General features: G+C 42.2%; 1 protein-coding gene across 1 annotated transcript; it reads right to left on the bottom strand.

The window, feature by feature from the left end:
• Positions 1-16,408: 16,408 nt before the first annotated feature.
• Positions 16,409-46,776, bottom strand: MATN4 (matrilin 4). The gene is made up of 12 exons (XM_044299150.1): positions 46,684-46,776; positions 43,848-44,406; positions 43,154-43,276; positions 36,284-36,406; positions 34,791-34,913; positions 32,647-32,769; positions 31,175-31,297; positions 28,695-28,817; positions 27,255-27,659; positions 24,495-24,647; positions 20,921-21,025; positions 16,409-16,467 (listed from the first exon to the last, which is right to left on the bottom strand). The coding sequence occupies exons 1-12, from the start codon at positions 46,774-46,776 to the stop codon at positions 16,409-16,411; spliced, it is 2,112 nt and encodes a 703-aa protein (XP_044155085.1).
• Between the last annotated feature and the right edge of the window lie 25,313 nt (positions 46,777-72,089).

Genomic DNA, 72,089 nt, shown 5'->3' with positions numbered 1-72,089 from the left:
AGAGTTTCGCCGCCGTATTGGGGAACACTTGAACGATGTCCGGAACAAAAGGGACACATAAGTGACAAGACATGTAAACGAGTGCCACCAAGGTCTGAGAAGTGTCCTTAAATTTAAGGGCATTGAGGTAATCACCAGACCCCCTAGGGGAGGGGACTGGGACAAACGTATCCTTCAGAGGGAGACCTGGTGGATATATAAACTGAACACGCCCAGTCCTAATGGACTCAATGAACAGTTGAGCTTTGGATGCTTTATTTAATTGCCACTTCCTCCCTATCTATGTTCTCTATACAGCACAGCATGGGGTTATTATGTGGATGTTGCATTATTCGTGTTCACCGCTTCCCATGCTGAGGAGCTGGTGATCCAAGGCTTCCTCTATGCTCTCCTGTATTTGATGTGCTGATCTGCTGCTGTTAATTCTGCGGCATTATCAGCTTCTGTCTATTTTTGTGCATTCTTTGTATAACATGTCTCCAGCCTCTGTCTATTGAAGACTTGCCGCCGCTTGTAAGTATTGCCTGGCCTTATAAAGTCTCCTCTAATGCCCGATGGGATGCGCACACTCCTGCTGGAGTAACCGCCCCTTTTTAGTGACGTGCCATCTAGCCGCCTCTAACACAGCATCATCAGCACGTCAGCGTTAGCCGCGCCCCCATACACGCCCTCCCTGGTTAGGCCGGTAATGTGATAGTGATAGGGGGCGGGGCTTGCGCGCATCAGGACGCACATTTAAATTGTGGACGGCGATACAAGCCGACTGCCGCCACACGTGTACAGGGAAGCGCCATACGTTGCCCCTCTTTTGCAGTCACCAGGACCAAGGGACCCCCATCACCTGGGAATAGGGCCTGTTTCCTACTAGCGACACGCTGTTCAGTAGCCCTCACTAGGTCCCCGCTGGGTCTTAGGCCATTGCTGCAACACTTTACCTATTAGCATGGGGACTGTCTGTATGTGACACCAGTCAATGAGGACTCCCTCCCAAGCTGTCCCCTGATCCCCTGATGAGTCTGGGGCTTTAATCTAGTGACGAAACGCTTAGGGATCTTGCGCACGACAGTGACTTCATTCACTGTGTACCCTTAGTTAGGGTTGTCTAAGGAATCCAACAATGTAGGGTCAGCTCCCAGACGTGCGGCCCCTAGCCGGGTCATAGGGCTCTATAGGCCTGGTAGGGTTTCTTAGGGACAGTGAGTCTCACTTGGACCCTGTTCCACAAGGTAACACTGTCTTCTAAGACTGCGCTACTATACCCAGATGACCGTCACCCACTGGTAAGACTGTTCCCGTTTATATATATATATTTATTTCTCTGTGGAATTTATACCTGCGTTGGGGTACAGTGTTACCCTTTTCACATAGGTTTAACCATATCGTTGTGGTCTCCTATTGTGACTATATGTGTTTGTTGTTTGTGACACGTTTTTGGTGTGCACACTCTTTTTGATATTATGTGTTATGTCCGTATATTTTATTTGAATACTTATTAAACGTTAAGTCTTACAATACGCTACCTCCTCTTTCTATATACATCCATTACCGTGGTAGCTGGCGAGTGTTATTCATTTACTCTCGCTGGCTGGGCAACTTTATTTATTTAAACATTAAAAGGGACAACAATGAAGGGACAACATAAAAAATACTCCACACAATGCACTAATTTGCTCTTAATCTGAATTGCAAGTAACTTTTATATTTTTCATTAATCCTAACAGTAATTAATAAAATATATGTGAAAATAAAAAAAAGCTGCAGCAGGAGCACCAAAAAGCAATCAAAGAGCCCCGGGAACAGTAGGAGCTGAAAATTAAGGAGCTGCAGCTCAAGATGCGGGCGCAGCGCATTACATTTGTGCACAAGGTGCAAAAGTTGGATGAGCAGCACTGCACTGGGATGCAGGAGGTCCTAGATCTGCTGGGCCAACTTAAAAAAATTGCCATAAAGGCATGTTATTTTTGTAAAATTGTTCATAAATAGTTTTTTTGTTTATAACGTGTGCTTTCGTTTTTTTAAATATTGTTATGTTTTGGTGTTTTTTAAACGATAAGGTTACAGTAAGACCCCTTCAGTCCAGGGCAAACTGATCAGGATCAGAACAGCAGCATCATCAGGTAAAGGTAACAGTTGAGTATAAGGCCTACACATAACTCCACAAAACTCAGCAGGAACAGACAGCAGCAGGTTCTTAGCAGGAATGTGTTCCCAGGAACTGTTCCACTACCAGACCGGTGCAACACCTAAAATAAACTTAAAGACCTCTGACAGCAGCAGGTAAATGGTAACGCTGTAGTATAAGGCCGACACATAACCGCAGGTAAATGGAGGTACATTAGGCGGTCGGAGGATAAAAATGTAACTGTCGCCATTAAAGGCCCCAAAAATTAGCCAATAGGCATTCAAATGACAGCAGACAACTTTGTAGGATTCTGTGGCCGGAGGTACATTAGGCGGTCACAGGATAAAAATGTAACTGTCGGCCAGTACAGAACTTAGGATTCTGTGGCTTGAGGGACATTAGGCGGTCACAGGATACAGGCCACAAAAATTTGGCATTCGCCTGACATAAAAGGCCTTTTATGTTGCTGTATAAACATTAGGCAAGGACTATTCTTTGTTCTGCGTGGTGGCAGAAATGTGTGGGATGTCAAAAGGAAATTCAATTACACGTGGTCATCACAGGTGTTGAATTCCTCCGAGATCCATGCCTCATTCATTTTTAGAAATGTGAGGTAGTCCACACTGTCGTGAGCTAGGCGAGAGTGCTTATCGGTCACAATCCCCCCTGCTGCGCTGAACGTCCTTTCGAACAGGACACTGGACGAGGGGCAAGCCGAGAGTTCCATGGCAAATTGTGCCAGCTCTGGCCACAGGTCAAGCCTGCACACCCAGTAGTCAAGGGGTTCCAATGTAGTTGGACACCTGTCGCTCTAGGCTTTCCCTGAGGCTGGATCTGGAGGGCGGCTGTCGATGGGTTGGATGAAAGAGTGATCTCATATCCGAAGTGACCAACACATCTTCAAACTGCCCTCTTTTTGCAGGCGCAGCAGGATTGGTACTTGCACCTGTTTCGCTGTGGGTGGAAATTGCTCTGCCATTGTGCGCAACAGCAGAATCCAGCATCTTTTGCAGCAAGGCCTGGAAATGCTGCGTTCTGACAGCCCTCTGTGATGCTGGTAACATGTCCGCCATTTTGTACGTGTTTGTATCGGGAGTCTAAGTACGTTGCCACCAAGTACAGGTCCTTGACCTTTTATGCTTTTTATATGGGGGTCCCTCTTCAAACACTGGAGCAGGAATCCCCCCATTTGCACTAAATTGGAAGCGGTGGAGCGGCCTGGCTCCTACTCATTGCCCAGGAGAATGTCTCCTCCCCCCATCCATGAGCAACACCAGGGATCCCCGAAAAGGTTAAAGCCTGCTCTTCTTGCTCCTCCTCCTCCCCCAAGCACCATCCCCCTCTGACTCCTCTTCAGACGCCTGCTGACTTGTCTCAGATGGAGTAGACCCCCTGGGAATTCATTCAGCATAGTGACTTCCTCATCTTCCAGCTCCTGCTCCTTGACGGCTTGGTCAATAACACAACGCAATGCACGCTCCAGAAAGAAGGTGTATGGTACGATGTCACTGATGGTGACTGACCAGTTTGGTGATCTCATCAAATGGGCGCAGAAGTCTGCATGCGTCGCGCAAGAGCAGCCACTGGCACGGTAAAAAAAAAAAAAAAGCTCCCCAGAACCTGTCCTGCTGCAGAGTTCGTACAGGTAGTCGTTAATGGCACGTTTCTGCTGGAGCAGCCTATCAAACTTATACAAGGTGGAGTTCCAGCATGTCGGGCAGTCACAAATCAGACGTCTGACGGGCAAGTGGTGTCGCCGCTGAAAGTCAGCAAAGCGAGCCATGGCTGTGTAAGATCTTCTAAAATGGCCAGAGATTGTCCTGGCCTGCCACAAGATGTCCTGGACCCGGTATTTAGCAACGAATCACTGCACGACTAAGTTCAGGACATGTGCCATCCACGGCAAGTGTGTCATTTTGCCTTGTTTCAGTGGGCTCAGCAGATTTGCACCATTGTTGCACACCACTTTACCAACTGTGAAATTCAGCAGGGTTGGCCACTGATCGGCCTGTGACCGCAGAACTGAAAGGAGTGCAGGACCGGTGTGGCTCTTGGCTTCCAGGCACAACAGCTGCAGCACAGCATGGCAACGTCTCACCTGGCACGTCAAATAGGTTCTGGGGAGCTTGGGGGGTGCAGCGGAAGAGGCGGTAGCAGTGGAAAAGTCAGCCAAGGAGGAGACGGAGGATGGGGTAGATGGAGGAGAAGAAGAGGCAGGCCTGCATGCAATCCGAGGTGGTAACACCAAATCCACATGGGTGCCACGGGTTACATGCTTGACGGCCATCAGAAGGTTTACCCAGTGGGCAATAAAAGTTATGTACCTTCCCTGCCCGTGTTTAGTAGACCTAGTGTCTGTGGTCAGATGTATCTTGGCACTGACACTGTGTGCCAGAGATATATTAACTTGCCACTGAACGTGGCCATATAGTTCAGGGATGCTATTCTGGGAGAAATATTTCCTTCTTGGGACCTTCCATTGCTGTGTGTCAATGGCCACAAATTTTCTAAAGGCCTCTGAGTACACCAATTTATATGGCAGTAGTTGGCGGGCTAGCAGTTCCGACAAGCCAGCGGTCAGCTATTGGGCAAGAGGATTATGCGGCGTCATAATTTTGTTACGCTCGAACATTTGGGCCACGGAAGCCTGCCTTATGCGAGATGAAAGCGATGACGGCATGGTGGAAGGTGGAGTGGAGGACAAATGGGAGGAGAAAGGAGAAGGAGAAGAGGCAGGACGTGGAGCGCCGGGAGTGTGGCTTTGTGGGTTCTGATGGCGTTGCTCCCACTGGGCTCGGTGATCGGATGCCAGGTGCCTTCTTAAGGCGGTCGTCCCTAGGTGAGTGTTGGGCTTACCGCGACTTATGTGTTGACAGCACAGACTGCAGATGGCAACAATATTATCAGCAGCTACCACGTTAAAAAAAAGCCCACACTGTGGAGCCATGTGCCGGCGTCCTGGAAGCACAAGATGTTACCGTGCATGGTGGATGGCTAGCTCCAGATACATTTGCAGTCTGCTTTTTGCCTCCTATGCACTGTGAGTTCTGCCTGCTTCTCCTCCTTCTCCTCCCTATCTGCTGCTTCATCTCTCCCTCTGAACTCCCCTCCTCTTCCTCTCTTGTGGGCACCCATGTGACATCCATCGACATGTCATCATCGTCACCTTCAACACCACTGACATTAGAGATATCGGAGTAGGCAACAACAGCGGGGACCATCCTCCTTGGGCCGATCTGGGTACAGTTGTCAGACCGCTGGGTGGCGGCCGTTGCTACCTCCTCTTCCTCATCTGATGCCAAGAATGGCTGCGCATCGGTAAGGTCTGGGAATGGATGGGAAAATAATTCCTCTGACTCGAGTAGAGGGGCTATGGTGGTGCTGGTGATGGTTGTGGTGTCTTTGGGGGTGCACACAGCAGAGAGTGAGGAGGGTGCAAATACAGAGGATGAGGAGGGTGCAGAAGCGGAAGGCTGATTGAGCCACTCAACCAACTCTGGTGCGTCCTTTGAAGTTATCACATGCACCTTCTCCAATTTTCCACTTATGATCTGGTGCACCTGCCTGATCCCTACCATCCCTGCGGAGCAGTCTACCTCTTCCTCTGCCTGTCATTTTCTAAATGACCATCTGCCTAAGTTGTAGAAAAGAGCAGTATTTGTGGAAGAAGAAACAGTGGATATAAAAAGTCTACACACCCCTGTTAAAATGTCACGTTTCTGTGACAAAGATAAATCATTTCAGATTTTTTTCCACCTTTAATGTGACCTATAAACTGTAGCACTCAATTGAAAAACAAACTGAAATCTTTTAGGTGGAGGGAAGAAAACTAAAAAAACTAAAATTATGTGGTTGCATAAGTGTGCACACCCTCTTATAACTGGGGATGTAGCTGTGTTCAGAATTAAGCAATCACGTTCCAAATCATGTTAAATATGAGTCAGCATACACCTGCCATCATTTAAAGTGCCTCTGATTAACCCCAAATAAAGTTAAGCTGCTCTAGTTGGTCTTTCCTGAAATTTTCTTACTCGCATCCCACAGCAAAAGCAATGGTCCACAGAGAGCTTCCAAAGCCTCAGAGGGATCTCATTGTTAAAAGGTATCAGTCAGGAGAAGGGTACAAAAGAATTTCTAAGGCATTAGATATACCATGGAACACAGTGAAGACAGTCATCATCAAGTGGAGAAAATATGACACAACAGTGACATTACCAAGAACTGGACATCCCTCCAAAATTAATGAAAAGACGAGAGGAAAACTGGTTTGGGAGGCTACCAAAAGGCCTACAGCAACATTAAATGAGCTGCAGGAATATCTGGCAAGTACTGGCTGTGTGGTACATGTGACAACAATCTCCCGTATTCTTCATTTCTCTGGGCTTTGGGGTAGACTGGCATACAAAAGCCTTTTCTTACGAAGAAAAACATCCAAGCCAGGCTATATTTTGCAAAAACACATCTGAAGTCTCCCAAAAGCATGTGGGAAAAGGTGGTATGGTCTGATGAAACCAAGGTTGAACTTTTTGGCCATAATTCCAAAAGATATGTTTGGCGCAAAAACAACACTGCACATCACCAAAAGAACACCATACCAACAGTGAAGCATGGTGTCATGGTCTTACCTTCTTACTGTTCTCCTTCGTTTGACATGTGCTGGCGGCCATCTTGGTTTCTGGGTTTCTTGTAGCCTCCCACCCTGCGGCTTCTCCTTCCCACTGGGAGGAGCTGGATGCCTAGCTCATATATATAGGAGGTCTGTGGCTTCAGTTCCTTGCCTGGTCCTCCTGTGTTCACATGCTTCTAAGACTGCTGCTGCTTCTGGTTCCTGATCCTGGCCTCGTCTGACTACCCCGTTGGTTCCTGATCCTGGCTTCGTCTGACTACCCTGCTGGTTCCTGATCCAGGCTTCGTCTGACTACCCTTCTGGTTCCTGACCTCTGTCTACGCAAGACCCTGCTTCGGTTTAGCCATCCGTTTGGACTTTTGCTTACAGCTTGATTTTCAATAAAGCCTTCTTATTTCCACTTATCTCTTGTTGTACGTCTGGTTCATGGTTCCATGACACATGGTGGTGGCAGCATCATGCTTTGGGGCTGTTTTTCTTCAGCTGGAACTGGGGCCTTAGTTAAGCTAGAGGGAATTATGAACAATTCCAAGTACCAGTCAATATTGGTACAAAACCTTCAGGCTTCTTCTAGAAAGCTGAACATAAAGAGGAACTTCATCTTTCAGCATGACAACGACCCAAAGCATACATCCAAATCAACAAAGGAATGGATTCACCAAAAGAAGATTCAAGTTTTAGAATGGCCCAGCCAGAGCCCAGACCTGAGTCCGATTGAAAATCTGTGGGGTGATCTGAAGCGGGCTGTGCACAGGAGATGCCCTCGCAATCTGACACATTTGTAATGTTTTTGCAAAGAAGAGTGGGCAAATCTTGCCAAGTCAAAATGTGCCATGCTGAAAGACTCATACCCAAAAATACTGAGTGCTGTAATAAAATCAAAAGGTGCTTCAACAAAGTATTAGTCTAAGGGTGTGCACACTTATGCAACCATATTATTTTATTTTTATATTTTTTCTTTCCTCTACCTAAAAGATTTCAGATTGTTTTTTAATTGAGTAGTACAGTTTATAGGTCACATTAAAGGTGGAAAAAGTTCTGAAATGATTTATCTTTGTCTCATTTTTTTACATCACAGAAACCTGACATTTTAACAGGGGTGTGTAGACTTTTTATATCCACTGTATATTGCAGCCCTCAGTATATGGCGGTAACAGGTATATGCACCTCTCAATCAGTATTTGGCGGAAACAGGTATATAGCACCCCTCAATCAATATTTGGCAGAAACAGGTATATGGCACCCCTCAATCAGTATTTTGAGGAAGCAGGTGTATTGCACCCCTCAATCAGTATGTGGTGGAAGAAGGTATATAGCAATAGCACCTTTCAATCAGTATTTAGTGGAAGAAGGTATATGGCACCCCTCATTTAGCATTTGGCGGAAAAAGGTGTTTTTGAGCAACCTCACTCAGTATTTGGTGGGAGAAGGTATATAGCAATAGCACCCCTTAATCAGTATTTAGTGGAAGAAGGTATATGGCACCCCTCAATCAGTATTTTGTCGAAAACAGGTAGATAGCACCCCTCAATCAGTATTTGGCGGAAACAGGTATATGGCATACCTCAATCAGTATTTGGCGGAAACAGGTATATAGCACCCCTCAATCAGTATTTTGTGGAAGTAGGTGTATTGCACCCCTCAATCAGTATTTGGTGGAAGAAGGTATATAGCAATAGCATCCCTAAATTAGTATTTAGTGGAAGAAGGTATATTGTGCCCATCAATCAGTATTTGGCGGAAAATTGTGTATTGCACCCCTCAATCAGTATTTGGTGGAAGAAGGTATATAGCAATAGCACCCCATAATCAATATTTTGTGGAAGAAGGTAGATGGCACCCCTCAAACAGTATTTGGCGGAAACAGGTATAAAGCACCCCTCAATCAGTATTTGGTGGAAACAGGTATATGGCACCCCTCAATCAGTATTTGGCGGAAACAGGTATATGGCACCCCTCAATCAGTATTTGGCAGAAACAGGTATATAGCACCCCTCAATCAGTATTTGGCGGAAACAGGTATATAGCACCCCTCAATCAGTATTTGGCGGAAACAGGTATATAGCACCCCTCAATCAGTATTTTGTGGAAGCAGGTGTATCGTAGCCTTCAATCAGTATTTGGTGGAAGAAGGTATATAGCACCCCTCAATCAGTATTTGGCATAAAATGGTAAATAGCACCCCTCAATCAGTATTTTGTGGTAGAAGGTATATGGCACCCCTTAATCAGTGTCAGCAGTAAGTATATAAGGTAAGCTGGACAGATTTTGATAAAGGGATCTGTTATAGTGCTATCAGTTTTGAAACTTAAGATGGGTAAACGCAAATGTGTTAACGATCCAGACAATTTCTGCTGCATATGTGGCAAATACACTACTTATGATCAGCGCAAGAATCTGACAAAGCAAGTGCCGCTTGGATGCATTTGTGCTAGTAGTGCAGAACTTCCTGGGAACAGATGAGCTGCAAACTTTGCTGAATTAGTAGACAACATGCTTACAGCATATGAACAACTTGGCTGCCAAATGTCATTGAAAGTGCATTTCTTACATTCCCATCTTGACTTTTTCCACCCAATTTGGGATGCAAACTTTGATGTAGATCAGGTAATTGTTGGAGTAAAACTCGTTCTGTTCAAAATTATTTAATGCTTTCCAAATGCTTAATTATTTTGATTTAGTATAGGACAAATGTTTTTTGCCGAGTAACAGACAAAATTTTTATTTATTTTTTGTAGCGTGGTGTAATCCATTGGGGGCCTTCTGAGCCTTCCTCACGACCGCCAGCCAGGTAGGTAATGATCTGACACTTTTCTCCTGACTCCTGAATTTCACTGTTTTGCAATCCTGAAGAAACTGGAGTAGGAAGATAGAATGAGGCAGCTGGCTACCACAAAGGAGCAGCTTCTGGGAGGTATTTTGTGCTGCAGGGACATTATTTTATAAGGCAACTATGGTGTTTTGCTCTGCTGGGGTAGTATTTTGTGCCACAACAAGTATTGCTGGCCCCACATACTTGTGTTTCTTCTGCCTTTTAATTTGGTCTCTCTGTAATCGCTCATAACTCTGGCCAAGAGCTGAAGATCCTGGCAGTGAAACCCCTCTATTATCCCCCAAATTCCATAATAAGGTAATGGGAACTAGTTTTCCAAACAACCCATTTCCACTCTAACATTTGAAAATGTCCATGCAACCTGCTATAGGGTACACCTTTATAATAAACTTTCCCTTATGTCCCATTTACTATCTGTTCTACTTCTACTTTTGCATCTCTGCCTAAGAAGCCCCATTTGAGCCTGCCATACATGCCATCCTCCTCCAGGTGTCAGCGTGGACTGTTGCACTTACTCATCCCTATGCTATCTTATGATCTATGCAGGAAGCTTTTGCTTCCTGCAATTGGCTTTTTTTCAGTTAAGCTCTCTGGTAAGCTCCATTTGTGTTTATATATCCAAGAACAAAGTTTATTTTTGCACAAGTTATAATAAAATAAGATAATGTAGGAGAGTCAAAAGTAACTAATATCCCATACAGAGAATTGTTATATTGACAATTTATTTTTACCCTATTTGCTGTAGGTTCAGATATGAGCCCTCACTATGAAGAGGTATTTGTAGGAAAAGCTTTTGCCGCAGTGTCTCAAAAACCTAGGTGAATGACATCTCATAATGTTTAATAAATCTATCAGCTGCCTGCAGGCTCCACTGGTCCACAGAGACCACATATGCTGGATCAACAGGACTTAATTTGCAATCACACATAATGGACCCTTTATAATATTTTGGAGTTGGATTGCCATATCAGTTAGAGGCCAGCTATAACACACGTCAGAATGTTCACTTTAAATTGCCAAGTTTCACTGCTAATGGTGTTAAAAATATGGTATTAATTACATTGTGGTAGCTGGCTTCAAAATTTCTGTATTTATGAAATACCGTCTGAGAGCGAATATATCATCTGTCAGTCCATGGAAAACAAACTGCAATTCTATAACAGAAATATAGATGTGTGTATATCTATATTTCTATCTATCTCTTTCATATCCATGTTATGGGCAGTGATTATGAAATCACTCTGCCAACCAATGGATTTAACTTTGGGCTAAACCTAAGGTCATTATCCTGGCAGCACCCTTGTTTTCACCTTTTAACGCTATACAGGGATCTGTTCTTCATTACAGGGAATGTATTAAGCCACTATCACTTCGAGAAGTCTTTGTGTTGAAATTTAAGAAACAGGTCTGAGGTCAGGGCAGGCAGCAAATGGTAATCAGGCACAGGTCAAGTCAGGCAGGGTCAAAATCCAGAAATCAGGCAGAAATTGGTACACGGGCAGACAATCGGATACAGCACACTTTACCAGGCAGGGACTAACATACTAGTGAACCAATTGTGAAGGCAGAGAATGAGACAAAAAGTACAGTATATGCAGTGCATTCGGAAAGTCTTTAGACCCTTTCACTTTTTTCATATTTCGTTATGTTGTGGCCTTGTGCTAAAATGAAATAAATATTCAGGTTTCCCCCCATCAATCTGCACTCAATTCCCCTTAATAAAAAGGAAACAGAATTTTAGAAATAAAAAAGGGTGATGAAGCTGCACCAAAGTGTCAGACAACCAAAAACGTGGTGCTCACAGCTGTATAGCTACACCCACTCTACATAAGAAAATAATACAATTGTATAAAAACTGGGCACTCACTGATAATTGGGCCAATAATAAAAGCTAATTTATTAAAACTAATAAATAATAATAAATATTTAAAAAACTACTGTATAGATAGCACAGCAGACTGTACAAATATCTCAACAAACTAACAGCATAAATCTTATACCATATAAAATGCGAGAAAATGAACGACAGTTGCGATCATATGGTATATATGTAATCTTCCAATTGTGGAAAGTGCACAGTCTCTCGGCCGTACATAAAAGAATAGTCCATGCCAAACTCACTCTAAGATTCCCATGCAGTCACTGCGATGATTGGGTATTGTAATTTTCCCTTGAAATATTGTATGCAATAAGTTAATGTCCCGTAAGCAAGTGAGCGGCGCCCCGCTACACAAGCTATGTGAGCGGCGTCCCGCTTCACAAAGCTACACTGAGAACGCAGCGTCCTAGAAAAGACGGCATATATGTACAAAACTCCGGTAAGACCTCTACTTCATGCTGGACAGTTCTGAGTTTATTGAACAATTTATACCTGTGAGACCAGCAACATATCTCTCGGTGCAGCGGAACTTTGTGAAGCGGGACGCCGCTCACTTGCTACGGGACATTAACTTATTGCATACAATATATCAAGTGAAAATTACAATACTCAATCATCGCCCTGAGTGACTGCATGGGAATCTTAGAATGAGTTTGGCATGGGCTATTCTTTTATGTATGGCTGCATATGAAGTGAGAGACTGTGCGCTATCCACAATTGTTAGAGTATTTTCTAGCATTTTATGTGGTATAAGATTTATGCTGTTAGTTTGTTGAGCTATTAGTACAGTCTGCTGTTTTATCTATACAGTAGTCTTTTAAATATGTTTTTAAAATATTTATTAGTTTAAATAAATTAGCTTTTATTATTGGCCCAATTATCAGTGAGTGCTCAGTTTTTATACAATTGTAGAATTTTAGAAATGTTTACAAATTTCTTTAAAAAAAATATATTTTTTTTGCATGGACTTGAAATTTAGCTCTGGGGCCTCCCATTACTCTTGATCTTCTTTGAGATGTTTCAACCTCTTGATTGGAATCCACCTGTGGTAAATTCAGTTTATTTAACATGATCTGGAAAGACACACCTTTGTCTATATAAGGTCTCACACCTGACAATGCATATCAGAGCAAAAACGAGAAAGAACTGCCTGTAGAGCTCAGAGACAGAACTGTATAGAGGCACAGATCTGGGAAAGGGTACAAAAAAATTCTGCTGCACTGAAAGTTCCCAAGAGCACAGTGGATTTCATAATTATTAAAGAAGAAGTTTGGGACTCTTCCTAGAGCTGGCTGTCCCACCAATCTAATTAATTGGGTAAAAGGGCCTTGGTCAGAGAGGTGACCAAGAACTCGATGGTCACTCTGGCAAAGATCCTGTGTGCAGATGGAAGAATCTATGAGACGGTCAACCATCTCTGCAGCATTCCTTCAAGCTGGGCTTAATGACAAAGTGGCAAGATCTTTTCCTCAGTAAAAGACGCATGAAAGCTTTCAAAAAAGCTCCTAAAGGAAAAGAATATTCTCTGGTCTAAACAGTGATCTTTTTGGCCTCAATTCTAAAGGTCATGTCTGCCCAATACCATCCCTGGCAAGTGCCCGACGGGTTAGGGAGGGTGTTTAGGGACTGGTTGTCCCCCTCCCTTCCCAATCCCCAGGGTTATGCGGGTCATCTGGCCCCTATAATGGACTGGTCACCTATGGGTCAAGGCTCAGATAGGCTTGGATGATGTGTCATGAGGGGTGGAGATGGGGGTGTGGTACGCCCTGCAGTCTGGTTGGTTGGCCACTCGTACATATTTTTGGCAGCTCAGAGAGCGGAGTGCAGACCCGGAGGTCGAACGATGGGATTTCGGGAAGTGGATGTCTCCTGGAGGGGGATCCGAGGTCTTAAGTGGTCTCAAATTCTCACAGAGATGGTAGACATCAGTTTTCACTCTAGGGGCCCTGTGATACTTGTGATTCATGCCGGGGGCAATGACCTTTGCCTCTCACGTTTGGCGGAGTTCATGACACTCATGCGCTCCAATATTGAAAGGTTCTCGTCATTTTTTGCTGAGATGGTTTTAGTGTGGTTGGAAATCATTCCCCGAGTGGTTTGGCATGGGGCCAGGGATGCTGAAGCTGCTGCGAAGTATAGGAGAACAGTCAATTCCCGCATGTCCCGCTTTGTGCGGTCCCGTGGCGGGATTGTTGTGCGTCATCGCCAACTGGAAGGTGATAATAGGTCTCTCATGAGGCCAGATGGTGTCCATTCCACGGAAATTGGCCTTGACATCTTTATTTCCGGCCTGCAGGACGGGATTGAACAGGCTATGTTTTTGCTGGGTGGTGGTCGGAGCCCCATTTGAGGCAACGGGTTCTCCTCCGTGGTGGCATTTGTTACAACGGAGAGTTGGTGATAGCTGATGGCGGTTGGCATACCGCTCCAAGATTGCAGTTCTTTGGTTTTGCCATTAAAATAAACAAGCTGTGGCCGATCATCACCCAGCTAAAGGTTAACCCTGTTGTCCGAGTGTTCTTTCATTCAAGTTCTGGTTACAATAGGGGCCCCTCCCTTTCGGGCAGAGGTGTCGTTTGCCTTTCCCCTCCCTGAATTACCAACAGTCTAAAGTAAAGCATCATGATGGCAGCATCATGCTGTGGAGGGGTTTAAAAAAAAAAAAATAAAAACAATCCAAGGAGCAATGGAAGCTAGAATACCTGTTTAAAATAAACTTTAGGAGAAAACTAGTTTATGGCACAACCCCTTTAAGATTTTTATTAATATCTACATGGACAACATGCCTGTTTTATTGTCTTCAATATATGCTGCTTTCCGGCTCTTCTTTACAACACAGCTATGACCCGCATATGCATTAAGGACAAACCTGCAATTGAGTTCCTTGTTAGCAGATTCATTTGGTTTTCTGTATTATACATGGGTGATGTTATGTACCTACACATATTTTGCTATATTAGCTCTATCTAAAGCAGATTGTTTTTAACTATTCGTTGTTGCTAACTATCAATTGCAAAATGTCAAAACTTTAAATTATTTTTTCAATTTCTGCCAACTTCCCATGCAATGGAGTTTGGGTTAATAGGATCAGAATGGGTTAGTAGCCCTCATGTGGTGCCTAAGAGAAAGACTGAGCATGCAACATTTTTCCCCACAAATTTCACATGAATCCAAGAGAAAGAAACCCTCTTTACACCACAGTACGTGCCTAAAGATTTCTATAGACACTGCATTACAAATCTGTTTAAGGCATGTCTGTACGATCCTATGTGAGGCCCTAGGCTTCATTTTGCATCTGAATGTGGTCTGGTTACCTGTAACTTTTTACTACGTTGTCCAGATGTTTTATAAAGGTAATCATGGGCCAGCAGTTTTTATTTTATTTTACTACACCTATAAAAAAACAAAAAATGGGGGGCCTAATAAATCACAAAAAACTATAATAGAACTACCAAGAGTATATGGGAAAATCACCACTAGAGATGAGCGACGCAATCTTCGGATCATAGATCCAAAGTTGTTTTACGCCAAACTTCGTTTTAATGCTGTACGGAGATCCATCTCCGTACAGCATTAATATGTATGGGCTCTGGCGAGGCGAAGTGAGTTATAACTCTAGTATTTGATTCTTAAACTTAAAAAACATTTTAAAACATTGGTACCTTGGTACTGAAGCTGACTTCGGAACCAAGTTTTAAAATGGTTTTCAAGTTCAAAAATCAAATCCTGATTCACCAAAGTCCCGCGAGACTTCGATGATAACTCATTTGCCTCGCTGGAGCACATACACTTAATGCTGTATGGAAATGAACCTCTGTACAGCATTCAAACGAAGTTTGGAGCGAAGCGACTTCGGATCTATGATCCGAAACTCACTTCGCTCATCCCTAATCACCACACATACATACAGTCCTGATCAAAAGTTTAAGACCACTTGAAAAATGGCAAAAAATCCTATTTAGCATGGCTGGATCTTAACAAGGTTCCAAGTAGAGCTTCAACATGCAACAAGAAGAAATGGGAGTGAGACAAAACATTTTTTGAGCATTCAATTTAATGAAAACAACGAATAAACAGAAATCTATGGAGGCTCTGGGCTGGTGCAGATTTCTAGCTTCATTTGTGCCAGAAAATTGGTGTAAATGAAGATAAACCTGTCGTGGCTGCTGGCCATGTCCCTTTTCTGAAAAGTGGCGAGGGTGGTATAAAAGCTGGGAGATAGGACAAGTTTTTAAAAAAGTTGCAGTTAAAAAGTCACAAACGTGGTTTGCAACTTTTTAACGCCACTTTTTGGGTGCATGGGAGATGTCCAATGTCCGTAGTGACCACTCCATTTTTATGTAATGTTTTTATAGTATATTTTTTTTTTAAATAAAGACAATACTTTAATGGTATAGTTGTGTTGATTTTCCTATATATTTTTGGTAGTGCATTTTTTGTCATGTTTCTATCCTATTGCCGTCAATGTTGTAAATTAGTAATAACTTGCAGTATTATACTGTTGTTTCCCAGAAAAGCCACTGGTATATTTTCCATATTTCTCTGCTATACCCTCTATATGCTATATGTAAGTTCCATGATATTTAATCAAACCAACATATTCTGCAGGATCTTTTGGCACTCAAGCACATGTTAAAATAAAGCACTTTTCCCAGGAAAATAATTTTTTTGTTAAGTTTTATTAAAAAGTTAAACAAAAATTAAATAAAAAAATCTCTCCGTACACTGTAGACCACTAACATGGTTTGCAATTCCTTGCAAAGAAAACAGTAAAATTCTTATAATAATAAAAACCAATCTATTCACATTTATTTATAATAAAGATAGCTTTACAGCTCTGTGTGGCACATCAATGCCTCCGGAAAGGGGTTACAAAATAATACCGTGTGACACCAGTCACATAGATTTCTTCATAGCTTCTTCAGGTTTTTATTACAAGAGGGATCTTCATTTCTTATCAGCCAGCTGATTTTCCAGGGTTTCAAGTCTTGCCGTCAGCTGAGATAGTAAATATTGTTAAGGGAAGTTATTAGGAGAACGGACTATTAGTTGGGTGTTATGCTCTGTTCACATCATCTGCCTTGGTGCCATTGTTGAAGATTTTGTCCTATTTGATGGGAAATATAGCTCTGCATGCCCTAATATTTTTCCTGCCAAAACTAGACACCACAGGCAGGGTTGGACTGGCCCACCAGAGTACCAGAGGAACCTTCGGTGGCCCTAGGCTCTGATACCATAGTGGGCCCCAAAGGTCCAGGAGAAAAAAAAACATTTGGAGCCAGTCACTTGCCACTATAGACTATTCTGATTCAGAACTTTTGAGACTTTATTGAGGGTATAGGGGTTGGGCATCAAGAATAATTTTCCTCTGGTGCACCCTAGCAACCCCAGTCCAACACTGACCACAGGAACCTAATGGATATTCACTATTAGTCAATAGGTGCTGGTGTCCATTATGTAATGAATTCAGCAGAGCTTTGTGACTTCCATTAATAAAGGAAAGGAGAAAATGTGAAGTCATACCAGTTAAAGGAGTTTTCTGATATTAATGACCTGTCCTCAGGATAGGTCAATCAATATCAAATCAGCGAGGGTCCATCTGACACTCGGACCCCTGCCAATCAGCTGTTTGAGGAGGCTGTGGCTACCTCCTTGCAGCTTAGGCTACTTTCACACTGGCGTTTTGGCTTTCCGTTTGTGAGATCCGCTCTCACAAGCGGTCCAAAACGGATCAGTTTTGCACTAATGCATTCTGAATGGAAAAGGATCCGCTCAGAATGCATCAGTTTGCCTCCGATCAGTCTCCATTCCGCTGTGGAGGTGGAGAACAAAACGCTGCTTGCAGCGTTTTGGTGTCCGTCTGATGAAACTGAGCCAAACGGATCCGTTCTGACACACAATGGAAGTCAATGGGGATGGATCTGTTTCCACTGACACAATCTGGCACAATAGAAAACGGATCCGTCCTCCACTGACTTTCAATGGTGTTCAAGACAGATCTGTCTTGGCTATGTTAAAGATAATACAAACGGATCCGTTCTGAATGGATGCAGACGTTTGTATTATCTGAACGGATCCGTCTGTGCAGATCCATGACGGATCCGCACCAAACACGAGTGTGAAAGTAGCCTTATCGAGCACAGCTCCGTCCATTGGATAGCATCTGTGCTTGATATTGCAGCTCAGCCCCATTCGAGCTGTGTCTAGGCCATGTGACCAATGAAAGGGATGTCACTGGCCTAGGAAGAGGCTGTGGTGGTTATTGGAGTTTTGTAGCATTTTTAACTAATTGGCGGGGGTGCTAGGTTATCTGATGTTGATTACCTATCCTGAATTTTCTGTGCCTCCATTCTTTTCAACAGAGACAACATATGGTACTTTCAATAATCCCAGGGCCATCTTTAATATTGATTGGACCCTGGGCAAGAATTTACTTGTGCCCCCTGTATCCCGCTTCCCACACCCTAGCAGGCAATCACGCCCTCTACCATAACACACACACACACACAAAAAAAACTCCACACACCTCGTAGAGTAGTAAACTTTAATAATGATGAGTGGCCACTAGAGGTGTTCCTTGGCAGTAATGTAAATACTGGCTTTATTTCTGAAAAGGCAGTGTTTACATTACAAAGCTTGCAGAGACATGCTATAGACACCAGAACTACTACGTTTACTGTTGTGCTTCTGGTGACTATAGTGTCCCTTAATATAGAGGGGAAAAAAGAATCAGCACAAAAGTATCAAATAAAACTTTTTTTTTTTTACAATGTGTAGATAGTACTGTACTACTAACCCCTCCATCCACCCCTACATACAGGGTAATACAGCGCCCCATATCTCTTACATCCAGTGACGTCTCTTTGATGTAGATGTTCTCTTTCCTCATCTACTTTCAGACCAGACACTATTTTTCAGCCATTTTTTTGTCTCTGCAGTTTGACAAACAAAATCTTAGGCCCCTTTCACACGAGCGTGACGGATTAGGTCCGGATGCGTTCAGGGTGCGTTCAGTGAAACTTGCACTATTTTGCAAGCAAGTTCAGTCAGTTTTGTCTGCGATTGCGTTTGGTTGTTCAGTTTTTTCCGCGCGGGTGCAATGCGTTTTGATGCGTTTTTCACGCGCATGATAAAAAACTGAAGGTTTACAAACAACATCTCTTAGCAACCATCAGTGAAAAACGCATCGCACCCGCACTTGCTTGCGGATGCAATGCGTTTTTCACGCAGCCCCATTCACTTCTATGGGGCCAGGGCTACGTGAAAAACGCAGACTATAGAACATGCTGCGATTTTCACGCAACGCAGAACTGATGCGTGAAAAACAACGCTCATGTACACAGACCCATTGAAATGAATGGGTCAGGATTCAGTGCGGGTGCTGTGCGTTGATGTCACGCATTGCACCCGCGCGGAAAATTTGCTCGTGTGAAAGGGACCTTAGTTTACAACTTTTTCATCATTTGTCCATCTTCTGGACAAATCATCCTACCACCCCTAATACTGTGCCGCTGTTCTCCCCAATACTATACTGCAGAAACAGATAAACCCTCTGAAAATAATTAGTGCCCTAAAATAATTGAACCCAGCAAATAGTGCCCCTGACATTAATAGTGTAAACATATCGTCCCCCAAAAATAATTCTGGTAAGCTGATACTGTGCCAAGGTGCCCCCAGAGTAATAGTGCTCCAAAAAGTCCCACCAATAGGAATAATTCTCTGCTAGAGCACACATGGTAGTAATAGTGCTCCTACAGTGCCCTCAACATGTCCCCACTGTGCCCCAGAAGTAATAATGCTCCCATAGTGCCCATACTAGTAATCATGTTCCCCATAGACCCCCAGTAGTAATAAAGCCCATCATAATGCCCCCCAGCTAATAATTCTCCTTATAATGTGCCAGTGCAAAAACCTTTTAATGCCCCCAGTTGAGCTAATGTCCCCATAGTGCCCCCATAATGTGCCAGTATAAAATACAACTATATAGTGTCCCCAGTAAATGCCCCCATAATGCAACCCTCCTCCCTTCTTCCTAGTGCCCCCCATAATGTACCAGTATAAAATGCCCCATATATAGTGCCCCAGTAGATGCCCTCAGTGTCCCCCATAATTTGCAAGTATAAAATACCCCTTCTTAGTACCCCCATAGATGAGCCCATAGTACTCCTCTCTCCCCTTACCCATAGTACCAACCATAATGTGCCCCAGTATAAAATGCCCCTATACAGAGCGCCCCATATACAATACCCCTTCTTTGTGGCCTCAGTAGAAGCCCCCATAGTGTTCCTCTCCCCCTTCCCCCATATAAAATACCCCTACTATGTGGCCTCATTAGATGCCCCCATAGTGCCCCCAATAATGTGCCAATAAAATGGGCCCCATAGATGCCCCATAGTGCCACCCAATAATGTTCCAGTAAAAGGTGACACCAATAATGTGCCAGTAAGAAGTGCCCCCATAGATGCCCCCACAGTGCCCCCCAATAATGTGCCTGTAAGATGTGCCCCCATAGATGCCCCCCAAAAATGTGCCAGTAAGAAGTGCCCCATAGATGCCCCGCAAACATGTGCCAGTAACAAGTGCCCCATAGATTCCCCCCAATCATGTGCCAGTAACAAGTGCCCCCATAGATGCCCCCCCAATCATGTGCCAGTAACAAGTACCCCCATAGATGCCCCCAATCATGTTCCAGTAACAAGTGCCCCCAAAGATGCCCCCCAATCATGTGCCAGTAACAAGTGCCCCCATAGATGCCCCCAATCATTGTGCCAGTAACAAGTGCCCCCATAGATGCCCCCTAATCATGTGCCAGTAACAGGTGCCCCCATAGATGCCCCCAATCATGTGCCAGTAACAAGTGCCCCCATAGATGCCCCCAATCATGTGCCAGTAAGTAGTACCATATAAAAAATAAATACTTATATTTACCTCCATCAGGCTGGCAGCGATGCAGGCCTCTTTCTGCCTGTGTCCCGCGCTGTACGGCTCAGGCGGCGCGATGACCACAGTGCCTAGTCCCTGCAGCCTATCAGAGGAACAGGGAAGGGACACTCCTCTCCCTCCCCTGCACCACCGCAGCACTTCCATCTGTATCGCTGTCCTGAGGATGGCGATACAGATGACTATGGAGATGAGCGCTTCCACAATGGAAGTGCTCATCTCCCTGTGCCCTGCTGCCGCCCCCACTTGTCACCAGGGCCGCGCCGCCTGGGGCCATAGCCTCATTTTGCGCCCGGGGAAACTCCCCCGCGCCCCCCCCCCCACGCTGCACCACTGGCCAGCGGGGCTAAAGAGGCAGCTGCCTTGAGCCCCCCAGGAGCGACTGGGCACGGGGCAGCTGCCCCTTTTGCCCCATGTTAAAGACGGCCCTGAATAATACCATCCAGTTTAGTTTCCCATATTTCTACCTTCACTTATACATAATGTGAATAATACTATACCAGTACATGCAAAGGATATGTTTTTCTGCCAGGTTTCCTAGCGTTGTGAGGGTGTTTGTCTGGAAACCGATGAGGTGCTCGCAGTCACAGGGATTCTTAAACTCTGTCTCTCCTTTTATCTCTTCTGCAAATACAAATGATTATTTTTTTACTATAAATCCTTATTTGGAAAATAAATTGCATCCAGATAATTGTTTCTCAGCTACTAAAGAGAACGCTGTAGTTATTACAGGGAACCCTATGACAAATGTTCCTGGATAATTTGATCTTGTCTTGTAGGCCACATTAAAACTAAGTGAATGCTCCTCAGGTGAACAGTGAGTCCACAGGAAAGGCGAGAGCAGGTAGGATGGGAGTGATTGTGGTGAGGATGGAAGTAGTAGTATTCACGGTAGCAGTCCTTACCCTGGTGCTCCCTCAGTTGTGCAGTGATGGCATGGCTGTAATCCTTTTTGCCTTGTACCACATACTGGGCTTTGGGGTTTCCTGCCTAGTGGTGGCTAGGGTTCCCTTGGTGTTAGGTGGATGATCATTAGGGTGATAAGAAACTTTGGGGGCTTGTGGATGATGGAGGCTATGACCAGGCCCATTTGATTAGAATAAATAGAGTCTCTCTTTTATTGACTAGATGATAGGAGTCAGTATAAATACATGCAGCAGGCCCAGTCTTGAAGCTTTTCAGAGTGGGCTTTTCCCAAAGGCTGTATATAGATGGTGGCAATGGCAGTGGTAGTACTCCTTGAGTCTCTTCCTATATACACTTTGCATATTCCTAAATAACCACAGGCATGCAAACCCTTAATAAACTTTCTGTAGTTCCCAATTGCAGGGTGCAGTCCTAGATCAGATGGCCAATCTGTCTCAGAAGTGTGGCAGGTGCCAGAAGCAATAAATCAAGATCATAGACAGCAAAGTCTATGGCCATAAACTTGTGTTTACTGTCTCAGTCTAGCACAGCCTTATATTGGCCCTCAACCTTCTGTAAATATTCAGTTCATTCTTCCCTCAGGGAATAATTCTTAGTAAAGTTGCTTTCTGGCATTCTGCTACCCGGATGACACTAATGGTTCAATGAAACATGTCAGGGGAGCTTTGTCTATGAGTTTTAAACCTAATCTTAACCTTTTGCTTTAGAATGTAATGACCTGAGGTAGGTTAACCGATAAATAGCTAGTGGTGCAAATCTATAGAAGTACAGACAGTGGAGTCTAGGGAAGTAAACCCCGTAAGAGAAATTCTCCAGTAGGGGAGCAATTCTCCATCTTTACACTATTAGTTATAATCTGAGCCTATGGGGGTTGACTTTCACTGGGGAAAAGGAAACCACACATTTTCTTGAACAGAATGCAAGGGTAGGACTGAGTGCTTTAATAGGTTTATATACAGTCATTTTAGGCTACTTTCACACTTGTGTTTTTGAATCATCCAGCAGGGATTAGCAAAAACGCTTACGTTACTGATAATACAACCATCTGCATCCGTTATGAACGGATCCGGTTGTATTATCTTTAACATAGCAATGAAGGATTCTTCATGAACACCATTGAAAGCCAATGGGGGCGGATCTGTTTTCTATTGTGTCTGAGAAAACAGATCCGTTCCCATTGACTTGCATTGTGGGTTATGACAGATCTGTTTTGCTCCGCATCCCATGCTTGCTGCGGTTTTCTCTCCGGTATGGGAACGCAATCAAATGGAATGGAATGCATTTTGGAGCATTCCGTTCTGTTCAGTTCTGTTTTGTCCCCATTGACAATGAATGTGGTCAAAACTGAAGCGTTTTTCTCCAGTATTGAGATCCTATGACGGATCTCAATACCGAAAAAATTTAAATGCAAGTGTGAAAGTAGCCTAAGATGTGTTAATAACAGTTGAGTCTTACTATGGTGGATAAAGGGTTCTTAATAGGACTTTCATAGTGACAGGCTATATGTGTTTAATAATTTCAATACCTTAAACCCCTGATTAGAGATAAGCAAAGTTTTGAAAAATTCCATTCTGCAACTTCGCCAAAGTTAATTAATTTTTCATGAATCACTCTAAATCAGTTATACCCAGGCCCCCCTGCTTTAGGGTATGTCCACATGGAACTGCCGTGCTGTGAGCAGGTTGCGGCCATGTTGCCGCGAAGAACCGCATGGCCAATAAGCCCCTTTAATAATGAAGACTGCACTGTATAGTCCTTCTTCATTGTTAATGGCTGCACAGCACCTTTAAACAGGGGCTGGTGCTAGTATGGTTAGGTTGGGGGGACAATATGCCTATTATTGCTGTTCTTGCCTGCACTCTCCTGCAGTTATTTGACAGTAAACACAGAATATTAATCAGCTCTGGCATACCCACTTCTCCAACCCCAGTGCTCTCCTGCCCTACAGGTGGGAGCCCTTCTTCTGCCATCTTCTTTTCCACATCATCTAATATGGATGAGAATATGTCATCAGGAACATCCAGCTCCTCCTCTCTCTGCATGTTGCTGAATTTTATAGGACATGGAGACTTTGAAGGATGATGTATAAGAAGTAATGCCAGCAAGGGCTGCTGACTAAACCCTAAGGGGTGCAGACTGGATGGTATTGGTTGGCACACTGGCACCGGAATAATAAAGTCTTCCATCTTTTTGGTATTGAATTACATTTACGGCTGATGTAGGAATAAGTAAATGTAGTAACAAATAAATAAAATGTCCCAGCATAAGTCATCCTGCCCTCTCCAATATTCTTATATTAATCATTTTCAACAACACTGTCCCTGGCGCATGAGCGCTTGCCATGTCTCTCCCTATGCTCAGCCCACAGAACAATGGCGGAGACCACACAGGATGATGGTTTTATAGGGCTGCGGATTAGCTGGCAACACAGCATTATGGGTGATCTCGTGTTCCCGGGCTTCTTACTTTCACTTTGTAACACGTGCAGCCGCCATTTTAGGAAAAACTGAATTGTTACCACGAAGCGCGAGGAAATTCGGATTAGTTGCAAATCGAAGTTTTCCTAAACTTCGGACCAAATTCCACTTTGAATGCTTTATTAGGTCTTTTCTTTTGACCACAAAATTTCAGATGTCATTTTTTTTAATTTGTCACATGAAATGCCTATAGATTTTTCAGGCATAAATAATTATTCTAAATCTAATTATATTTATTACAAAGGTTCCATCAGGGGAATGGAGAACACTTAACACCTAAAGTTCATACAAATGCTCATTCCCAATAATTCCCCAGTGTAAAGATACTACTGATCACCAGATGAACAAGTAAACACTTGTTCATTGGGTGAAAGCTTTGTTGATGTGGACACTAAAATCATAATTTCTGGGTACCAGATTGTGCTGTGTGTACCCAGAAACGAAATGTGGATGTGGATGAGTGAATACTGTACAGAGTAGATGATTGCTGCATGTAAATGCATGTAAATGAAGCTCTCATCTCCTCTGACAATCAGGCAATTATCGGAAACATTAGTTCCTGATAATTATCTGTGCATCGACTAGTATAAAGGGTGCTTTTATTGGAAGATGAAAGCTGTTGTTCATCAAGCACAGTTTACTTTATAACAGCTATCAGAAGACAAACCTTCGGCAATCAGGGCACCTACCTGGGCAAATGTTAAGTTTTAAGTCTTCAGCGATTAAATTCACTGTGGTAAAATCAGCTGTGTAGAAGGAATGCTTGTTCACAGGGTCTGATGCAATTTCATTGAGTTCATCTTCAACTGCTTTCCCAACACCCACAGCGTACATAGTAATTCCTGCAGCACAGAATGTAAGAAATGAGCAAACACCTACAGGAGCCCCATCCCTGCTCTATGTGAAATTTTGCAAATCCCTGTGATCCAGTCTTGATTGATTTAGTGTGAGTGAAATCTCTGCTGAGAGCCAAGGTATTCTCCACTGTCTCTAACATCATGTCCTCTATCTGAAACTGAATCTTTCAAAAACCTTCTACTAACCTATCTTTTCTGGTGTTAACTGCTAGTTTTGGGATTATGTTTCAATTCCTTTGCTCCATATATTGAATGACTTGTATGATCATGTCACCTACACCTCAATAACATCTCCAGAACTCACCCGTTTCTCACTGTGGAAATTAGGGCTCTGATTAATTCTTGGCGTCAGTTCTGTAACTCATTACTAATCAGTCTTCCTCTCCCCAAACTCTGCTGTATACAGCCTATTCTGGGCTCATCTTTTTGGTCAATGGCTACACCGATGCTTTCACCCTGTGCCGATCAATGCACTGATTACCCATTTACTCTAGAATTCATTTTAAAGCGTCTCTGTCACCAGGATGAACCCTATTAAGCCTGACATACTGGCTTGTCATGCTGATTAAAACAATACCTTTCTTTTGTCTGTAGGATAAACAGCTGCTGAGAAATATGTGTTTTATTGATATGCAAATGAAAGTTTAAGCACCAGGAGGCGGGGCTGAATCCTTTGAGTTCTGCTTTGTCACACCCCCTGTGCTCCGAACACTCCCCCTTCCCTTGATTGACAAGGTTAGACATTCTGAGGCCTGAGCTGTGTCCTAGTATCTACATATCATATACACTATGTACTATAGCTTCACCACACTTTAGCATAAGAAAGCTAATATGCATATTACTGCTTTATTCACAAGCACAATATATGATTATAAAGACAACAATAATATATGTTATCTTTTAAGCATAGAAAAAACATGCATCTCTATGTGGTAACGCTATAGCTTTCTAGAAAGTGCTTGGTTTTGCATATAGAGATCCCAGGTTTGAATCCTGGGAGAAACTTACATACGTTTATTTTTCTCTCTCATTTAACCCTTAATAAAAGGCTATACTACAATACATAATATATAATCATATAATAACAATAAAAGGCCTTACTACATTGAGAATAGTGGGTGTTTTTTTTTTTTTTTTTGCTTAGAAACCTGAAAACTATTACTGGTTATTTCACAGACATAACTATATGATTATAAAGAAACCAGCAATATTTATTAGCTTTTTAAGCCTAAAAACATTATTCTCAATATGATACGGATATAGACTTTTATTATGCAGAAAAAACCTGAAAGTCTCTCCCAAGATTAAAACCTGGGACCACTACATGCAAAACCAAGCTATAGGATTGCCACACAGAGAAGTAGTTTTTTTCTATGCTTATAAGCTAACACATATTACTGGTGTCTTTATAATCATATATTGTGCTCGTGAATAAAGCAGTAATATGTATATTAGCTTTCTGAGAAGATCTGTGTGGAGAAGCTATAGTACATAGAGTATATGATATGTAGATGCTAGCTCTGCTCTCAGTATGCTGATGTCTAGCCCCTGTAAATCAAGGGGAGGGGCGTGTGCAGAGCACAGGGGGTGTTACAAGGCAGTGCTCAAAGGATTCAGCCCCGCCTCCTGGTGCTCAAACCTCTAATTTGCATATGAATAACAAGTCAGATTTTTTTCTGCAGCTGTTTAGCATACAGAGAAAAGAAAGGCATTGTTTTAATCAGCATGATGAGCTCTACCAGGCAATATATCTGGTTTAATAGGGTTGATCCTGGTGACATTCTTACCCACAAAGCTCTTCACAGTTTTGCACTTCCCTTTATCCCTTCCCTCATCTCTTTCTATAACCCAACCTGGGCTGTACATTATGCCAACAATTTAAGACTAACATCCTCCATTGTCTGAGTTTCCCACTCCCATGTTTCAAGACTTTTCTTGTGCTGCAGCAGTTCTCTATAATGTGCTTTCCTAAACAATCAAGTGTCCACAGTTTAAAACATGCCCAAAAAACACATATTTTAAGGCAGGCTTATCATATGCCTAAAGTCTGACCCAACTTGTTTGCATTATTCTTGATCTGTTCATTCAACAGTTTCTCCTGTACTCCATCCACTTCATACCTGAGATACACAGATGATGCTTTATGTTTACTACCCTATACTGTATAGCTGTGATCTATTACCTGTGGCTCTCCAACTGTTGTAAAATAACAACTCCCATCATCCCCTGAGAGCCGCAGGATGTCTCTTTGTAGTTTTGCAGCAGCTGGAGAAACTGTTTGGGGAATAATACTGTATATGATGACTGGAACAAAACAAGCTCCTGTACCTTTTGTGTCACCTCTATGGCTTCATTGATTGTAAGCTTGTGAGAGAAGGGCCCTCACTCCTAATTTTTACATTGCTAATTGTTTGTTACTATGTAATATCTGGTTTTGTTCGTACATGTACCATCTGATTATAAAGTGATGTGGCCATCTCCACTTTGAGATGTCCATGCTGACCTGTTTTTGACAGAAGGAGTTGCATATAGGAAGCTGTACCATATATATTTCTATAAAATATATTGAGACAATGTGTTGAGTTCTCTCACCTGCTTCCTTTGCTCTTTTGGCCCATTCAGAAATGTCATCTTGGGAACGACCATCAGTGAATACCAAACCTATTTTAGGAACATTTGGCCTGGCACCTTCTTGTTGAGAGAAACTGTGTTCAACCATATGTTTCAAAGCCAGCCCGGTCATGGTGCCTTTCTCCATGTAGTCTATGTTCTTTACGGCATTACTGATATCCTTTGCAGTTTTAAACTGATTCAGGGAAAACTCAGTGCGCACACGGCTAGAGTATTGAACAAGGCCAACATGTGTGCCATGGGCAGAGACATCCAAGGAGTCTACGATCTTAATCACAAACTGCTTTACGAGCTCAAAGTTTTGGGGTCGGACACTTTTAGAGCCATCAATCACAAATACTAAATCAATGTATCCAGTGGAGCATTCTAGGAATCAGAAAAAAATATCATTATTTTAATGACAAAGTGATTTAAAATGAAAGAAATTGCTTATGTCAGCAACTTTATTCAACTGTCACTTAATAACCCCAAACCTTCTAGATAGTCACTTAACCCCAAACCTCCAGGGATATTAGATATTACCCTATAACCCTCCTAGACCACCATAAATAATGAACAGAAATCACCTAGGTCACTAGAGATACTAACCCCTCTTTCACCCTATGTAATGTAGTACACAAAGGCAGTTGTCAAAGGGACTATAATTGGTTGTGGAGAGAGAAAGATCTTGCTATGGTTATTGTGTTTACTAATGCACTGAGAACCCTACTTTTAAGATGCCCACGTTTACCCCTGAAAAGCTAGAGGAGGGCTGAGCAGGAAGTCTGAGATATACCAGTATGATACTGTTTTAGAGAGAAAATTAAATTAACAAATTCCGCTATTTGTTCTGTAAGATACTAAGAAAGGCTTTTTTGGCCTATTGAACATTCAAATATAGAATTGTTTTATGGAGACCCTTATAGATTTAAAATGAACTTATTATACATGTAAAGATTGGGCCTCATAGTAAAACTTAGTGTGGTCCCGCTGCCCCACCCAGTTTCCCAGTATGCGTCCAGGCAGCGCACAGCACAATACCATCGATTTTTGATAAGTTTACTTTTTTTAAGTTAAGTGTAAGAAATTTTAATTAAAAAAATGTAACAAAAAAGTCACACCTGGTCTCCCCACTTTATCCCAATTCTATGTTGGAAAAAGTGGAATAGGTGCTTCATGAATATGGCACTCATTCTGAGCACCATATTTCTCAATATTTCTACACCAGAGTATTGGTAAAAATCTATCTAACACAATCATAAATTCCATGAAATGGGATTTTTTACCAATATGTCAGCTAAATTACTGTCTTTGGTAGATAAACAGTTAGCTATACATTTGTTCCTGCTAATGGTGTCACTTTGACTTATTCTTTCTTTGTGAGTTATATCATTACAGACAATATGGCACATAAATACTCACTATTGCAGGTTTTTCCATCTGTTTGCAGTTCTTGTGCTTCTGGGCAAATGCAGTGGTATGATCCAGGTGTGCTGACGCACTTAAATTCACATCCATGGTCCACAATGTTGCACATGTCATTAGCTGTATATATTAGAAGATACAATACATATGTAATATCCATGCAGAAGTTGATATTATATTGTAAGCAAGCAATATTGCTTTTTTGACTCTTGCCTTTTCTGAGAATCAAAACCGTATAATAATTATGCATGGTAGTCAATGTTGCTGTTCAATATCACCAGGCACATTACAGTATTATAGCAAGGCTCTGGTAACGCTATATTTGGGATTTACAATTGTTATGTATATTTAAAAAGTACATCTAAACATATGCCACAAATGTCTATACACTCACTTGTGTCTGCTATTGTATTTTACTGACATATACTGGACATGTGTTTGCCAACGGGGCACTCTCTTGGTGTATGTTTGGTGTGTAACAACCTATGGGCACTGGTGCATATTGTAAAGTGAACGGAGCCTTATATAGTAGTTTGGGTTTCTTGTCCTTTTCATATTTCAACATAAGGCGATTTTCATGGGTGAAGAGAAGGTTTTGCCTTCAAATTCTTTATACCAGGCAAAATAATTCTCGTTGCATTGTTATTGCAGTGTCAGTTACCATTAAGGAAAGTTGGCTAAGATGTCTACAGAAGTGGTTACTTCTCTTTCAGAATTGTCTAAACAGGAAATACCAGGCTTGCAGACCATGAATGTGAAGGATGATATTCATAAACTAGAGAAATGAAAACAGAGGCTAAAACAATTATTTCACATTCTTTGCATTAGATATTTTTCCTCATTGGAGGAAACCATTCCATTCATGAACTGCATTAACTTCTGAACCGTCTCCAGTCTGAAATTAAATACGGGACTTTAACTACCATTCCTGTACTTCTCTGCACCCAAGGGCTCTATACTCTGTCTAAACTACAAAAACCGCCAAGAGAAATTTCATCAAGCACTCATCAAAGCCATAGGGGCTCATAAGTGGAATGGCATATAAAGAAATGGTATGGGAAATGCTATCTAAACATATGATGGATAATGGTAATCCTAATATCGAGCGACAGGAAGGGTGTTGTGAGAGGCAGATTTATCACTATTAGGGAAATTTAATAGATTGCTATCTCGGGTCATGGTCATGGGAAACGTCATCTCAACTTGCCATGATCTTTAATAATGTCCAATGTACCTTGTAAACTAAGCACCTATTCGCTTTGATATAGTTATATTACTATGACATTGGCTTTCTGTACTTAGATTATGCAAATAAGAAACAACATTAATATATAATTGAGTTAGGATCTTAAATTAAGTGAGGATTAGGGAGGAGTCAAAGAGTACACAGCACAGATCACTACAAGAGTATAGAGCAGTAATTGGCAAACTTTTTACTACCAAATAACCTCTGTCTAACATTTTCTTCTCATGGGAATTTTCTCATCATGAGGAACCCGTACATCTACACAATCCATACTCTTGCTTCTGTCCTTTGAGGAACACTTACAGTGATCAGGTTAGGGACTATAACTGGAAAACGCCTTCATTGAATTTATGGGTCAATTACAAGCTTGAATATTGTATCAAGGGGCTGACCCATTTGAATAAAGGACTGATGGCACATTGCCAGTGATATATGATTACGGTAAACTAATCACATGTACGAATGTGTTCATGATAAATGCTTTCAGCTATAAAAAAGTCATGACTACAACTATTTATTCACCACTTAAGTTATTGAACATAAAGCTGTTCAACTGGACCTTTAAATGAACCACTAAATCTTCTTAAATTCTAAAATGAAGAGAGACTCCAGGAAGAAAATGTTCTCCTGAATCCTATAAGTCACTTGAACCTTAATTTGAATAAGATGTGAAAATATTTGCTGTCAGTCCATATGGCATAATTTTTTATCCTGGAATAATAAAAGTGTTAGGTAAGTATGAGGCAAGTACAAATGATATTAGATACATGTACATCATAAAATGAGTCATTTTTGTGGACACGTGTCTTCTGTGGAAGCAGATGAATAACATGCAGTCCTTCTCTCTTAGAGACCCCCATGTTCTATGTGTCTGTGACTTCACTAGTACTATGGACTTCAACCAACTTAATTTGTCATAATGTGGATACACACTGTAACTGGCATGAACAGAAGAAGTCATTTGGCACTTTTTGAATTATAGTTTAGGATTTAACAGATTTGTGCTAAAGTCTTGATAAAGATTTCTGCATAGTAGAAACATCTCCATGTTCAGTTAATAAATCTACCAAGTGATTGAAGGAAGAGTGCTGCGGTTTTATCTACTACATGTCTATCCCACCAAGTACGGTAATTATTTGTGAAGCAATTAATCAAAGACACATATGGAACCAACAAAGGTGATCCATTTGGGAACACCCGTAAATGTGATGGAACTTGTCATTCCACTTACACAGACATGTCTTCCCATCGCTTTGAAGAGTGTAGCCCTTATTACAGCGGCAGTAATAACCATTCAGGATACCCACACACTCATGCTGACAGCTGTGATTCCGATATGAACAGAAGTCAATCACTACAATCCAGAAGACAGATATTAATATTACACAGTTATGTGACTTGGATCCATCAAACCCAATTCAATTCTTTGTAATAATGTCTTCATAGTATCTTCGGGAATCTAAGACATTTTGGATTATTTGATGTTTCAGAAAGGAATCTTTGTTGAGAAAGGTCAGGAAAATAAGGTAGTTTTAGCTCTAGTTGGAGCAACATCAAAAAGTTTATTTCATTATTGATTTAATGACTCAAGCACTGGTATCTAGTTCAGACAGATCTTTCATGCTGGATTGAAATAAAAGCCCCTTGTTGTCTTTATGGGATTTCTTCAGACACTTAATCAAGATCATTGTTAGTCTAGAGAAATGTTGTCTATAAAGAGTCGCTTGACTACAACGTCCCTTTTCTAATCAAAAGCACAACATAAAAGTGGATCGAGAGAAGAATCAGACGTTATTTGTGGCTAGGCACTCAGTTATGACTTTTTTAAGTGGAAGCATTTTGGTGGACACACGAAGGCTGGTTATTTATTGACTTGCTCATCCATGTAAGTAGCCAACTTACAAAACTTAGAGCTTACAAAAAACTCCCGTAAGTAATATAAAATAAATCTACATCCATCTAATGTGTGTAGGGGCATTCCTCCTGAGTAGTGCCAGGCAGCATCTTGTCTCCCTCTCCCCATTGTGTCAAGCCGGATGTAAATTTTTATGAGGGGGTTAAAGGAGATAGCCAAAAGAACATTTTGCAGATAGCTCATGTATGTGTATAGCCTGCTTGAAATGTGACCTCAGATAGACTATCTACAGTTGACTATGTTTGATAGTGAATGCTAAATTTACTTAAATTTGGGCAAAATTTTTTACATGCCCATCTTTTCAGAAGCATAAACAGTTTTTAATGCCACCTGTATTGATGGATGTACTATTTTATTACATGTTTTAGCCAGCAATGGAATCAATCGTGATACTATCCTCTCATATCAAGAACTATGCTACTTCATCTAAAAATTAACTCCATGGTTGTATGATGATAAATCTATTAACAGAAATGTGCATGACCATGCTGTCAATGCTCTCCATGCTATGTGCCACATAGGGATTGATTTTCTAATATATATTTATATGTGTACACGTTGGCACCCTATTTCCAGGTTAAATTAATTTTAAAATAACAAACTTTGCAATACTTTACTCTAGAAGCTCACTACTTCGAAAGCCCAGTTGTAGGGTAAGGGAAAATATGTGGCAACTAGTGGTAGAGTGCTCATTGTCCCATTCACTATAGGAAGTCAACTTGGAAAGAGAAGTCAATACTTGGCACAAATTTTCTTTATACACATAAAATATTTATTGGCATACTTACTTGTGCATGTCTTTTTGTCATTGTTTAGCTGGAAGCCGGTACGGCAGGCACAGGAATATGAGCCAAGGGAGCTGACACAGAGCTGTTCGCAGCCATGATTGCCTTGAGCACACAGGTCTATCACTAAGAAGAGATTATTACAAATTAAAGTCTAATGCCTTATTTAATGTGTCTGTTGGGCTCCTGACGCTCCCTAAAAGCAAATGTCAAGTACAGAGGAGTCACAATGGAAATAGATGATACTGGGTTTTTGGATCACAATAGAACTGCAAAGGAATGTTGAAAACCCAACCCACATTGGTGGACATTAGAAAGGTATGTTCATACATGCAGGATTTAGAGTATTTTTCCACTATGTTTTTCATCATAGTTCTGCAACATTCGAATAAACATGATGGTGGGGATTTATCAAGATCGGCATGTGCTTGATAACCCCTGTGCCACTAAGTTAAGCACATCCTCTGACAGTCCCTGTGCCTACACTGAAATATATGCCAGCTTATAGCTGCGGTAGATTTTAGCCATTATTTATACCAGTAAACTGGTAAAGAAAAGCCACTTGTGCATGGATTAAACCCGTGTTTTGAAACTTGTTTATAACAGAAAACAGGTATAAGGAGATAATAAATCTCCTATGAATAAGTTCCTCATCATTTTCAAGATATCTGCTTATTAGTACTGTTGATCGCGAATATTTGAATCTTAAATTTTAATTGCGAATATCGCCACTTCGAGAATTCGCAAAGATGTAGAATATAGTGCTATATATTCGCATCATTTGTGTCATTGCTGTGTTCTATGCTTTGCTGTGTAATTACATTAGATAGTTAGCTCATATATATAATAGAGATAGTTAGTGGGAGATAGTCAGTGTAGGTTATAGCCTGATATAGTATAGCTGACAGGTTCTGTGGTCCATACATACATGCTACAGATATAGTGCTGTGATGTCACAGGACAATACATAGTGCACCATTCAGTAATATGTAGTCACACCTGCTAAAATGTAAAGTTGCACGTATTGCGCAAAAATATGCGCATCATTAATTGCCGATTTGCGCAATCGCGAATATATTGGAGCACTGTATCTGCATATAAAGCTATTGTAATTCTGCCGTGCCAACCATTTTCTCCAGTCTCAGGAAACTTCTAGCAGCTTAAAAAAAATTCAACAAAAGTGACCCACGCCTGTATTGCACGTGCATTACGTGAATATTACATTGCCGATTTTCGCATTTAAGAAAATAATTTATGACGAATATTCGCCGAAATATTCGCAAAATATCGTGAATTTGAATATTGCCCCTGCCGCTCATCACTACTTATTAGCAAATGGATCATTATCATTTACATTAACTGGTAAAAGACCTCTATAGACCTAATACTTCTAATAACTTCTTTGCACATACACCTTCAATAGCTGTTGGCCAAAGGCTTCTTCACCAGAAAGTTATTTTTTGTCACTATCCTGCACATATACTCACTCAGCTTGGCCAAATTTGAATGTGTTCTCAATAAGGACAGGGGAGTAAGCTGCTGCCAGACACCTCTGGTTGAAGCCTATTTCCCTTGAGAACATACAGTGAGCATTGGGAACTGAAATTCAAAATTTCCAATGGTATGCTTCCGTGGTATAACTCCGGACCCCAGGACCGTGGTAAATCACGGATGTGTAAATTCCCACAGTCAAATCAATGGGTAAGTGTGCTATCCGTGTAGAACATGGAACACACATGTCCGTGATTCACTAACATCTGAATAAGTCTTACTCTTTTATGCCCGGCCACCTATGCAATTGTATCCGGTGTTGGCAACTCTGCAGTTGGTGTTCTGCTGCTGGGACTCCCAGCAATCAGCTGTGATCTGTGCAGGAACCTGGCAGAAAGTGTTCAGTTCCCCTGCGGCGCCACCACAGATCATATGAAGCATTACACAGTCCACACTGAAATCATTAAGTTATCAGTGTAAAAACATGGACATGACTGGTCCTTCCCAAAGAGACATACTCTGTGTAGTGGCTCTCCACTCTCACCACATAAGGATCCTGAGCTGTACCATATACCCCTTTACATACTTATACATTCCTTCTGTCTCCAGATAACATCATGTTTTAGTACAATATGAATATGAGCATGTTGTCTTACTTGAACAGGTCTTCTTGTCATTGTTCAGTCTGTAACCTGCACGACAGGCACATGAGTAGGATCCAGGGGAGCTGACACAGATATGCTCGCAGCCATGATTCCCCTGAGCGCACAGGTTGATTGCTGGAAAATAAACACATTTCTAAATGAATAATAATATTGTATGATAATGATGTAGATTATAGTTGTTGCGCTTTAGATATTTATGTTGTTATGCTCTTTGTGTAGCCTAGTATACCGGCAGGGGTGTAAGATTAGGAGGTGAAGAGGTAGCAGTAACACCCAGATCATGGAGACTGAAGGCCAAATGATGATCTTCCACTGCTATTATATATGGCACATGGTCAGTGGAGGGCCCTGTTACAGATCCTGCGCTGGGGCTCATAAACATCAAGTTCTACTGTACATCTGTATACTGGGTTAGATTATTGCCAAATGGTTAATTCCTAAAGTGGCCATGTCACCAACATCATAGGTGGTGTGATTTAATCTGGCCATACATATTCAATAGCTGTCTACTATCTCTCCCGACTGCCTCCCAACTCCCCCATACACATACACATTCATTTTGGCAGAACATGTATGCCTTGTCAATAGGGAGAGAGGAAATCTACTGCCAGACGCTTCCATCTGTCCTTTCCTCCTCCAACATCATCTGTTGGGAGCTCCCCATACATATTAGACTGTTGGCTGAACCCCCTATTCTCAGTGGATTAGTCAAAAAATACACTAATGTTTATGGGCCCACGGGTCTATAAGGTTTGTACAAGACCCAAGATTAGGGTTACCAGCTTACTGATATAATGGATTTGTCTGTGTTATGCCATTTTGTGGTCATATTATCAAACTAAATCCATCCACCATCATTTAGGAGAGTATAGTGGTATAACTTGGGAATTGAATTGCAGTATTAGGTAGGAACTATGGGGCACATTTTTTGAGATGGACGTTTTAGATGCCGGTCTTAATAAACGCCAAAGCTGGCAGTGGTTCCGCCAAAGTTATGAAGAGGTGCTGGCCTCTACATAACTTCTGCGCATCCAGCGCCAGTTCTAAATGTAAGACAGCTTCCTTGCTGTCTTACATTTAGACCATTTTCTACACCTGAAACAGGCATAGAAAATGGTAAATGAGAGTCCCCTTCCCTGCCCACGCCACGCCCACAATTTTAGACCTGGTGTAACCATTGCACCTGAAATATGCCTAATATAGGTGTATTTCAGCTTCATAATTAACCCCCTATATGCCAGTTTTAAGTAGGCTAGTTAAAGGACTATTGTTTGGATACTGCACATTATATGGGTAACATATGGCATATTATCACTATCACTATATGTTAATACAGTATAATATTAGCACTATTATACTGTATTAAATTGGCTTAAATTACATGAAAAAAAATTCAACAACGTCTTGGAGTAATTTTTCATTAAACTGGCCCTGTTTTACACAAAACCACACATCCTGGATGTGATCATTAGGCCCTATCTTACCTGAGCAAGTCTTCTTATCGTTGTTCAGCTTGTAACCCGCTCGGCAGGCGCAGGAATAGGATCCAGGTGAACTGACGCAGAGCTGCTCACAGCCATGATTTCCCTGGGCACACAAGTCTATCACTGCAAAAAGTTGTTTTTTAAAATTATTTTCTTAGTAAATATTTGCTTTGGATATACAGTAATATTGTAGGCCAGAATGAGGTAATATCTGTCATAGAATCTGTTCACACAGAATAATCAGTGGACCCCATTCATTCCAATAGAATTTTACCTTCAGATGAGCGAAACGATTCTAAACTAATCAATTTTGTTTTGAATTTCCCAAAAATTCTGATTCCAATTCGTTTTTGACAAATCTCTCATAATGGCGGCCACTATTTTACAGGTGAGGAGACAGAGAAAAAGCAGGTGGCTAGTGTTGAGCGAACCCGAACTGCAAAGTTCGGGTCCGTACCGAACTTTGCGATTTCGGGTACCTGGGCCCGAACCCGAACTTTGCAGCAAAAGTTTGGGTTTGAGTTCGGTGTTCGGGCATTTAATAAACCTTGTTGAAAGGCTGAAGGGCAGCCAATCAACAAGCTTTTAAGCTGTAGGCACTTAGAAGCCATCATAGCCATGACTAGTAATGGCATGGCTGTGATTGGTCGGTGCATCATGTGACCCAGCCTCTATATAAGCTAGATCATGTGTAGCACCGCCCATTAGCTCTGAGTAGTGCAGGGACAGGAAGCAGGCAGCTGAAGTGAGGGACAGTGTTAGGAATCTCATCTGGCTATTTATTCTGTGGGCGACCTATACAGATTTTTTTGTGGGTGCAATGCATCATCTTGTAGCGGTGGGTGACATATACCCATTTTTTATGTGAGGTACACCTGCACTGCATCTGTGACAGGGTAATTAATGTAGTTAATCCGTCTGTTAGTTCAGTGGGTGTCAAATTCAAATTTTTGGTGTGAGGTACACCTGCACTTCATATGTGACAGGGAAATGAATGTAGTTAATCCATCTATTAGTTCGGTGGGTGACATATACCCATATTTTGTGTGAGGTACACCTGCACTGCATCCATGACAGGGAAATTAATATAGTTAATCTGTCTGTTAGATCGGTGGGTAACAGATATGCATTTTTGCTGTGAGGTACACCTGCACTGCATACGTGACAGGGATATTAATATAGATAATCAGTCTGTGAGTTTAGTGGGTGATCTCAAAGAATGAGGAGAGTGTCAAATAAGGGACGTGGCCCTGGTCGTGGTGCTGCTGGTGTTGGTGGAGCTCCTGTTGCAGGGAGAGGATGTGGTCAATCTGTGCCAGCTACACGCCCAAATGAAACACCTTCCTCGGGTGCATGTAGGCAACAGAAAGTTCAGCGTTATTTTGTAGGCCCGAATACTGGTGTACGAATGGTGAGGCCAGAGAAAGTAGAGGTGGTAGTAGATTGGGGAGCTGACAGTGCCTCCAGTTCCTTCACATTGTCTCCCACCCGGTCCCCTGCTGAAAGCATAGAGTTGTCACCTACAGCCCATCGGCATCTGTCTTTCACCTCACCCGCTTGCAAATCAGCCACGCAGCCTGAGCCCCAAGTCATGCAGTAGTCTCTTATGCTTTTTGATGACTCTCCTGGTGAGGTTTCTGTGGGCCATCCACCTAGCCCTGCCCCAGAAGTGGAAGAGATTAAGTGCACTGACCAGGGGCGTACATAGAAATCATTGGGCCCCATAGCAAGAGTCTGAATTGGGCCCCCAGCTCCGCCCACTACCACCTTTTGCCCATCCCAGTAACTGCCCTGGCTCCTCCCCTGCCACACCCTCACCCTTTCCAGTGGCTAGGGGATAACTTCAAACAACCAGACTACCCCTTTAAAGCGGGAATATCCAACCTACAGCCCTCCAGCTATTGCAACTACAAGGCAGGGCAGGCAAGAAGATTTCGTTTTGCACCAGCTGGGGGTTCGGCATTCCTGACAAAGTGTATTTAAACTTTTAAATAAAGTTTATTAAACCCTATTGTAAATACCTTTTGTTGTAAGACATTTTCTAACAATTTTTTTCTCTATGTGAAATAGGCGCCGAATGAACCACTGATATTACACTGGTGTATGGGAGTAAGGATCTCACTGGGGTGCAGTGAGCCATGTACTGCACACATCACTGCTCCTGCCTGTCTGCTATGGTGTTCTGCCAGATTTCTATACCTTGCCAAAACGCTATACCGGAAGTGACGTGGCCGCACAGGAATCAGCTGAAGGAGGGTGTGTACGGCGCTGCGCAAGCGCACATCCACTGGATTAGCGAAAAATCATTGCAGCGCCACGGGAGAAGGACTTCATGCGCATGCACGAAACCATACACCGCGCGTGCGCACTTAGGGGTCGGTAGATTTTCTAGCGCAAAATGTTCCATCAGATCTCCCTACCCCTGAGTTACCCCAATATCCTGCACTCAGCTCAGCTATGTGGTGACCTCGATATTCTGTACTCAGTTCTGCGGTAAGGATGAACTGCTCCTTATAAGTTGTGCATGGGTGCGCACTCAGGGGTAGGGAGATCTGATGGAACATTTTGCGCTGGAAAATCTACCTACCCCTAAGTGCGCACGCACGGTGTATGGTTTCGTGCATGTGCATGAAGTCCTTCTCCCGTGGCGCTGCAATGATTTTTTGCTAATCCAGTGGATGTGCGCTTGCGCAGCCCCGTACACACCCTCCTTCAGCTGATTCCTGTGCGGCCGCGTCACTTCCGGTATAGCGTTTTGGCAAGGTATAGAAATCTGGCAGAACACCGGCATAAGATAGGCTATGTCAGGTTTTAGCAGAGTGGGCACAGGGCGCGATATGTATGCGAGCACAGGTGAGCGAGTGCAGGGCAGGAACCCGCATACATATCGCTCCTCCTGCCTGTGGCCACTGTGCTAAAGCCTGATATAGCCCATCCCCCTACATCTGAAGATTTTTGCTGCTGATACTAGTGTGCACCAGCCCTCCACCCCCACACAGTTCATGGTGAGGGGAGACTGCCCTATGGCACACTGTCCTCCATATGAGTATGAACAGCAAGCAAAGTTCTTGGAGGGAGCGACACACTGTTCTCTATATGATAAGCCTTTTATACAGAACAGAGTGACCAACCCCTCCCCCCCTACCCCCGCTCAGGAACTCTGCTTGCTTCTGCCCCATCAGAGCCACCTCTTCCCCACACTAACCATCCACTCACTAACTTTTTTTTTAAACATAGAGGCACTCACTTCTTGCAACTCACTTTGTGGCACACAGTGAAACTTGCCGGCGACACTGGGGGCTGGAGGGCAGTGGCTTCACTGAGCAGAGTATTACATCACACTGCAGAGTGCCGTGTCCCGCCCGCTCAGTTCTGTCTGCTGCTGCGATACACTGGCCAATCAGCAGCAGGAGCTTAGCACTGCTAAATGCTGATTGGCCAGTTCAGTCCCCAGCAGACAGAGGAGAGCGAGCGCTCCCCTGGCTGCAGGGCTGGCTGTCAGGGTCAGGGACATCGCTGTCTGTGCACTGTGTTGTGCACACAATGTATGTAAGGAAGGAGGGGGGCCCGAGCAGAGGGGGAAGCAGGGCTCGTCTGAACCGCAGATAGGTAGGACTGTGGCAATGTCATAATACACAACTGGAGACATTGTAGGTAGGGGGCGGGGTCTTCTATCCACTCCGGGCCCCCCCTCGGCACGGGCCCCGTAGCAGATGCGTGGTCTGCCTATATTGGCGGTACGCCACTGGCACTGACGCCCAACCACTTATGTTTCAGGATGTGGACATGGAAGGACCACCGCAGCACGTCTCTGATGATGACGAAACACAGGTGCCAACTGCTGCGGCTTTCTGCAGTGTGCAGACTGGCAAGGAGGGCAGGGGTGAAGTGTGGGTGGAAGATGATGTGGAGGATGATGAGGTCCTAGACCCCACGGAATCAAGGTCATACGAGTGACAGGTGCAATTCGGAGAAAGACGTGGTGTCACACAGTGCCAGCCGCACAGCAAAAGAGGGAGCAGGGTGCAAAAGCAGAGTGGTCGTCCCCTAGCCAGTATGCCTGCTACTGCCCACCGCACTCAGGGACTGAGCACACCAAAGCCAGCTCCAAGGATTTCCCTGGTGTGACAGTTCTTCAGACAATGTGTTGACGACAAGACGCCAGTGGTTTGCACGCTGTGCAATTGGAGCCTGAAGCGAGGCATAAATGTTCTAAACCTGACCACCACCTTGATGACCAGGCATCTAAATGCAAAGCACGAGCTGCAGTGGAGTACACACCTTAAAAACCACGAAAGATCTTAGGCTCCTCCTGTTCCCTCTTCTGCTGCGGTCTCGGCCTCTTCCTCCCCCTCTGGAGTGACAGTGGCACCTGCCACCCTGCAAACAGAGGATGTGGCAGCAACACCACCACGTCCACCACAGTCACTGTCACTAAGCATCTCCACACTGTCCCATGGAAGCGTTCAGATGGCCATCCCCCAAACAATGGAGAGAAAGAGGAAGTACACTCCTACCCACCAGCGATCCCTGGCCCTGAATGCCAGCATTTCAAAATTCCTGGCCTTTGAAACTCTGTCATTCCGTCTGGTGGAGACAAAGACTTTTTAAAACCTTATGGCTATGGCTGTCCCACAGTATGTGGTTTCCAGCTGCCACTACTTTTCCAGGCAAACCATCCCTGCCCTGCACAACAAGTGGCGGACAAAATCAGATGTGCACTGCGCAATGCCATCTGTGGCAAGGTCCATATAACCACCAATAGGTGGACCAGTAAGCATGGGCAAGGACGTTCTATCTCCCTAACAGCACACTGGGTAAATGCAGTGGCGGCTGGGCCTGAGGCGGATATCAGTTTACTCATGTCCTTCCGCCACCGAGGATTGCAGAACGTTTCTCATTGCCTCCTGTTGCCTTCTCCTCCTACTCTGCTTCCTCCTCTACCGCCTCCTCATCTGGTCAGCATAACACCTGCACCACCAACTTCAGCACAGCCGGGGAAAATGACTGCAGGCTGTTTTGAAACTCATCTGTTTGGGGGGAAAACCCAACACCGCGCAGAAGCTGTGGATGGGCATAGAACAACAGACCAATGAGTGGTTGGTGCCATTGAGCCTCAAGCCCAACCTGGTGGTGTGCGATAACGGGCGAAATCTTATAGCAGCTCTGGGCCTAGCCGTTTTGACGCACATCCCTTGCCTGGCGCATGTGCTGAATTTGGCGTTGCAAAGGTTCCTGAAAAATGACCCTGATATGTCAGAGCGGCTGTAGAAAGGTGCAGGCCGTCTGTGACCACTTTCAGTGTTCTCACCCTGCTGCTGCTCGCCTGTTAGCGCTGCAGCGTAACTTCGCCTTCCCGCTCACCACCTCATATGCGAAGTACCCACAAGGTGGAACTCCACATTGCACATGCTGGAGAGACTGTTCGAGCAGCAGCATGCGTAAGTGGAGTTTGAACTGCAGCGGGTGCTCAGTGGAAGCACAAGGCGAAGGCAGAGGAGGAGGAAGAAGTCACCAATGCAGCTGGGGCACCGCCAGCACCTCAGAAGGGAGGGTTAGCATGGCCGAAATGTGGAAAAGCTTTGTCAGCACACCACAACAACCAGCACCACCAGCTGATATGTAATGTCTTAGCAGAAGGCAGCATTTCAGCAACATGGTGGAACAGTACGTGTGCACACGCCTACATGTACTGAATGATGGGTCTGCCCCATTCAACTTCTGGGTCTCCAAATTGGGCACATGGCCTGAGCTTGCCCTTTACGCCTTGGAAGTGCTGGCCTACCCTGCGGCCAGTGTATTGTCCGAACGTGTGTTTAGCACGGCAGGGGGGGAGGGTGATCAGAGACAAGCGCAGCCACCTGTCCACAGCCAACGTTGACAAGCTCACGGTCATTAAAATGAACCAGGCATAGATCCCACAGGACTTCTCCATACCTTGTGATGAATAGACAAGTATACCGGCCACACCCAGCCATTGTTATACTCCAGCGCACTTTCTCTTTGCTCTCTCTTTTCCATTTCCCAATGTTTTGGGGCCTTCCCAAACTTACAAAAAATGAATAAAAAAACTAAAACAGTCTTGGCTATCTCCTCCTCCTCCACCGCCCCTTTCTCCTCCACTGCCACATCTACCGCCTGCTCAACCCCGTACTCCACTTTGACCTCCGCCTCCTGGTTAAAGATTTTTTATTTTGTTATTTTTTTCTATTTTGTTATTTTAAGTCATTTCCCTATCCATATTTGTTTTCTGCTCTTACCCCCATTTTGCTTCCTTTTGCAGTCCTTTAGCCCTTACTATGACTATTTGACAGCCATTTTAGTGCACCAAAGTTCGGGTCCCGTACCTGAACTTTGACACGAAGTTCGGCCGAACCCGGCGAACCCGAACGTCCACTTATCCCTACATGTGGCACCAAAAAAGGGTTAACTTGTGGACCATGTTTCCAAATCCGACAGTGCAGTGTGGTATTAAACAGGCTGCTTGTTACCACTGGCTGCCATCTATTTATCCATAGCCATATATGTCACTGTCACTTTGACATTAGTAAAGCTTTCTTGGTGTTAATGCACTTGAAAGGGGTTGGATTCATTCCCAGGAGACCTCAAAATGTCATGTACAACTTTTCAGTGCAATCGGGGCATTTTAGTAGATTTAGAAAGAGCTTTGAGATTTGAGAAAAGGTAATCTGGTATGAATATATTACCAGAATAAGTAATTATCAGATATTGTCTCAGGCAGCTTACAAATAAAAGCTACAGACTCCGGAAAAACCACACATCCTGGTTAAAAACTGTAATGAACATGTTCCTAGTATGTTCCAGTACATAATAAACTATTAATAAAGATTATGTGGTGAATGCACCTACTAGAACATGTCTTTCCATCTTCATTAAGTTTGTAGTTGGGGTTACATTCACAATAGTAGGAGCCGGGGACGCTAACACAGGCATGTTGACATCCATGGTCCATTTCTGTGCACATGTCCACACCTGAAATGAAAGGAAGTTATCTCCATTATATAAGAAGGAAATGTTCAGGATGTTTTAATGGACTTCTTGTGTCTAAAGACATAAATATTGGTAACACTGCATTTGTATTTTACATTACCCAATATCAGGTGCTTATGTAGGTTTTGTGTGAGGTGAGAAGTACATTTTTTAAGAAGTTGCCTCTGCCAAAAGCAAAGGTTAAGGAAAAATGTAAGGAATTTTGGCAGATGCAATGCCCAACTGCAGATTTCGGAGAGAGCGACTATAGTGCCAGTCAGCATTTGTTCATTCTTTATCATTGTAAGCTATAAACAGTACATTCATTATAAATATTAATAGAGGGTTTATTATAAAAGCAGAGCATATCTAGTACTCTAGGAGAACTCCATACACATGCCAAAATTTTGGACCAATTTTGGCACTCATTGATCACCAGCTATTATCATTATTTGTGTAAAAAATTTCATCTTTTTTCTTGTATGTATAGAAAGTTTTAGTGGCACAGATATCTGAAATTGTATATTAAATGCAGTCAATCCAGTAAAAAGTTATATGTAGTGTCACTCACCACACAGCTTATCTTGGAACTGGATTGCAAAGTGCTCAATTAGATCAAATGATTCTACATAAAACACATGGTCGTCAATTGGAGGTGATGCCATTGCCCGGAGAGAGTTAACATCTGCTCTCTGTACACCAACAGCATAAATTTCAATTTGAGCTTCTCGGGCTTGTGCAGCCACTTCTGTAACACGGTCCTGAGGTCTACCATCAGTCACAATAACGGCGACCCTAGGAATCCTTTTGGACAGTGGTCGAGCTCCTTCTTCAACAGTAAATGCAACATTCATGGCATACTGTATTGCCAGACCAGTCATGGTCCCTTGTGCTAGAGGGATAATATCATTGATGGCCTTGTGCATATCAGCCTTTGTGAAGTATGACTTGAGAGAGAACACGTTTTGTACTTGGCTAGAGTATTGGACAACGCCGACCCTTGTGTGAGTAGGTCCAATCTCAAGTGAATTGATCATATCAATCATAAACTTTCTCATGCTTTCAAACTCAGTTGGTCGAACACTTCGTGAGCTGTCAATAATGAAGACCAAATCCATAGGTCCAGCTTTACACTGTGGCTCTGAAACAAAAAAATGAAAAATAATTAACATTATCAACACACTGAAAAGTCAACCACACGTAGAAACCACTGTTTTTGGATTCCTGAACTTCATCATCTTAGGGTGGTTCTGTTTCTCGTTGAAGAGACACAATAGTCCAGGGGACTTATTTTTCAGGCACTGCTCCATTGGGAAAAGTATGCAAATGAACTGTTTTGGAGAACCCTACTCTGTACTCATGAGGGGCAAGAACCCTAAAACAGTGCTGACTACAGTTGGGTGTCTCTAGTTTATGGTGACAACACCTTTATAAAAACATGACCTACAAGGAATAGTTAGGAAGGGTTGCATTTTGGCTTTGCCTGCTTAGATCATGGGAGCAGCGGTCCAGGTGCAGGATAGCACATCTTAGTTATGTCATCCGAGTAGAGTGCTCCTATGTGCAGAAGTACCTACATTGCAGAATATGTCATTTCCTAGAGGAGTCATTAGAGACATGCTCAATTGTTGCCTTGTCTTGACTGCTGCCTATAGGACAGCTTTTTATAAAGAACAGGTTTTTCCTTTTAGGTAAAGAAGCTGAAATTCTCAACAACAACAAAAAGTTTATGTAAACTACAGGTAAAGTTTATATGAATAATCCAGGAAATATCATACATATCCTTCAAACATCCAGACTGCCCACATTTGTCCACTGTACAGTACAATACTTGTACTAATAATGCATTAAAGGCACGGCTACATTAATAGGCTATTGATTGAAGAAGTCTCACTTTTTTTCTTATAATATACACATTCTTTTTTTCTTCCCTGTGGAACAGTTCAGGGTAACTAAGCTTAGTTTGGACATCAAAATGTAACCGCATTGGAGAAGGAAGTCGAATGTGTCTTATTGACATAAAGTTGGCCTGGTCCAATGTTTACTTTTAGCTCAAGTGTGGATATTACGAACAAAAACCTTCTCTATCAATAAGCTGTTTGAGGCTCCAGGCCTTTCCCAGCAGTGTCTCGCACAGTCCAGTGAATGACATCTCCTGAGACTTTATAGATCTATCAGATGCTCTGCTGAGACCACCACCTATGCTGGATCAACAGGCATTCATTTGCTGCCACATAGTGGCCTCTTTATTTTAATATATCTGAGTCATATCATTGAAGGAAAAGCTATCATAGCTACAAAACTGTCAAGTTGAGGCTGGATTGCACTGCCCAATGTTCAGGCAGTGTAAGCATTGATGGATGATAACACAACCATTGGCGCTCATTCGTAGTGGCCTGAAATATGTGAGGAGTGGTGACTACTGCAGTTATTCCTTTCTCAATCTGTCCTATTTATTATCGACAGAGCAGGCAGATTAGACAGGGACATGTGCTGCCGATACTTGTGCCTTCTTCATCTTGATGATAGCTGCCAATCAGCCAACAAACAAACGTTCGCTCATTCAATGCCTAATCAGCAGCACAATTATTCTGGCCAATTTGATAAAACATTCCTATGAAAGCTTGTTCCCGATAATTGGCCCCAAAATATTTGGTCTAATAGGGCTCTTACAGTATATAAGTAGAATGGATCAGACTTATTGGTAACTTTCCACTGGTCTGCAAAGGGTACTGTGTGGTCAGGCCAACTTTTTCAGTGGAGAGATTTCACTAACATTTTGGGTGGTCACTTCAAAGAAATGACACTGTATATGTATAAAGAGAAAAAAACAATCCAAGACCTACATATCAAAGGTGTCCTATACTATAAAGAAATTGTTCCCAAGAGGCTGCAATTAGAATATAATAAAACTATGTGAAACCCATTCTTTTTCTGTCTCTGTACCCAGACCAGCATGGTAACATCCAGGCTCTGTGCCATGGTCTATGCGCAGATGATTCTATTCTGTTACAAAATCATTACGGAATAGGAACTTTGTGAATAATTATTTTAGCTAAAGTGATCAAGGAGTCAACACATATCATTACTGTAATGAACTTTTGGCAATGCCTTAACTAGTATTCTGACTATGTTATGGCAAAAAATTGTGTTTTATTTCCAGCGAAATTGCTTCCTGAAATATATCGTCAAGATTTGCAAAAGATAGTCAGAAGTCAGCAAAGTAATGTGACTGAATCCGATCTGTTCTCTAGCTGGCTTGGTGGCAATATGGAGGCAGTGTAGGGTTGTACTAGGTAACTGTTCAGAACAAATGCCTTATATTTTTGTTTTGCTTTTGGAAAACTCTTGATTATTGAACAGACCTTTTCATAATACAAATAATGAAACTTGTATTTTATCATCTGAACCCTTTGAGAAAACTTCTTACCTTCAGCTTTTGGCCTTGCTTCCAGTTGTGTCCAGAGGACGAAAAGTAGTGTTGATAAATACAACAGCTTCATCTTGCAGTTTGGAGATAAGATTATGATTTACTGCAGGAAACAAGTAAAAAACTATCGTTAAAATGAAACTAATAAGCATCAAGTGTGAAATATGGTATGGATATCTTATAAGACCCCCAACCTCCATTTGTAGTTGTTAGGAGAGTCAACTAGATTAATTCAGACCTGTAACAAATGTAAGACACAACATGACTTGGTCTTCATGAAAGCTGCTGTTTATCAATACTTCAAGCCCTTATAAATCTTAAAATATATCAAATCACACAAGGGGGGAACACCTATGAGAAGTAACCAAAATCACGAGAAATGGATTATGAAAGGACTATTTCAGTTACAAGATAAAGTACTGTAAGTGAACCCTTCAAATTTACCTGGATTTCAACATCATCCACACAATGTGGTCTCATTTCTTTTGAAGTCAGTTACAGGCAAAGGTCAGAAGTGTGAAGCTGCATCACATAGGAATACATTAAGGAGTTGTGAAAGAATGTTTTTTTTTTTGGCCACCCCCCAATTACGGGCCTCCAAAGGGAAGCTTACTTACCTGCTTCCTGGCACCGGCTCTCGCTCCTTCTTCTCCCAGCCTGCGATGCTCATCTGGGCTCCAGCAATGTCAACAACCAGCTCCAGCAATGTCAACAACAGCCAATCACAGGCCATGGTGGTGTCAGGCTCCTTTTACATCATGACAAATGGTCACATAGTCGCAAGGGGAGCCAGACAACACCGTGGCCTGTGATTGGCTGTGGTGATGTCAAACCAGATGTTGACATCGCTGGAGCCCAGAGGAGCTTTGCAGGCCAGGAGAAAAAGAAGTGGTTTCTGAGGGACGTGGCTCCCTCTGTCAGCCTTTGCCATGGCTGTGATCACTGGGTGCCAATGATTTTCCATGGCAGCTGGGGGTTCAATGACGGCCTCAAGATTTGCCTCCTGTGCATGCAGAGGCACAGCCTAATAGTTTGCCTGTCAGTTTCTTACCAACAGAATAATACACTGCACTACATAAGTAGTGCAGTGCATTATGGAAGCGATCAGAGGATTGCATGTCAAAGACCCCTTTCAGGACTAATGAATTGTAAAATAATTAATTTAATAAAGTTTAATAAACACACACAAGTTAAAAACACACAAAAACGCACACACATAACTTTTTCCATAAAAAAAGCTTTTTAGAGGAAAAATAAATAAATAAATGGCCTCCACATATTTGCTATCCACGCATCCGTAATGACCCAATGACCAAACTATACATTTAAAGTGTAATTTATTCCGCACAGTATGCCCCATGAAAAAACAAACAGAAAAAACTGAAGAAAAAAGAAACATATTAGGGCGGCCGAAGGGGTGAAAATGTGGGTATGTCCGGGTTCAGCTCTGATAATAAAAGTTAATCATATATTATGTGTACCCCAAAATGGTGCCATTATAAACTACAACTTTTCCTGAAAAAATCAAGCCCTTGTATGGCTACATTGATGGAAAAATAAGAAACTTATAGATAAAAAAATGAAAGGTGCAAAATGCATGAGGTGGAAGTGGTTAAATTGTTCCAAAATTATGATATTATGCAATAGAGTTTCATCCTTGAGCACAATAAATAGTGTTTTGACTTAAGTCCAATTTTTTTGGGCATGATCTCTCTGCATCATCAGCTTTCCATTTTGACTGGCCAAGTTCCAGTGAATATACGTCTTACATATACGGAGAATAATATAATTTACTGACACAGAAGCTTCATTGTGGACTCAGACATACTTTACCTGTAAGGGCTCGTTCACATGACCGTATGGCTTTTTCAGTGTTTTGCGGGCTGTTTTTAACAGATCCGTTTTTCTGTTTTTTGTTTCAATAATAGGACATGTTCTATCTTTGAACGCAACTAAAAAACCGAAATACAGAAACGTAATGCATACGGAGTACATTCCTTTGTTTTTTTGTGGAACCATTGGAACGGCCAGTATACGGAACGCAAAAAATGTTCGTGTGAACGAGCCCTAAGAGTAACCTAAAAACAGTGATTATTTTCCCTCTCATATATCATTATTAATCACAAGGAAATGGTCGACATACACAACACAAATAAAGTTATATATAAAAACACTGAAGTCATATATACCAGAATATGATAAGTCAGCGGTTCAATTATCCATACCAGTATGTGTGGAATTACCAGCAACTAGAAGTCTAAAAGTCAAATTCATCAAAAAGGAAGAACAATTGAGATGTGGGGTCATCACTGTAGGAGAGCCTGGACAACCCTTTTAAGGCTACCCATACACATGTGATATCTGTTTGCTGAATGTTCGTTCGGCTCCTGATCCTATCATACACATGTCTGCTGGGCTTTGCAGATGATGAATATATTGTGCCTAAGCAGAAGTAGGAAAGCTGCTGCCCTATACTTCTATCATATCTCTCCTACAACAAAAGGATCGGGAAGTTGAAATCAAACTACACAACCCTTATCTCTACAGATCTGTCTGGGTTTAGGGCTGGAAGACCCCTATACACATTAGATCAGTGATGCCCAAACTGTGGCTTTCAAGCCTCTGACGTGCCTCCTGGCCTGCATCCTCCTGCAGGACAGTCTACTGCAGCACGACACAGAAGCCTATGACTCCCTGCCCCACCGTTTTCTCTCATAGGCCACACAAGCCACAGGTCAGGATAGGCCTGGGGCCTGCATTGCAGACAATTGCAGGGAGTTAGGTGAGTATTGTGTTTTTTTAAAGCTCACTTTGAAGGGAAGATGGCCTAGGGGCATTATGGTGTGGAAGTATTATAACTACTGGTGGGGTTCTAAATATACGGAGGGCACTATAGGTAGTAGGGCAATTACGAGGGAGCATTATACATACTAAGAGCATTTCAGAGGGTAGTTATACCTACTGGAGGCACTTCAGATGGCTTTATACCTACTTAGAGCACTTTGGTGGGGCATTAAAAATACTGGGGGCACTTCAGAGGGGCATTAACCCCTAAAGTACCTGGGCATTTTTGTTTTTCACTTCCACTGTTTTCGTATGCAGCGATACCCATGATATATACATTTTAAAAAACTTTTTTCTTATTTTTTTACACTTTTTTATTGTTCCCCTAGGGAACTTTAACAAGCAATCATTAGTTTGCTTTTTGCATAGACTCCAATGCATTAGCAGTGGAGTCTATCAGACTATCAGAATTATACTTAGTTCCTATGGAGTCCCGTCACAGGCAGGCTCTCTATAAAAACCTATGTGCGGCAGCCTCTGGAGAGGGGCTGCTGCACACACATTCCAACTCCCTCTATCCTCACCGGAGGGAGACGGAGCATGGCTGGAAGCGTGTCCTCGCAGTGTTGATTCTCCCTGATGCTGTGGTCACATTTGACCACGCCATGTGAGGGGTTAAATGTGTGCATCCGACGTTATCGTTGATCAGATGCATTAGTCCTGGGTTCCTGCTGTTTAAAACAGCAGGCACCCAGTGGCTATGGTGCCTGGTGCACACCCGAGCGGGCGCCATATTTAATGTCCCGACCACCAACTTATATATACGTAAGGTGGTCAGGATGGGTTAAACCTACTGGTGGAACTAGAGGGACATTAAACCTACTGGGGGCCCTTCAGGGGCATTATACTTACTGGGCACTTTAAAGGGGAATTAAAGGGGTTATCCCATGATTAAATCATGACAGTCTTTTTCTAGCTAATCTAGAACCAGCCCTGTACCTCACATGGATCCAGAGATCTTCCCATTCTGCTAGATTTATATCAAGCTGACAGCAGAATGGGAGTGTCTTTTCTGCTGAAGCTAAGGGGGCGTGTCCATGCTCCCCTATCACAACTCAGGAGGCAGTTGAAGGATGATACTGAGCATGTGCGGCCATCTCAGTGAGTAGGACATAAAAATAAAATAAAAAACAGCAGGTGGTGCTATACAAATACATTTTACTGAATAACTCAATAGCTATGCTAAATTTTTTTATTACATGCAATTACAAAATAATTCAGATCAAAGTGCTGATTTGAAAACTGTAGAACATTGTTCATGGGACACCCCTTTGAACCTACTGGGGACACTTCAAATGGGCATTAAACCTACTGGGGGATCTACAGGTGGCTTTGAATCTGGGGACACCAGAGGGGCATTATGCCTACTGGTGGCACCAGTGCACTACAGGGGGCCATTATAACTGCTATGTCACTATTGGGGCATCATAGCCACTAGTGGAACTATAGGGGACAATATATCTTCTGGTGGTACTAGAAGGGGTATTATAAATAGTGGGAGCATTATAGGGGATAATAACTGTGGCACTACAGAGGGAATCTGGATTTTGAACCATAAAAATATTGAAGACTAAATATAGCTTGACAGAGGCCCACCTGGGTGACTGGATCAGTACGGCTGTCACTAACTATAATCCAGATTTAAAAAAATGAAAACTTGCAGCACCAGGTGTCACACTGAACTCATTCATTGTTATTTAGAACTGTTTCCACCTATTTTCTATTGTCAAGGGTGGCTCACGACAATCTCTCAGCACTGAATGTGGCTCTCAAGGTAGGAAAGGTTAGGGATCCCTGCCTTAGAAGGTTGACAGGACCTGATGAAATCAACAGGTTTAGGCAAATGTATTTAATGTGTCTGGCATGCTTAAGGCTTTGGGGCATTAGTATGTATCCCTTCCTAAAGTACTGTACATAGACCTATTAGGTGAGGAACACATAGCAGAGTTCCTGGTATGTTTGTTGGGATTTTAGGCAACATTTGCTTCACTTAAAGCATTATAATATAGTTATTCCATTATTTCCTATGTGTCCGATTTGCAATAGCTAACAGTGCTCCAAACATATAGCAAGTTAAGTACAAAAGTTAGAAGGTACATTCTATGACCAGTCTTCCATCGATCTAGCTCTTATAAAAGCAATACAAAATGTCTCCATTCATTACAGTGTTTAGTCTGCCACGTAGCCTTAGTATAGAGGTTGCAGTTGCACTCTGGCCCTGGTGCCAGGTTTCTATGCCATATAAGACTCCAGTGTTATAAATGGCATGTGATAGGTAGGGGCCTGTTATTGATTTTGCATTGGTGTCCTAGAGCTTCAAGTTATGACTGGCCCAAGGATGAGAACTTGTGGTGCAGATGTCATTATATTTATTTAAAATAATTTTAGTTACTGCATTTTTTAAGAACAAGATGCATCATTTATAAAGGACTAAGAAGATACAATTACTTAGTTTCTTGTGTCTTTAGCACATGTAACTAAATACAGGGTTCTTTTAGAAAGACAATTGGCTGTTGTGCAACATCTGAAAGAGCTGTGTTAAGGATAACTTGCGCCAGAGACTAAACACTGCAAGAAAGTAATTAGAGTTCTTCAATAGGAAATAAAAGAACATATTTCCAGCTCACTTGGTTTATGTAAGGTGAATTAAAATGAAATCCTCCAATATAGGTTTATGAGATCACAGAGAACATTATAGTGAGCAGGGTATGCACAAACAATATAACAGTAATGGTGTATATCATATTTCCTCTCAGAAACAAAAACAACCAAAAAATCTCAAGCTACAGAAGGACAACCAACTACACAAATCTCTCTTCTATTTAATTTTACCTCAACCACTCTAGATTCAGTATATGCTATTCCAAAAAGTGCCGTCTATAAATTAAGAGACAACAGCTTGCCTCCTTTCAAGTTCTTGTTGGGAAGCCCAATATGCAGGCTGACCTCTTCTGTGTCAGACCCAGATCCTTTCCCCACCAAGAGGAAACTATTCTGAAGGCCTACACCCCACCTATAGAGAAATCATATAAAATTGGACATACTCATGAGATACATGTTGGATGAACACTGGTTTGGCAAACAGCTATCTCTCCCAATCCATCCACGCACATGGCCGACTGGCTCGAATGAGCAAGTGTGTTTTCTGAAAGTGGACATAGGGGAAAGCCACTGCCAGACTTCTCTGACTGTAGCTTATCTCTCTGTGAACAAATTAAATGGCATGTTAAAATCCAACAGTGGAAAGTTGGGAGGCGCCCAACAGACATTAGATGGCCATCCGGTACTTTTGAAGTGTTATAACGGAAAATAATTAAATCACCCAAACACTGAACCCAAACCGAACTTCAGTGGAAAAGTCCGGGTTCGGGTCCAGGTACCCAAACTCGCAAAGTTCGGTACCAATCTGAACTTTGCAGATCGGGTTCACTTAACCCTACTTGTCATGTGGCCTTGCCATTAAGTGAAAGGCATCTGAAGGGTCTTTTACATGGGCTGATAATCCCGCAGATAATCGCTATGAATGCTCGATAGCAATTATCTGGCTGTGTAAAAGTGCAGCCAATTAACCGATGAAAAAGCGAAACACTCGTTCACCGGGTAATCGTATCATTCGTGATCCTGTGAAACCTGTGTTAACCTTCGGATTGTTTCATGGATTTGAATTAACTCTGCTTGCCCCGACCTCGGCCTGTTATTTACAACGTGTAGTGCTTCTTCCGCCTGTGCTATGCACCAGTGTCCATGGTTCCCTTGGTCAGCAGCCAACCACACCAAGACAATTCCAGGAGGTAGAGACCTGCTTGCTCCCCTGCAGTGAAGTCTAGATCTCTGTATAGCATTACTGATGAAGGCTATGCTAGTCTGACTGCTCAGCATCAGGAGCAATCAGAATCTAATGCTAACCTAAACCTCCTGATGAAACATTGTGTAATAACGTTGAGAAGTAGAAATGCAATGTCGATACTTAGCCTAGAGGTGGAGAGATAATGCAGGACACACAGAGATATAATCCTGCAGCAATCACTAGCTATTGCTAGGGAGAGAGACCACAGTGTGTGTGAGATGCTCACGGTCTAATGTGCTGGTAGTTGTGTGCAGACAAGGGTAGGTAATCCCCAATAGAGACAAGAGAGGGATTCCTAGGAGCACACAGAATGTAGGATATGGGACTGCACTATACTCACAGAAGATTGCCTCACAGTGCATTGCCATATTGAGGTGAAAATAGTAACCGATCCGAGCGCATTAACAGCAATCATAAATATGTAGACACACAGACGCCCATTGATACTAGACAATATAGCAGTTATATGCCTAATGACACTGGGGTAGGGATATAATAAATATATACACACTGAAACCCTGATACTCAGTGACCCTCTTCCTTGCCTGAATGGATGAGGTTTGTGGGCAAGCTAATTTATTTGCTCTGTTTAAATGAATATTATCAATAAAGTGATTTTTAGTACTTGAAGGCAAATTAACCCCAGGTTGTGTAGGGGTTAAAGGTTGAATACCAGGAGATTGTCCGGATAATGCCCTTAGTTCTAGCCCAATGTTAAACTGATTAGTTGTCACAGAGGTTTCATAACCATTGTCTGTAACATATTTAGGATAAAGTGCCTATTACTCCCCACTTCCTCTACCTAAACTAATACACTGCGCACTGAATCCATATCAACACATGAAACTGTCAGCTTACTAAGATTAGTGATGAGCGGCAGGGACAATATTCGAATTCTCGATATTTCACGAATATTTTGTAGAATATTCGTCATATATTTGCGAATTCAAGAATTTGAGATTATATTCTTGATTGTGAAAATTGCCAATTTAATATTCGCGTAATGCGCATGAAATACAGGCGTGGGTCACTTAGCTACATTTTTAAAGCTGGTATAAGTTTCCTGAGACTGGAGAAAATGGTTGGCACAGCAGAACATTAGAATAGCTTTATATGCATTTAGAGTGTTCTAATATATTTGCGCTTGCGAATTTTTGGCAATAGCAAGGGGTAGGCAACTTTTCTATTGGTTGCTAGGGATGTTGCTAAGCTGTGACAAAGCCTTCTCATTGGCCCACAAGCTAGAAGAAGGGAGGGATGATCACCCGATGTGTACTGTGTTAAAAAAAAAAAAATATTCGATTTTACGAATATATAGCGCAATATTGTAAATATTTGCGAATTCTTGAAGTGCCGATATTCGTGATTAAAATTCGCTATTCGAATATTCGCGCTCAACACAAACTAAGATATGAGATTACATGCTGCCCATAAAAGGCTATGGAAAAGGGATGGGAGGAATGAGCTGTTAGAGGAAGAAAGAGACACTTTTCTATGATAACATATATTACATAGTTTTTTTTAATATTCACCTGTACTATTAATGTATAAAGTTTGTTTAAAGGTTAGTGTCAATGTAACTCTCAGTGTAAGGGAAAGGGGTTGAGTTTCTAGAGCAGACAAGTTATACCTGAATGAAAGGAGGTTTCCTTGCTGAGGGGAAAACTCTAGAAGGAGTTGTAGGTGGAGAGGTGAACAATGTACAACTTGTTTGTGACAACCTTGGTATCAGTGACCAGAATATAATTACTTTTGCCAAAACATTTTAGAACAGGACACAGGATGGGAGAGAAAAAACACTTTGAAAAAGTAAGGAAAGGTAGAATACAGCTATGCAAATGAAGATTTTAAGTTTTTATTTTAGCATCCGGCCAGAACATAATAAAATATGAGAAAAGTTAAAGGGTCTGAAGAATCTCCAAATGTATCGTAGGTGTAGTTGTAGATCATAGGCTGAATTACAGCATACATAAGATAATGAAATGTATTTGAAAAGTCAAATACTTGCTGGATAGGAACACATAATAATTGTAACAGTCACCTGCTAGATAGTCCTTATAATAATAGTAGGCGTAGATAAAGATGGATATTAGTGCAAACCCTGGCTCTGGTCTGCACCATGCCTTAGTGTCTCTTCTGGAGAGTAACAACACGTGATGACACCTCAAAGGTGTCTGGGGGACCCAGCATAATGCTGGGGAAACCCCATACACTGCCACTGCACATATACACTGCCACTGCCACTGTGTGGTATCCTTCACCCATAGGCACCCATGCTAAAAATGTGTATTGGATCTGTATGCCCCTGTCTGCTTTGCTGTTTCAGGCAATAATAAAAAGGAAACCCCGGAGGAAACTACTAAACTAGGCCCATATGAACACTATCGGCCACTTTCGTTATAATAGGGGCCTAGGCTCCGTTTAATATGTATGTATGCTGCAGACAGTAGACTCCATACAAATGAGGCAGAGTAACGCAAGTGCCCCAGGCACTCTAATGACTTGTAGCTATCAAAACTATAGACTTTGGCTTCACTACAATTCACGAAAATTACTTCTACCCTCTTATTTCCAGTGGCTTGTTGCTAACAAAACCAGTATAGTCACAGGCCATTAAACACCACAAATAAGGCAACAGTCAGGGATCTGTGGGCGAGTTGAGTAGTAAATTGCTGCTTTGTATTTTCTTGTAATATTTCACGGAGAAAGAAACACATTTTAGAAGTCACACCTCACTAGGTATACATTTCTTTACAACCCTGGCTTCCTGTCTGCTGCATACAATCCTTTACTATAGTGCACACTTCTAAACCCTATGCTGTGGATGTGTGATAATCCGAAGGCAAGAAACCCTGTGGAGTAAAGACGTGTGAAGTTCTATGTGGTTGAATTTAGAGCGGGACAATGATGAAAAATGTTACATGACACTCAAAAGGAATCTCTGTTCCTGACATCAAAACAAAGAGTCAGTTCTTTGAAAGGAAGACGGTGTCTACAAAGACATGCTAAGGTTTACTGGTAGTGAATGAGCTGAGAGCATTTCTGAAGGCGATAAGCTCTGTTCTCTGGGACGTTTGTGGGAACGTGTAGGAAGCAGGATGGCAGGCTGGAGCTCTGTACGATCGAGATGACAATTTAATGCTTGTGTCAGTAAGGGGGCAATATGTTTTCTGCCTACAGCTGGTTGACTTGTTGGAAAACTCATTTTCAAATATCCTATTAGGGTATTTTGGACTTATGGAAGGAGTGACATAATTTAAACAGGACCTGCCAGCAGTGTCAACCCTTTCAAACCAAACATATTGCCTGGTAGGGCTGATCCTCTGCTGCATAAAACAATACCCGTACAAAGAAAATCCAATTAGGCATTCCAGAGATATGTTACTTAAAATTCATATGCAAATTATGCCTTTAGTTCCCCAAAGGGCGGGCCCAATCCATTGAGAGCACCACAGCTTCTCCGCTTTCAAGACTTCCTTCCCTTGAGTGACAGGACCAGGCATCCATATTGTGCTGTTGTCTGACTCTGTAATCCTTCTCTTATGCCATTGCTTCTATTATCGGATCATGCGCAGTACATCTTGTTTTGGTTTCCCTAATGCTAGGATGTTTAAAGCGCATGCGCCAATGGCATCACCTTCCACTAGGAAACTAAGATGCTTAAATATTTGCTGCTCAAGTTTCCCTAAAGTTTATAGCTGATCCACAGGGTCTCAGCAGTGGGTTATAAACGTATCATTGGTGAACCCTTATCAGAAAAAGAGATTGTACAACCTCACAAAGACATATCAGAAAACAACATTGGCGAGTACTAGAGGCCAGGAACCCTACTGATGCCACAACAATGGAAGTGGGACACATTACATAGGGAGACGTATGCTTAGGAGAAATTTCTATAAGTATAGATTTTAGAAGAAAATGTCAGATCCATAAACTCTCCATCAGTGCTTGACCAAAAAGGAATTAAATGTATTGTGCTACTAATATAAATGTATTCCTCCCAACAGATATCGCTGTTATATTGCTTCCCCCAAATACCACCATTTATGAAAACTGACATATTCTAAAGGTATTATCCTACCAATGAGTCCTGTGGAGAATCAGTTTCAATTTCAGTTGCTGTTGGTTAGGTCCTGTCGTAGAGCCTTGTAATACAGGACGCACATGCTCTTTTCCTTCCCTTCACTAACCACTCCTCTATGTTCAGTTTTAGTTACATGTCAGTTATACATGATTGGATGGATGAATGGATGGATAGATAGGATGATAGATAATAGACAGAGGCAGACATAGAAACATAAGGATGAAGTTTGCTCTAACAAATGGTGGACATTTGTGCAAGTCGTGTTTGTTACAAATCATGTTACACAGAGTTTTGGATATGTGGAGGTAGAAAATGAACTGGTTAGTGTCACATGTCCTTGATGTCAGGAAACATCTCAGGCATGATGGGACAGCAGTCACAGGACAAACCAGGAAGTAGGATTCAAGCATGGGGGATAAGAGAAAATTGCTAATGAGGTAAATTGAAAACAAAAATTGGAATTGTAAAAAAAACACAAAAATAAAACACAACTGAAGTAAGAATGGGAGCTAAAATAATTGATGAAAACAAACTTTAGAGTGAAAAGTAGTTTGTGGCATTACACCTTTAAGAAATACAAGCATTTGATTTTGTTAGACAGTACAGCCTTGCTTAAAGAATGGAACCAAAATGCAAAACATCTTTGTTGTTCAGTCGCAATTTAGTCGTGCTCGACTCTTTGCGACCTCATGGACCACAACACGCCAGGCCCCTCTATCTTCCACTGTCTCTCGAAGTGTGCCTAAGCTCATGTTTGTTGCATGATACTGTCCAGCCATCTCATTCTCTGCCGTCTCTTCTGCTTTTGCCTTTGTTCTTTCCCAGCAACAAGGTCTTCTCCAAAGACTTATGTCTTCTCATTATGTGTTCAAAGTATTTCAGGTTCAGTATTGCGCTTTCCAATGGTCAATCAGGGTTAATTTCTTCAAGGATTGATTGGATCTTCTTGCAGTCCATGGAACTCTCAGAAGTCTTCTCCAGCACCACAGTTCGAAGGCGTTGATTCTTCTACTCTCAGATTTTCTTATGGTCCAGCTCTCACAACCATACATTGCTACAGGAAAAACCATGGCTTTGACCATATGAACTTTTGTTGGCAAGGTAACATCTCTGCTTTTAATTACACTGTCCAAGTTTGTCATTGCTCTCCTTCCAAGAAGCAAACGTCTTTTAATTGCATGGCTGCAGTCAACATCTGCAGTGATCTTTAAGCCCAAGAAAACAACATCTAATACTGCTTCCATTTCTTCCCCCTCTATTTGCCAGGAGGGGATAGATCCTGATGCCATGATCTTAGTTTTTTTAATGTTGAGACTTAGGCCAACTATTGCACTCTCCTCTTTCACCCTCATCAAGAGGCTCCTTAATTCTTCTTCGCTTTCTGCCATAAGAGTCGTATCATCTGCATATCTGAGGTTGTTGATATATCTCTTCCAGCAATTCTAATTCCAGCTTTTGCTTTATCCAGTCCAGCATTTCACATAATATATTCTGCATATAAATAAAATAAATAGGGTGATCATTTACAGCCTTGTCGTACTCCTATTGAACCAATCAGTTGTTCCATTTACAGTTTTCACAGTTGCTTCTTGACCTGCATACAAGTTCCTCAGGAGACATGTTAGGTGATCCAGTACTCCCATCTCTTTAAGAACTTGCCATAATTTATTGTGATCCACACAATCAAAAGATTTGGTGTAGTCAATTAAGTAGAAGTAGATGTTTTTCTGGAACTCTCTTTTGAGAAAGCAATTTGATCTCTGGTTCCCCTGCCTCTTCGAAAACCAGCTTGTTCTTCCGGTAGTTCTCGGTTCACATATTGCTGAAGCCTAGCTTGCAGAATCTTTAGCATAACTTTTCTAGCATGTAAGAAGAGGGCAATTGTTTGGTAGTTTGAACATTCTTTGGCATTGCTCTTCTTTGGGATTGGGATGTAAATTGATCTTTTCCAGTCCTGTGGCCATTGCTGTGCACTACTACACTACTACTACACATCTGGCGCACTACTATTTCCTATAGAAGTGACTTGTGCTGTGTCTGGAGTCTGTCACCTTGGCTGGTGACCTCCAATAATAAGGTAATAGGCCCAAAATATCTAGTATGTTTTACAGATGCCCCAAGGGTAACATTATTCTGTAGAGGAAACTACAGTATAATCAATCAGACCACAGGTCATGATTCTTCTACGAAGGTAAATCAAAGGAGGTTATGTAACAGAGGACGCTCTGTGGTCCTACCAGAGCACAGGCATCTCCTGAATACCTGCATTCAAGCATCTTCTCTACCCTAGTCAAATGGCTCTACAGAATCCACATTCCAGTCCTATCGAACAATCGTCCTTTCTAATCACAGCAACACTGAGGGTTATTTTTACCCCAGACCATAAAATTCAACTGTTCACAAAATCTCCCCTGTTCCATATGAGAAAATAATTCGATCCATGGAAGAAACACCTGAACAAATAGATTGAATGCCACTTTTTGTCCAGGATTTGATTTATAAAAGATTTTTTATCTTCATTTTCTGTTTTAATACATTGTGTGAGGTTTCATAGTTCCACAGTTTCTAGGGGTCAGTCACTACCATCATCATTCTCTTCATCATAAGTATCATGGTCATATATAGGATATACAACAATTCATCTTATACATAGTACATAATGTAATAAGTGGCGTGTTATACGTATGTTTGCAAGGTGCAAGGTGACAAGCAACTAGTCAAACATAGGAGACTATGTATTAACATGGGGCAAAAGTGCAATAAACCATAGTGAGACTCTATAGTCAACAAGTCATTAGTGCACATGCAAGGCGACCTGGAGTTATTTGGTTTAGGGAGCCAATTTGAAAACTTTATTAGGCCCTTTTGAGGTAATAGAGGAGGGGGTGTCTCCCCAGTTTAGGACTCTAATCTATTAGTCAATTGATTGTTCACATCCCTTTAAAGGGGTCTTCCGAGACTTTAATACTGATGACTTATCCTATCCCACCAATCAGCTGTTTGAGAAGGTACTAGTGCTCGCAGTAGCGCTTTATTAAACTGGGCATACTGGCTGGTAAGGTTGATCCTGTTGATTAAAATGATGTGAAAATCATTTGTGGAGTAGCCAAGAAAAAAGACTGGTATTCTTTATGCAAATTAGGGATTCAGTGGCTGTAGAGGCATGGCCAGCTGAGGTGCACCAAGGGGCTAGGTGCCACCCCCTCAGTGCACTGAAGCCCTCATTTGTATAGAAACCTAGAATGTGTCGGCAGATAAGAACCATTTGGCCCATCTAGTCTGCCCAATATACTGAATACTATGGATAGCCATTGGCCCTATCTTATATGAAGGATGGCCTTATGCCTATCCCATGCATGCTTAAACTCCTTCACTGTATTTGCAGCTACCACTTCTGCAGGAAGGCTATTCCATGCATCCACTACTCTCTCAGTAAAGGACAAAAGTATTTTTTCTCCAGAAGGCCACAACGAATTTTCATTAATTACATGCCTCCTCCCTAAGGGTACATTGACATTGATTATAATGGGGTCTGGCGGTGATTGGCCCGCTTTGTGGTATAAATGCCAGGTTTCAGATGGACAAATTCCACAGCATTCAGCGTTTTTTGTCAGAACCGCAACTGTGAATATACCCTAAAAAGATTGGTGTAGCACACGCCTGTCTTGATAAATCAAGGTGAACGTTTCCAAGATCCACATGGGATGTCATAAGTTAGTGTACTAAGCCTACTCAAAAGGGCACAGAAGTGGAATAAGAGTAACATAAGCATGATTGACAGGCAAGGAGAGAGTGGGGGGGACTAGGTGATCTGCTGACCCAAAAAATCAGCTCCGTAAGGCCTCTTGAACATGACCATATGTCTTTTTCAGTATTTTGCGGTGCGCAAAAAACTGTTCCGCAAAAAATACGGAGGACGACCATGTGCATTCTATTTTTTGCGGAACGGAGGAGCTAGCCCCAGATAGAACAGTACTATCCTTGTCCGTTATGCAGACAATAATAGGACATGTTCTATCTTTGAACGGAATGGAAAAACGGAAATACGGAGTAACTTCCGCTTTTTTTGTGGATTCATTGAAATGAATGGTTCCGTATATGGTCCGTATACGGAATGCAAAAAACAGAACGTAAACGAAAAATGTGCAAGAGGCCTAACTCTGCATCTAACTGCGTTAGAAAGAAAACTCCTGGGCAAACTGACAGCGCTAATAAGTGAGATCCCGTTAGTTCCATTGCCTTTAGCTTTAATTGCTTGAAATAACCCTATGAAATCTGATATAGGCTGCATTCATTTATAAATTATCATTCACACCTTGCATTTGCTGCTGTGATACTTGAGGTAAGTGGTACATGGATCGCATAATGAAAGACTCATATTGCTCCCCACCACTCCAGTCCAGTACGTAGGTCCTGTTCTGCCATATTCAAGTCCCCAATTTGTTTACTTCCAGCCAGGGTGCTAATGACAGGATTCAGTAATGACTTGTCCCCAAATGTCACATCACTGCTGGGTGATGTGCAACTTTGGGACGTGTCACCACTGAGGCCAGCTATTGGCTGCAGTGACGAACGTAACCATGTCCATACTGGAAGTAAACACATTGGAGATGGCAGAAAATGGCCAAGGGTGCAGGACTGCAGCAGGGGGGGAGATGGAAACTATGAATCGTGATCAATGCTATGGGCCATAGGTAGATAATAATTCCCAGAAACCACCTTTAAGGGCATCTTACAGTATCTTTCAGTTAAAAATAAACAAAAACTATAGTTTGTCTCTTTAAAAAAAAAACTCCACTGTCGCAGCAAAAAACATATATCCAGTACTATACTACCATTACCCCTGCATGGTCAGAAAAAGCAATTGCTACTGATACTGGAAAAGGACCAACAACACCATCCTCAATATAAATGTTTCAGAATCATCATAATATTGCTACTTAAAGGGGATGGCCACTTTTGAATAAATCTACTGTAATATATATGAAATGTGTCTGAAGATAATGTAGGGGGGTCCACGAGCTGAGAACCCATCTGATGCATGGAATGGAGTGGCTATAGGGCTCAGTAATGTATCATGGCCACTTCAAAGCTGTCTAGAGATTCTCAAACCTTAAAGTGGCACTGTAATTTCACTAAAGGTTTCATATGTCATAGGGACATATCAAAAGTGTAGATCAGTGGGGGTCTGAGCGGTGAGCCCCCCACCGATCTCTTTCCTCACCGCAGGACAGGAAGTGAGATGGACTCAAAAGAAAGTCTATTGGCCTGACTTGCTCTTGTCTCATGCAGCTAGCTTTTCTCTCTCCTTATTCTAGAGATTGTGGGGGTCTCCGCTCCCAGTCCCTATGACATATCAAAGGTTTACTGTGCCACTTTAAAATCTCTAACAAAGAGCTGGCCCAGAAGTTGTGCCTCCTTTATTGTGGGCATCAGTGGTAGTCTGAGCTACGGTCAGTGAAGTTCTGATTTTTCTCACCCACAGTCTATTTATATATGGATGTAAATGGGCAGTGACAACCACTCAGAGCACACGTTATTGTCTGATTATTGGTTGTCAATCTATAAAGCAGAAGCCTCTTCTGTAAAACCTTTTCAATGTAATATCTCCCACTACCCCGCAAGCAGAACAAGAGAATGGTCCACTGCAAACTTCCATCTGTTCCTGTCATCCTTAAAAAGACATTTGGGAGGAGCATTGTGAGGTCAGCCCTGTTTGTCAAATGCTCTCAGCCTATCAGCATTGTTGAGAACACACCTAGTGATGCTCATTGGCTGACTTACAGTCACAGCTCAACTGTCCTTTTCAGTTGAATGCCAAACTCTTAACTACAGTCTAGTCTAGTTCTAGTAGTAATACTAATAATTTGACCATTTACTGCCATTTTATAGATGTCTTTAAAATTCCCTTTGCCAGATAACAGAGGCAAGTAAAATTTAGCATGGGCAACCTATAGACATGATGATGTGTTATTTACATTTTTGCCATCTATTAATGAAGGTGATAACTATTGGTGGGTTGTCAGCCAAAATCCACTGCAGACCACGATTCATGGTCATGACCATTCCTACCAATCAAAAAACCACATACCGGTATGTATAAAAGTTACAAAAGTGACTGCTTGCTGTGGAAAATGACAGTGGTTACTATGTTGACAACACTTTTTAAATATTTCCTTCAAAGTGCTTTCAGCCAGCTATTTACAGAAGCCTGCTGAGAATGGATCCCATTCAAGCCCTTGCAGATAAATCACTCTTGTTTGGATGAACTGTCTATATACCTGAAGGAGACAGCTGAGGTGTTAAAACTGTCTGTAAAACTGCCTAGGACAGCTGAGGGGGTCAACATACCAAACATAGTAAAGGTTTGCCAGAATTTAAACTTTCCCTTTAAGAAAAGAAACATGCCATAAATATATAAATAAATATACATTTATTTCTTTATTTTTTTATTATGTTTCTGAGCAGATTTTTTTTCCATCATGAGGAAACACTTATATTCTCTTACGTCCTATTGATCATGGAAAGTCATCTGTCACATGTAATTACCCCAAGGCTTTAGTTTATATGATGTATTAAAGCTGTATTACAATGGCAGGAGTAAACAGAGGCATAAGAGCTCATTTATTATGCTGCACCAGTGTATAGAGCTCTGTCTTAGTGCTCCTTACAAGTGGTTCTGATTTCTTAATTTACCTTCATTTAAGATGAAATAGTCAATGGCATCAGACAGGATGGAAATTACCGTACATTGCAGTCATTCGGTGGAGTGATATGTCCAGCAAAATGTCTTGGTAGTCATTATCAAAGCATCAAAAATGTCGCATATCTACTAAATCCAATCTTCCGACCCATAGAATGCAATGTGACACTTACTCTGCAATCACATATATGAATTGTATATAGGAGACAGAATCGCTAGGTATTGCATTTACTGGGATTTGTCGTCCTAAAATTTAACCCCACAGTTAAAAATGTGATATCTGCACTAGAATCTGCTGAGAGTTATAGTCCATCATTATACAGAAGAATCTATGTTTCCATGAATTTCTAGATTCTAAGGGGGGGGGGGGGGGGGCATTTATCAAATTAGATATGTCAGTTTTCTGGCTTAAAAATGCTGCAAGTTATGCCTATTGCTGCTTTTCTTTCTAAGTTTGGCCAAATGGTATTCCTCTATGTTTGACGGACAAAAGTGAGATCAAATCTGGATGATGGCACATTTACTATGTGCGACTTTTGCAAATGTCGCACAAAAGTTGTAACCTGTGCCAAGCGACCCCCTGGTATACTTTTACACATTATAGATAAATTTTGCACAGACACACAAATCAAAGACATGCTTAAAAATCACCTAAATAATAAATGCCCCTCTAAATTCCTAGCGCGATGACCTATAACAATTGTACATTGCAGCAGGTTCACAAGTTCCTAGAAGTACCAGGAAAACAGTGGCTAATAATCTCATGCTGCCTGCCAAGAATGGCTGATCAAAGCCTCTTTAATGAACTAATGTTTCCAAAGCGTCTAGGACACGTCTTTAAATGCTTCCTATCGGAGCCTTTCTTACGCCTTGACCAATGAGAAATTAGTTGTAGCATCCTGCTGGGGCAGACGGTACAATCCTGGCCCCATGGAATATACACATGAAAATGTCATTCTCTACCTAGGTCTTCACCTCTGTGAATGAATGCAGCCTGTGTACAGCGCTATGGAATAAGTCATTGCTAGATCAATAAAAAGTCATTGTGAAAGCAGTCAAGCATGCAATGTCCCCAAATTAAAGCCACCAGTGTCCCTGCATCCAGCACCAGGCATCTGTGACATAGCACATCCTACTAAGCTGCAGCCAGCAATATAAGTGCAAACAGGGGTTCCTTACTGTAGGGTCTGTCCACCTTCTCTTTTCCAGCCTTGGTTTGAAGAGCACTGAGGACGGTGCAGGTTTTTAATTCTGGGAGGTAAAGAGGGGGCCCCTCCCATCTTGAAATTGGAACTGCTGCAGCCAGCCTAAAGAACAACACAGATTAGCACTAAAGCGGTCACAGTCCAGTTGCACAGGAGTTTTCCTGCTGGGGAACACTATGCTGGTGTTACATTGTGAAGTCAGGATACTAGTACAGTCACCTATTGATCCAGTATGTACAACTGATGTCAAAGTTTTAGATATTGTCCATTGTGCGCTTACATTGACATTATGGGGCAGATTTATTCATCCTACAATTTACACATTGTAAACTTAAAGCCCCAGCAGATGATTATGTTGGGGGAGAAAAGGATAGGGCAAAGATAATATTTTCACCCCATCCTTTTGTTCTCCCAGGCGATAAGCCACCAGAAGTGCTTGACAGGGGCTTTCTCCTCTTCCTATTGAATATACATACACATTCAGCCAAGCTTAATCTGTATGTGTGTGGGGGCATTGGGAGAGATAGCTGATGGCTGAACAATAATTCTGCTGAAAGCTATTGAATGTATATGGCAGCCTTTAAACTAGACAGTCTAAGGCTCCATTCAGACGTCCGTAGAATGGGTCCGCATCCGTTCCGCAATTATCCGGAACGGGTGCGGACCCATTCATTCTCTATGGGGCTGGAAGAGATGTGGAGAGCACACTATGTGCTCTCCGCATCTGCATTTCCAGAGCGGCCCCGGTCTTCCGGTCTGCAGCTCCGCAAGAATATACAGCATGTCCTATTCTTGTCCGCAATTGTGGACAAGAATAGGCATTTATATGGGGGTGTCCGGCCGGGTGTATTGCGGATCTGCAATTTGCGGATCTGCAATGCACTACGGACGTCTAAATGGAGCCTAAAAAACAGGTGTCAGTTGCTGGACGATGAATCTAGTGTATCTTTACACTGTCTATTCTAATCCACTAATGCCCTCTTCCCAGACAAAGCAAAGCAGAAAAAGTCCCTAAAATCATACCTCCCAATTTTTTAAAAGCCCAAGGAGAGACAACAGCTACTCACATAGCGGCAAGCTTTTTTTTTTTTTTTTTTTTTACACTGTCACGAAACTCTGCCCCATTCTACCCAGTCCCCTTTGTGCCCCCACACAGTAGTTATTCCCCTTAGTTTTGCAGTGAGCCCCGGAGAAGCCAGTGCAGAGCATGGGAGTGGTAGTGGCCCTGATGAGATGTTGTGTCACAATGTACTCCCTAAGGCTGTTTCTCCCTGGAGATCAGTCCAGTGGAAAGGTGGTTTGAAGAATCAGCCCAGAAGTAAAAGTATAAAAGTCTCTCTTTGCTTAGTGCAAAATATAACTTGTAGTACATCCAGCAGTATTAGGTACAAAGTGCAATTTCTTTCCCCTGATGATGAGGTATGGTGGCTGGAAAAGTGACACCCTGATATGCTATCTTGGCAATAACTCTCTCTTGCACTTCTGACTATCAGCTAAATACCTGCACTTGGGGATTTAGGCTTGGAGTTGGTCTGGCCCGGATGTTATCTAGGTGATGGGTGTCTGAACTGTTCTTCCTCACCTGCAGCAGGATCTGCTCTGCTCAGCATTGAGATAACATACTTCAGCTCTCCCAGAATCAGGGGACAGCTGAGAAAATCCAGAACTGTCCCACCAGATCCAGGATGGTTGAAAGGTATGCCTAAAACACAGAATAAATGTGGTGCGATGCATGTACACATGTAGTGTATCAGCAGAAACTTGTTTCATTTTTCATTATGTCCCTCTTGTAAACCTCATAAAAGTTATTGCACTGTGTGCTTTAATTCAACATGTTAACCCTGTAATAGCAAATATAAAGGTTTAGGCTATTCTGATTTTCCAAAATGTTTTCCTTTAAACTGCTAAAGGGGTTAACGCACTTTTACTGTCATATTTGTGATCCCAAGAGCTGTATTTAGGAGAGGAAGTTAATTAACCAGCCAAAGAATCAGTTACTAGGCATGGGCTGGACCCACCACTCTAATCTAGGAGCAGAGTAGAAAGTCTGTGAGAGGTAGCTGGTGAGTAAGGACCTGCTGTGTGTTTGTGTGTGTGTGGAATTGCAAAGAGAAGTAACAGACAGGGACACACCAGCCCCTGAAAGTCAAGAGCAACTGGAAAAGTGACTCTCACACAAGCCAGCCTAAAAGAGAAGCAGTGCATAGACAAAAAAGGTAACATATGTATGTTGGCTGTGGACATCACCTGGATTTGGTTGGGGTGATAAGCTTCAGGTACCATACCATAATAAAGGGACAGACTGACCATCTGTTAAAAGACTGCACCCCACAGTTGGGCATCACTGTGAGAGAGATTTTGCCAATTTAGGAAGATTGTAAGATTTACTGGAAAATGACTCAGAGAGCTCCATTATACTGCATATTGGCCTTGGGAAAATGGTGTATGCAACCTGTAAACAGTGAGCCTACTTTTGGAACTGCTTGCATCTGCCATATGTGCAGGTTGCTTCAGTAAGGTACAGTGGTACTTGTTACCCCAAAACTGGCCTCATCATTGCCTTGCATTGCCGAACTGCACCACCACATTGCTTCTTCAGAGTACCTCAAGGGACCCCTGCCTTGCACCTCAAAACTCACTGACATCAAGGGCACCCCCACCTACAACCAGGCAGGAGGCCCCAACGGAGAAAGGAGTTTTTTGTATTTATGAGTACAGAGTTTCTCTGCAGCTAACCATGGTGGATCTGTCTGTGTATATCACAGCTGTAAATCCTTGCCTGAGGAGGCAGGGGAATACGATGAATCTACTGCATTTTTTCTTATTATATATTCCTTTTATTAATATTTTTAAATATTTTTGTACCATTTTGTATATTATTCCAACTGACCTGTCACTATAACATGCTGCCCTCGCGTTACCTATTCTGATGACCAACATAAGGGTATGGCCGCAAGTGGCTTATTTTCCATTGGAAAATACGCAGCAATTTTAACCAATGATGCAAGGCAAAATCCATGCATTGCTAATGGTAAAATCCATGGGTAAAATCTGCAGCAAAAATGTACATGAATTTTTGTGCAGATTCCGCTGCTACTGTATACAGGGTCTGCAGTATCTGCAGGGCCATACCCTAATGCTGCAGGTTACGAGGGAAGCCCACCATCAGAGTTACACAGTAATGGTTCTGACACAATAATGAAGCCGAAAGGTCCTGCAGAAGACAACCACCTGGGCCTGCCTATAAGCTATAGGCTGAATCACAAATAACTTCATAGACCTTACTGAATATATGTTCTATTATATCATTTCTTCTGAGGAGTCCAAGGAACCGGATACTAAGCATCAACAAGTAACTTATGATGTCCTCTGCATTTTCCTATCTATATCAAAGTAATGCCTCATTCACACGTCAGTGTTTTGGTCAGTGATTTACATCAGCTCTAAACACAGAACAGGTGCAGATCTTTCCCTTATACCTTATGTCAGTGGAGGCTAATATCCTGGTTTTGGCTCACAATCACTGATGGTAATCACTGAACAAAACACTGACGTGTGAATGAGGCCTAAGACAGATCTTATTACCGTAGTTGCAGGCAAGGAAGACAAGACCTTGCAGATTGCTTGAATTTCAGGACATAGGTGGAAGTCCTCACCCAGAATATACAGTGTGACCAAGGAACAATGGGAATTGATAAACCTGTGCAAAGATCCTAAGACCACACATCAAATACTGTAATGTGAGAAGCAATAATGTGGGGAATGAAGCTGATGGGGGAGAACATGCTGTGCCCTAATGGTACTTTATTTTATTTTATGATTTTCTATGGGTTCTCCCATCTCTTTGTATACTCCTGATCGGCATTAGGATTGTGTTCAATTTCCCTGCAGTGCCACCACAGGTTTCATAAAGCATTGCACAGTGTGTATTAAAATCATTGAGTTATATAAAGCAGGCCAGAACTGGTCCTCCAGGGCAAGACATTCTGCCCAAGAGATGAGGCTGCTGAACAGAGGACCCCCATAATAGGGTGTATGAAATTTGTTTTTTTAAATCTGGTCAACCCCAGTAGAAAGCTATGAGAAGGTTTCCTATGGTGTAATATTAGGAGTACATCAGTTAACAGCACAGACTGTCTACTCTGAAGCCAACATTTCCAGGTCTTTAGATTAGATTGTTGAAAAGCCTCAGCTAGAAAAAATTACGATATGTTGGGTAAGTTAAAGGGGTTCTCCAGGAATAAAAAAATGAAAATACGTAGATATTATTTTATAAGAAATATATTCACAAATACCTTTCATTACCTAGAATGGCTTGTTTTGTCTAGGGAGCAATCATTAAGAGAAATAAAATGGCCGCTGTCCTATCAGTACACACAAAACCTGTCCTAATGACACAGGAGGACAAGTTACTTCACCACAATGAGCCATGGTGCTGCCTCATCCTCCTCTCTGCTCTGCTTGTCAGGAATCATTATCCTGAATACATGTGAATCTCTGTGGGAATGGAGATGATGAGGAGACATGAGATGAGGGTGAGGTGTGGCTAATGAGCAGCAGCACTTGTTTACAGTCTCTATTACCACAGCTCCACAATACCACAGTCTGTTCTGTCCATCCTTTCTGTACTTCAGGTCTCCTCATGAACTAAATTCCCCAGAGATTCAGCTAAAGTTATCACCTGTATTTACCATCATAATCCCTGACAAGCAGAGCAGAAAGGAGGATGAGGCAGCTCTTTACCTCAGTGTTGTGAAGTAACTTGTCCTCATGTATGATCAGGACAGGTTTTGTGTGAACTAATGGGAGAGCGGCCATTTTATTTCCCCTGATGATTGCTCCCCAGACAAAACGAGCCATTATAAATATTGAAAGGTATTTCAGAATATATTTATAATAAAGTAATATTTAACTATTTTCATTTTCTTAATTCCCGGCGAAACCCTTCAAGATTCCATGTGTCTGTCAAATATTATTTTTTTCTTACTAGGTCTAAGCTATTATTAGCAATTATCCTTATTTTACTCCGGGTGATGACCTCTTGGTAGTGCGTTTATTTGCCAAATAGTCCCGTTACTATTGAGAATGAATTACGCCTTGTAAGTAAAAGTACATGAAATGAATGAAGCCTATTAAAAGCCTTCAGTGCACTGTCTGTACTGCTAATTTAATGGATCTAGGCGTCATTGTATCATCTTAGTCATAAGTGGAATCTGGGCACCAGAAACCACCGTCATTTGCTGGTTTGCCTACAAGTACGTAGTAAGAAGCTACAGTGCTTGGTACAGAAAAAGATGACATCAGTGAGTAAAGGTAATGATAATGGAAAATTCCACCGTGATCTCAGACTAAGTGCCAGTGCTAACTTTCTTACATTTGTGCACTGGACTCTGCATTCCAGGTACCAAAGAGAATGCTAAACTTTCTGGGAAACTTGCTCAAAAACTTTTCTGTTGGCTTAAATGTTCCTTAGCATACACAAAAATTACTTCATAAGTGGCTAAGATTTTTATGACCATTGTCAGGTTTGACCAGTTTTTGAACTATAACCAACATCTGTAGGCTGATTGATAGTATACACCAACAGTAGCTGATGCAGTCAGTGTAACAGAGGTACCAGCTGCTGGCTACTACGCCCATCATCAGGATCAACCCTATCAAACCAGGCATGCTGTCTGGTGGGGTCGATCCTGCTAATTAAAATTATATCTGTCTTGTGAAATTTCGTGGTCCCCCCCAAATAAAAACTCTTATTGTTTATTCAAATGAGCGCTTCAGTGCACCAAGAGGCATGGTCAGCACTGGAAAGCGAAGGAGCTGAGGGCACCCTTGGGGCACTGAACCCTTCAGCCTTTTTTTTTTTCAATCACTCAAACAGAGACAATAAGGGCAATTTTTGAGGATCAGATGCAGACCCATTCATTTCAATGAGGCCGCAACAGATGCGGGCAGCTCACCACGTGCTGTCCGCATCCGCATGTCCATTCCGTGGCCCTGCAAAAATTAAATAGAACATGTTCTATTCTTGTCTGTTTTGCGGACAAGGATAAGACTTTCCTACAGAAGTGGAAAAAATAAGTTTCACGTATTCGGCCATTGCGGATACGCAATTTGCGAATTGCAAAACACTTACGGCTGGGTGCGTGAGCCCTACTCAAACTACTACATAGTTAGTTTCTTGGACATGCAGACTAAATGAGTGAGGAAAATCAGTGGTGCTCAATGGAAAAAATAAATAGAAAATAAACGCACCACAGTACTCACCGATCTTATAAATCCCATTTATTAGTCCAAAAGTGCACTGTATATCTGGGACAGGATGGCAGATGGTGCTGGCCCGTGGCATCTACTATCCTGGCCTGCCCAATCTGCTATTCTGTACAGTGCACTTTTGGACTAATAAATGAAATTTATAAGATCGTTGTGTGCCATGGTGCATTTTTTCTATCTTTACAATTTTTTCTCAGGAACACTGCAACCAATTTTCACAAGACAGGTTATATTTTAATTGGCAGGATCAACCCTACCATACAGTATGCCTGGTTTTAATAGAGTTGGTCCTGCTAACAGCTGGTCTTTAATAGCCAAGTGTCTATTATCTCAATTTACTACTGCTACTTATTTTCACAATACTTACTGAACTTACTGCTACTGATGGTGGTCTTGACTGAATCGGTTGCATCCCATGTTGTGCTATTGGACT

This window comes from Bufo gargarizans, chromosome 6, assembly GCF_014858855.1.
Source record: "Bufo gargarizans isolate SCDJY-AF-19 chromosome 6, ASM1485885v1, whole genome shotgun sequence".
Lineage (NCBI taxonomy): Eukaryota > Metazoa > Chordata > Amphibia > Anura > Bufonidae > Bufo > Bufo gargarizans.
Note: the sequence above shows the minus strand (reverse complement) of the source record. Positions and strands in the feature narration are given on the sequence as shown.

Coding starts and splice junctions, on each gene's coding strand:
- MATN4 (XM_044299150.1), bottom strand. CDS start 46,776: ATGAAGCTGTTGTATTTATCAACACTACTTTTCGTCCTCTGGACACAA. Junction 43,277..43,847: donor CCAGTTCCAAGATAAGCTGT/GTGGTGAGTGAC, acceptor CTTTCATTTCAG/GTGTGGACATGTGCACAGAA. Junction 36,407..43,153: donor AGATGGAAAGACATGTTCTA/GTAGGTGCATTC, acceptor AACTTTTTGCAG/TGATAGACTTGTGTGCCCAG.